Raw genomic sequence first — 72,089 nt, forward strand, 5'->3', positions numbered from 1 at the left:
GGACCGAGACAGAGAAAGGAAGCAGAGGCATGCCCATGTGTGAACTGTGTGAACACTGGGTAAGAGTGTGACTATCTGCAAGGCAAGGAAGGAGCAGTCTCCAGAAGCTGATGAAAACTAGTTTCTGCTATTTAGGCAGCAGTCTGGCATTTTGTATGGCCACCATTGTGAACTAATATAGACAGAACAGATGTGATCCGACAGTGACCTGCAATTAAAAGGGTCGAGAAGAGGTTGTGATCATCTCAGAGTACTTCTAAAATTCAGGTTTCCTAAACTATAAGCCTCAGAATCTCCTAGAATAGTTTTTTGTTGTCTGTTTGTTAGGGTGATTGGTTGGTTTTTGAGGCAGGGTCTTTGTCTGTCTGTCTGTCTCTGTCTCTCCAAGGCCTTTGTTGTCTTGGAACTCACTACATAGCCAAGGCTAGCCTCTGACTCACAGAGGTCCCACCAGCCACTGCCTCTTCCCCTGAGTATGGGGATTAAAGGTGTGCATCACCATGCCTAACATTCCTATAATGCTTTGAAAAATGCAGGTCCCCAGGATCTAGTGTTGCTGTGTTCATCTCTGCATCTGGGTTCTTATTGTAGTGAAATGTCCCAGATGATGCTTTTGAAAACCAAAGCTTGAGCTCCAGTTCTTGGCTATGGAGTGCTAATTATCCCAAGTGCTAGAGTGTCCAGTGTTCAGACAGATGTTCTACCATCTAGGAAGCAGATGTAAATCTTACTGTTAATTATTGCAGTGGGTATTGCAGCATGTGGGAAAGCTGAATGGGGCAGAACAGATGGAATCTTTGAAGGAATTTACATTAGATTCTGGAAATACCTTCCTCACCTATCTTCCTTAAGAATATAATGACACTGTTTGAACTGCCATCTCCCATCCATGTTCTTATGCTTCTCTCCTTGGGTTTATTTAAAGAAATCAAATGATTACATCTACACCTAACTTCTCTATTGCTAGTCAGCTATTCATAATTGTTGTGTCTCCTTCTCCTCTTCTTTCTTCTTGTCATTTCCTCCCCACACAGGGTTTCTATGTGTAGCCCTGGCTGTCCTGGAACTCAGTCTGTAGACCAGGCTGGCCTTGAACTCAGAGATCTACCTGCCTCTGCCTCTCAAGTGCTGGGATTAAAAGTGTTTGCTACCACCACCTGCCGGTGGTACTTTAATCATACCCTGGGCCTTGAAAATGCAAATGAGCTATATCCCTAGCATGCCCAGTGGAGTAGCGTATATTTGTGAAATAGATAAATGATAATAGGTATAAAGGCTAAACATACATGGAAAGGATAAGTATGACACACCGGTTCTGTGCAGAACAGGAATAAAAAAAAATATTTCCATTTGACAGAGGGCAACTTTTCTTACTTTCGTTTCTGGGTCAAAGAGGAAAGGAGAAGGGAGGAGGGTTGATGAAGCATGAACTTTTTTGTTTGTTTGTTTGTTTTTATGATTATGTAGCCCTGGCTGGCCCAGGACTCCTCGTTCTCCTGTGGTTGCCTTTAGGGCTGGGATTACAGACTAGTACCACACTGGGTTGTGCATTGTCAAAGTAGGTAAAATAAACGATATGCCTTCAAATATGGCAGTTTCTTAGGTGAAAGTTGCCATCCTAGCTGGGCATTGTGGTTCAAACCTATAATTCCAACACGGGGGAGGCAGGAGGAGTGCTACGTGCTGGAGGCCAGCCTGAACTATGTTTTGAGTTTCACATTGGCCTGCACTCAGACAGTAAGACCTGGCCTTAAGAAGAAACAAAATGTAGCCCTATCTATTCACATGGCTTTATGTATTTATTATACACAGGGTCTCACTCTACACCCTAGAGTGTTCTGGAACTCGTAGAGAAACTCATTCCTTATCCCAGGCTAGCATCCCGCTCATGGCCAACCTCCTGCCTCAGCCCCTCTAGCGCTGAGATTACAGACATGAGCTACCACACCCAACAAGAGATGCCGGGTCTCTAAGGACTCTTGGTTTTGGTGGTTTGTCTTAAAGCAGGACTTTAGGCACAACATCTGGCTGTTTTCCTTATGGTGTCCAGCTTTTGAACCCGACTCAGCTAATGTCCTAGTAGTGACCAGGCCTGGCTAGAGTTCCTCTGGCCCTTGTAATTCAGTATCAGGCACATGGCTGGGTTTTTTGTTTGGTTTTGTTTTGTTTTGTTTTGTTTTCCTTCCTAGATTAACCCAGTTCAATTTCTCAGTGCAAACCACTGGGTTCTCAGTGGATCCTCTTCTCTCTCTCTCTCTGTCTCTCTCTCTCTCTCTGTCTCTCTCTCCCTTCCTCTCTCTCTCTCTCTCTCTCTCTCTCTCTCTCTCTCTCTCTCTCTCTCTCGTGTGTGTGTGTGTGTGTGTGTGTGTGTGTGTGTGTCTGTGTGTGTGTGTCTGTGTAGCGGGATTGTCATTCAGGTTCCAGGTGCTTTCCAGAAACAAGACTTCTGGCACTTAAAAGAATTGATTTAAAACGCTAGACCGTAATGCCTTGGGGAAGCACAGAAGCAAAGCCCTAAGCGCAAGCGCGTTTCTTTAGGAATGAAAAGGAGGAAGCTTGCCAGCCCCGGCGGCGAGGGAGCCTTAACCAGGCAGCGCGGCCCTTTTGGCTGAAGGGGTCCGGGCGGGCCCGTGCGCTCGGAGAGCCGGCCTCCTTTCCAGATCTTTCCGTGCAGCCTTCTGCCGGATGCGGGGCTCGCTCCGCGAGGTCCGGGCCTAGGCCGGGCGGCGCGGGAGCCCTGAACGGCGGACCAGGGGACCAGGGGGTCGGTGGAGCGGGCGGCGCCGCGCGTTCGTTAGAGGGCGCTCAGGGGCGCCGCCGCTTCCTCCCGCCCTGCCACCCCTCCCCGCCAGCCGGGGCGCACGCAGCCGCCGGGCCCCGGGGACCGAGCCTCCACGCCGCCCGGGCCCTGGAGCAGGGAGGGCCGCGCCGCCCGCCGCCTCCTTCCGCCGGCCATGCACTCTTCCGGCTCCCGCAGCGCGGGCCCGGCCCCGGCCTGGCCGAGGTAACCCGGGTCGGGTCGGGCCGGGCCGGGCCCGGGAGGCCTGGGGGCGGGGAAGGTGCCGTTGGTCGCGTGGCCTGCGAAGGAGGCGGCGGCGTCCCGGGGGCCGAGGGCGCGGTAGGCCCCGGGGAGGAGGCGGAGGCGGGGGCGCGGGGCATCGCCCGCCTCCCCGGGACCCGCCCCGGTGACAGGTCCGGCCTCTGAGTCCCCGCCGCGCCTCTGTCCGCAGGCAGCCGCGAGGGGACTAGGGCGCCCGCGCGCCCGCTCGCGCCTCGGGCCGCCTGGGCCGCCGCAGCCGCGTCCATGACCGCGACCCCCGGGCCGGGGACTCCTGCTGCCGCCGCTACCGCCCGCCCTCGGCCCTGCCGCAGCTCGCAGCCCGCGCCCATTGAGGTGAGCTGGCTACAGGGACCCGGCTGAGGGGAGACCCGGCTGAGGGGAGACCCGGCTGAGGGGAGACCCGGCTGAGGGGACCCGGCTCGGGGGAGCCCGGCTGAGGGGAGCGGGCTGAGGGGACCCGGCTCGGGGGAGCGGGCTGGGGAGACCCGGCTGAGGGGACCCGGCTCGGGGGAGCCCGCCTGAGGGGAGCGGGCTGAGGGGAGACCCGGCTGAGGGGAGCGGGCTGAGGGGACCCGGCTCGGGGGAGCCCGCCTGAGGGGAGCGGGCTGAGGAGACTCGGCTGAAGGGGAGCCCGGCTGAGGGGAGCCCGCTGCGGCGACCCCGAGGCCGCCCCCCTCCTCACCTGCGAAATCGCTGCCCGAGCCTCTCAGCTGTGCGTCTCGGGCGCCCTCCGCATCCCTCGCCCCTGGGCTTCACCTTTTAGGTCCCGCGCCTCTCCCCTCCCCCTCCCGCTGGCCTCCTCTCACCTTCATCCTCTTTCCCGGGCCCCCTCTCCTCTCCCCTCCTGTCCCCTTGGAGACTAGGGAAGGCACACCCCCAGCGGCCGCTGGCGCGGGCGAGCCCCTGGGGAGTCCCGGTGAAGGCATGGCCGGGCGAGCGGGGCGACCGCAGAGGCACGCTGCGCGGGGCCACCACCGGCTAGCGGGACGGCTTGGTGGTGGCTAAATATATTCCGCCGTGGCCCGTGCCGCGGAGCAGCTCCCTTGACCTTGCGCGGCTCCTCCTCCTCCCCTCTGTCCCCTCTCCCTGTCCCCCTCTGGAATTTGACCTCGAGATCGCCGCACCGGGTTCTGCACCGGGAGGAAGAGCTTAGACCCTTGAGCTTTCTATTATTTGTGTGCGGGGAGGAGGAGACGGCTGCGCTGCTAACTGCTGTAGACGTGTTGCATCCATTTTCCCTTTGAAATGATTTTCCCTTTCGTCTCCAGAAAGACGGGGCCGCTGCCAGTGTGAGAATGGCTGTGACCGTGGATGAAGCTCCATGGCTGGGCTGGATGGTAGCGAAAGCCCTGATGAGATTTGCCTTCATGGTCGCCAACAACCTGGTTGCTATCCCGTCCTACATCTGCTACGTGATTATACTGCAGCCCCTCCGAGTGCTGGACAGTAAGCGCTTCTGGTACATTGAAGGACTCATGTACAAATGGCTGTTAGGCATGGTGGCTTCCTGGGGATGGTATGCTGGATACACAGGTAAGAGTGTGAGCGTTTAATGCATATGAACCAATGTGCAATGCTGTGCATAAGTCAGGAGCCATGACTGAATATATGTATTAACAATTTGTGTTGAGATTGCTTTGGCTATTGGGAACAACAACAACAACAACAACAAAAAGTCTTGTTGGATTTCTCATCAGAACCTCAGCCAAGGATGCCTGATGTTTTCAGAAAGTATAATTTTATAATTAAACATATGTTGATAGCTTCCTTAGTGTATCCAAGGATGCCTGATGTTTTCAGAAAGTATAATTTTATAATTAAATATATGTTGATAGCTTCCTTAGTGTATTTTTTATGTGATTGACATTGACTTATTAAACATGGGCTGCAAAAGCTATCATAGAGGAATAGGAATGCATTATGTAGGACTTTGAGGGCTTACAAAGTGAAGATGTAAGATACTTAGTCCATAAGCATTGATATTTAGAAAAGCTGTAGAGCCATATTTCTGCCAAGACAGTTTAATAAGTTTTTCATGTAATATGATACTTCACTGAGTTAATATTTTAAGCCAAACCCACCCCCCCATTTTTGTTAAGTATGTTTCTTTTGTTTTCTAGAATTTATATTTCATCTCATAAATCTGACATTATTAAATTTTTAATTGCATTTTGGAGAGAAGGAGTAACACTATGCTGAAGTGGACTTTTAGAGTACTAAATGAGATGTGTTTATTTCCTACCTATAACCTATTTTGAGAACTTCATTTCTGCCTAAATGCTGTATCTTCTTTTTTCCCCCTTTTGATCCTTTCTATCATTGATTATTTCTTCTTTAAGATTAAAGTAGAACAGAAATAAGTAAGGAGGTTCCTAGCTAGCTCTTGTGACACGTAGAAATAAGGAAATATAAAACTGGTGGCCAGGTTCCTGAGCGACTCTGCTGCAGTTCACAGCTAAGAAGAGTAGAGGATACTGGACGGGTCAGGGAGCAAGGCAGTCCTCCATTTTAGACGATCTCCCCCTCTTTCCTGCACACCCTGCATCTGCAGATTGTATCCATGCACATCAGAAAAGAGCTGACAGCACACACACGGGTCTGACAGACTTCTGCCACATGAGAAAATGTTCTCTGTTGCCCCCGATGAACACTTTTCCCCTCCCATCATTGGCATGTACTACTCTGTGAGCCCTGGGGTAGTATATGTGTTGCTTCTTTGTGATGAGCTGTTGAGATTCCAGCATTTTGGGGGGTACAGTGGTAAACACCTCATCCTTCTCAGTGCCTGGTAGCATAGTGATGGAGAGAAAACAGAGCTCCTGCTGTAATGTTGAATCTCATCTTAATTGTATCGCTGTCCTAAGGGTGCCTTTGCTTACTGTAGTTGGCTTTCCCAAATGTGCTATTTATTGTTTGCTTGTTTTAAACGAGTTTATAGACTTTCAGAAACGGCTATCTTTCTACTTAAAAAAAATGAAATAACTGAAGTGTTTGTTCTTGTATGTAATACATATCTATTTGTATCATCCTGATGAAAGAAATTGTCCATTGACCTTGAGAGTGTGAGAATACAGCGTTGCTGTTGAAGTTAGTCACTTATGGACATAGCTTGGTGGCAGCAGTGTCCTTGCTTTGTTTTTTCCTGAGACAAGATTGTGTTTCTGTATCCTAGGCCACCCCTAAACTCAGCTTCCCAAGTGCTGGGATTTCTGCACCTGCCTCCAGTGTGTTTTTAAGCAAAGCTTCTTGGGGCATCTTCTTTACTGACTACAGACCTATGAGTTTCTTTTGCCTCCCGCTTAATATAGAGGTCGTGTGACCTCTATCTATATTTTAGTCTCTTTGAAACATTTGCTCTTCTTCGGGCTACTGACTGTTGGCAATGTGATCAGTTTCTCATCAGATTTTAGTTTGCATATTTTCATTGAGTTTTCTCATGAGCAGAATACTTGATTATAGAGTCTGGTCACAGTCTGATCATAACAGGACAGTTAAGAAGTCAACCAAAGTAGAAATGACTTTGTTGAAAGCCTGAGTAAGGTTTAAAGAAGCTAACCTGCATAGGAGCCATTAACTTCTTTCTTTGCATTATGTATCTGATTTCTTCCCTTTCTATTAAGAGGACAGTAGGCATTTTGTTTTCCTTTCTCTTTGCTTAAGTTTCACAGATGGAAAATTGAACAATGTCAATTTAATTCTCAGAAGATCTGCTCAGTAGCTCAGTATTAGAATACTTGCCTAACATGCTTAAATTTCTGGCACTACAAACAGATAAGGTTCCTTGTTAATGTACAGGAAGAGGCAAACATCATAAAATGAATCCTTCAACACATGTGATTCTTGTCCTTAAGTCTGTGAACCTTTCTTTGTGGGGTTTTTTTTTTGGGGGGGGGGAGTTCCTTTTGTCAGTGCACCTGCTATCAACTCCAGTGCAGGTTAGAATCTTTACGCTTGATGAGTTGTCAAAGAAGTCATCCCTATACTGTTTGTTCTCCTGACTGCCCTGCCATGATCATACCAGCAAGTTTGTGTTTCAGAATAAAAATTGCCAAAATTTTGTTAAAACTTAGAAGGAAGTTTTAAATACCAGTTAGAAAGCTGAAAAGTAAACACTGATTTACAATAACAAATGTTCAAATTGTGGCATTTAAGTGTAAGGCAAGATGATTGCCCAGCTGAGGACTATGATGATGATGTAGCCTACCCTGCCCTACGTGGTGGCAACTAGCTGCATGTGAATACTTAAAGCAACATAAAATTGAGATTCAGTTTGGTTACACATACATTTCAGCTCTTAGTATTGGGTGGCTTAGGGTCTCCTGAACTGACAACTCTGTCATCACAGAAAATCCACTGGACAGAGCCAATACGTAGTCCTTTAGGCTTTTGTCTTTTACTTAGGAAAATTTCATTTTATTTTTTATCAGGAGAACATCTTTATTTTGATCTGACAAATTTCTGGGCTAAGTATATGGTAGAGTACTTGCAGGTTCCTTTGGGATATACAGGAATATCCATTATAGTTCTGTGAAGAGGCCCTTCAAACACACCTGTGATTCTTAGACGAGCAATGATAAGACCCATGAGCCTAAGAACCTTTATTGTTATTGTTGAGTGTTTTCTCAGATGGGGTCTCATGTTGACCTGTAACCTAGAACTCCCTCTATAGCCCAAGCTGGCCTTGAACTCAGGGTGATACTCCAACTACAACCTCTCATTTGCATGCTGGATTATAAGCATAAACCACCATGCCTGGCTTCCCAGAATTTTGTATTTAGTTTGTCTTCTCAGAGATGGACAACTACTTATAGACACAAAAGACAGAAAGGGTGTTTTCTGCTCTGTCCACCTGTTTCTGATTTTGTCCTGTCAGATGAACACATTTGTTAAAAGGACCCTAAAGACCATGGGGTTCATGCAGGCTCACTTGGTGGTAGGGAGTAATGAAAATTGCTACCACTAGCTCAAATGATATATAGATAGTTCATACTGGGGACAAGCATCATATGTTTTGTCCTGATACTTTGAAGGCAGTCTGAAAATGATACTAGCTTAACCAGTAATCTTCTGTGTGCATTACTTAGACTTGAAAGTCAGCCTATCCCTCCTCTGATTTAAGTAAAGATTGTGGCAAATTGTCTTCTGAGATATATATATATCTCAAAATATGTTTTGACTTTCATCCACTTATTTTGGTAAGGTCATCTTTATCCAAACACATTTAAAGTCTCAATACATTAAACAGTTTAAAGATACTCCCTGTAAGTGGAAGCTCCAGAATATCTACAAAAGACTGAGAGTCTTTGGGCCATAGTCTGGCTAGCAGGAGTGTGGGGACTTGCTGCCAGGCTGGCTTTGCTTAGCAAATGCTGTTTTCCTTAGATGATATTTACCTGTGTTGGCTTTAGGGAAAGCTGATGCAGATTAGGCTTAGTTTCCTCCTGAGCCCAGACTTTGATGTTCATCTTTTTGCTAAGAATGTATAGGGTATTTTGTTGTTATTTTAATTTAATTATTTCACTGTGAGTACAGGTAGTATCTGAAAAGCATTCTTCTGATGGGAATGAGCTCAGAACTCTTGAGTCAGTGATAATGATCCATCTTACCTCACTAGTTGGGTAAGATGCTTGCCTGTGTCTTACCCACAGGGTCTTTGTTATAATCCTAGAGCCTGGCTTGTTGCCTGGTGTTTGTGGGGTGCTTGGTAAGTGTGTTTGTATATTTGAGATAGGGTCTCATGTTTCAGTCTAACCTAATTCACTGTGTAGGTGAGATTGACCTTAAACTTCTAACTGTACTCTCTCTACCTCCCAATTTCTGGGATTATAGATTTAAGCCACTCCATGGGGGCTGGCTTTTGTTTTTTTTTTTTTTGTTTTGTTTTGTTTTGTTTTTTCAGGAGATGAAAGCTAGGGCCACATACATGTGATTTGAAGCCCCTGAGCCCCCAGTCCAGCTTTCTTGAGTAACCTCTTTCCTTTTTTTTTTTAAAGAAAAGAAAATTCCTTTACTGATTGTCTTCTGGATATCAAGGGGACTACAGGCTACAAAATATAAACCCCAAACCAGATCATGTGAAATTAGTATTTTTCATTTAATTTCAGGATGGCTCAGCAGCACTGGTAGGGAGATAATGTAGATAATGTACTGAATGATGGTCTCTCATGGAGATGTCCTCCTGCCTGATGAATGGCAGTGGTAGTGGGCAGTGAGAGGGTGTGCAGACAGTACTTAGGGAAGGAGAGACAGGTTTCGGTTTCCTGCTTTGGGGGCTTACCACTGCCCCATTAGGGAAATCTTTCTCTGTAGGATTTCCCCCTAATTCTATCATCAGCACTTAGAATAAATTTAAAATATTTGAATAATTTGTCATGTTGAAATTTGTTATCTTTGTGGCAATGAAATGGAGTTAGTTAATTCTTAGTGAAACATAAGCTGAGTAGTCCTGAGCATTTCCGTTTAATGAGTTTGCCATTTGACTTTATCACTTCCCTATTTAGTCGTTTCAAATTTAACAGCAGTTGTATTAGTCTGGCACTATTACTATCCCCTTTGTTATTGATGTTGAAGTAGAAACAAAGGTTTTACAGTTACTTCCCTTGAAGCATTAACTGAATTGATGTTTGCCACAGTTTATTTTTATATTGAAAGAGCCAATATTGATCTTAAGATCATGTTCCTAGAGTGTTTCTTAGTTTACTATCTTCTGTGCCCTTAGTTTCAGAGGTGTGAGCTCTCTGAAGTAAGTCCTATGTCTGAAAGCAAAGCCACAACTGTGGATTTCTGTAAAAAGCCAAGATATTACTACTTTATAATGTTTTAGAAATTGAAATTTATAAAATCACACTTCCTCTGTTTTTTGATTTTTGTTGTTGTTCAGTTATTTAAGAAGCTTTGTATTTTTGTCTTATTTCTTTACATCATATTCTTAGTTCTCTATTTAATAACCCTGATGGAGAAAGGTAAAGTTCTTTTTAATCCTCCTTCCTTCCCCTTTCCCATCTCTATCACTGGGTTTTAGTCATTTTTCTGCACAACAGTATACACATTGTGCTCTTATGTGTGCTTATATTCACTGATTCATGTACTTCAAGGTTGTGACATTCAGGGATCCCCCTTGAATTTTCTTCTTACAGTTGGTTATTCGCTTTTATATAGTGTTGTGGCCTATAGTTTGTTCTGTTTTATCAGTCTTATCTCTATCTGTTTTTGTCTTTTTATTTATTATGTGTACAATGTTCTGCCTACATGTATGCTTACACCAGATCTCATTCGGATGTTGTGAGCCACCATGTGGTTGCTGGGAATTAAACTCAGGTCCTCTGGAAGAGCAGTCAGTGCTCTTAACCTCTGAGTCCTCTCTCCAGTCTTCTCTTTTGTCTGTTCACTTAATTTACTGTAATGGTCATCCAGCTGTTTGGGGAAATTTTCCCAGTCATCCCTTGGTTTATGGAAACTCATCCTTTAGTACAGATTGAGTTTTCCAAATCTAAAAATCCAAAAATCTGAAATGTTCCAAGACTCAAACTTTACACATAATGCTACAGAGGAAAGTTTCTCATCTGACCTCATGACCAGTCTTGTGCAAAAAGTTTGGCAACTAAAAATACTGTGTAAAACTACCTTCTTGCCAGGCTGTGGTGGTGTACACCTTTAATCCCAGCACCTGGGAGGCAGAGGCAGGCAGATCTCAGAATTTGAGGCCAGCATGGTCTACAGAGTGAGTCCCAGGAATGCAAGGGCTACACAGAGAAACCCTGCTTGAAGAAACAAAACAAAAATACCCCAATGCTCTCTTCCCCCAAAAAGCCCTACCTTCTTATCTCCAGGCTGTGTATATAAGGGATATATGAAAAATGAATGACTTTCCTGATTATACATAGGCTTCTTTTCCCATAAATCTCATTGTATATATGTAATTATTTTTAAAACAAACAGACCAGTAAACTGAACTTTTAACTACTTTTGGCTTCAGGCATTTCCAGCAGATTACAACCAACCTGTTGTTTCTCAGTGAGGGATCATGGGAACAAAATAAGGGTATTTTCTTATAACATTTTCAGAACTTCCTTTATATTGCTTTGCCCTTAAAGGACAGCTTTACTAGGTTATACAATCCCTGGCTTATACTTTGACGTAGTGCCTTGTACAAATGCCTCTGCCATTAAATGGTACTGCAGAGATATTGAACACTAACTTGAATTTTCTCTCATTATTAGCAATTTTTTTTCCTTTTGGTTTAGGTGCCCAATGGATTCTCTATTTATCTTTGATATGCAGTAACTTTACTAGGATGTATTGCTTGGTTGTTGAACCCTGTTTTTCCTGATACATGCATGATCTTTATAGATTCCCCCCACCCCCCAAAAGGGTCTCAATATATAGCTCTGACTGGCCTGGAACTCACTATATAGACCAGGCTGGCTGTTGATGAACGTTCTTTCCTGCCAGCCTGGTTTCGCAGCCACCTCAACCTCAAATAAACAAAGACTTACATTAATTATAAAACTGTTGGCCGGTGGCTAGGACTTCTTATTGGCTAGCTCTGTCTTAATTATTAACCCATTTCTATCAATCTAAGTATTTCCACGTGGTTTTGTCTTACCCGAGAATGATCCGGACCTGTTACTCCTTTGGCAGCCTACATGGCGACTGCTTTCTGCCTATACTTCCCAGAATTCTCCTCACCTCCAAACCCTGTCTATCTTCCTGCCTGGCCAATCAGTGCTTTATTCATCAACCAATAAGAAAAACATATATACAGAAGGACATCCCATAGCAGCTGATCACAAACTCACAGAGATCTGCCTGACTCTGCCTACCAAGTTCTGTAATTAAATGCATGTGCCACTATGCCCAGTCTAGATTCAAATTTATATCTTTCTGTAAGCTCTTTTTGTATGTATTTTATGTTAATTATTTTCTGCTTAATTATCTTTAATTTTTATATTATATTTGTGTGTGCACACATGTGTTACAAGCACTTCCCCATCAGCCCACAGTTGTGTCACAGAGACTCTATTAGTTATAAAGCTGTTGGCCAGTTACTAGTGTTTCTTATTGGCTAGCTCTGTCTTACATATTAACCCATTTCTATCAATCTGTTTCCACGTGGTCTTATCTTACCAGAGAGAGGGTCTGTACCTCTTACTTTTTTCAAGTTCTACATCTTGACTCATCTCTACTATGTATCCCAGAGTCCTCCTTGTCTCGTAGTCCCGCCTATTCTGCTTTCCTATTGGCCAGCAGGGCTTTATTCATTAACCAATAAGAGAAATGTATTTACAGAGCGTCATCTCCCATCACATGTGTGTGTACTACAGTGTATGTGTGAAGGTCAGAAAACAGTATGAAGGAATTAGTTCTTTCCTTTTATTATGTGGGAATCAAACTCAGGTGGTCAGTCTTGGCAGTAAGTGCCCTTACCCATTGTGCTATCTCCCAAGTCTTTTTCCTCTAATTCTTTTTTTTGTTGTTATTATTTGAGACAGAATCTCATGTAGCTCAGGCTGGCTTTGGACTCTGTATGGATCTGAGAATGACCTTGGTCTCCTGATTCTCACAGTGCTGTGTCACACATCACAGTCAGCATTCCCCTTTGATTTTGACACGACACTTCTTCTGTTTACCTCTGTCTTTAATACCTATTTTCTGAAATGTCTTTTCTTTGTCCTCCTTTATATTTCCTCTTTATTTCTATGATTTAATTTTTGTGTGTGTGTGTGTCTTCCTTGAATTCTGCCAGCCCATACAGCCCTTATTCCTGTAACTTGGACATTCTCCTTTGAGTTCTTATTTTTATTTTGTTTGTGTGTGTGTGTGTGTGTGTGTGTGTGTGTGTGTGTGTGTGTAGTTTTATTCATAGTAGTAGCTTTTTTCATTGAGTCTTGCAAATTCATGCAAGAATATCTAGTCACAAGTTTTACTTTCTCTGTTATAATTGAATATTCTCTGATAATTGATTTGGTTGCTCATTTCTGTAGTTTTTCTCAGTTATTGCTATGACAGGCACTTTTTTCATTCCGTATAATATAATTGCTTGGATTTTCTGGAGCTGCTATTGTAGAAGGTTTGGATGAAACCAGATAGATTTCTTCTTCGTGTTGCACATACAGCACCTGGATGTGTTTATATAAAGCTTGTTTCTTTCTAAGTCAGACTGAGTCTGGGAAGCCTTATATGGCCAATTTTGGATGTTACACTCATTCCCTTGCAGCTGTGACCAGACTGACATAGCCTTTACAGAACCATCAACCCTCTTACTCAGGAAGTGCATTGCTAACTTTCTTTATTCCTTTCTTCCTTCCTTCCTTTCTCTCTTTCCTTTCTTCCATATATATGTGTGTATATGTATGTATATAAATTAATTGCCAAATTTAAAATGTAGGTGTGTTCCATAAACCAGCTGGCTGCTCTTGGAGAATGGAACACTGAGCAAAGCTCTCTTGTCTGGAGCTATGTAGCCTGTTTCCTTTAGGTGAGACCTGGCCTATATTTTCTTTTTCAAGCAATCACTTCCTTCTCTTACCTTAGTCTACTTTAGTCATTTGCATTACCTGCATGTGTAGCACGAGTTCTAATTGATCTTAATAATAAAAACTCACAGACAAATATTGGGTTAAAGTTAAAGGTCAGAGAAGCAAAGTGGTCAGCTACTAGAGAGTTCTTACCTCTACCAGTACTCAAACGAAGGGGCACTGGTTGCCTAAATTGCATCCATCTACATAAACCTCAGACTCCATGAGCTCCTGTCTCCTGCCTTATATTCCTCTCTCTGCTCAGCCATATCCCTTCCTGTCTCCTTCTCCTTAGTTCTGAGATTAAAGGCATGTCACTCCAAATGCTGGGGTCACCTTTGTGTGAGCCCTGTTTCCCTTTTAGACTGGATCAATTTCATGTAGCCCAGGGTAGCCTTGAACTATAAGAGATCCATCTGTCTCTGGAGTGCTGGGATTAAGGTGTGTGCCACCACTGCCTGGCCTCTATGGATAACTAGTGTGGCTAGCTTTGCATTCTGATCTTCAGGCAAGCTTTATTTGTTAGATCATAAACAAAGTTATCACCACATGCATGGATCCTGAGACTGTAGTTCTAACTATCTTCTTCTGTTGGAGAAATAATAGTTGTTTTGTATTTATATGCTGTAATATAATACAATAATATTAATAGCTGAAACTAGCAGACTCTGATTTATAGTGGTTTGTCAGTGGGCTCGCCTACTCATTTCATGGAGAAGAGGGTTCAGTGAAGGGCCAGCAGCAAGAGCTGTAATCAGTTTTTCAAGCCATGTGTCACCTTTATGTTTACTATTTTCTGCTATTTGTATAGTCATTAGTTAGTAAAACATGTCATTTCTTTTTCTTTTCTATGTATTGATGTTTCGCCTGCATGTATGTCTGTGTAATGTAATATATATATATATATATATATCCACAGAGGCTAAAATAGGGTGTCAGGTTCCCAGGAACTGGGGTTACAGATGGTGGTGAACCATCATGAGGGTGCTATGAACTGAGTCTGGATGGTCTGGGGCAGCCACTAGTGCTCTTAAGTACTGAGGCATCCCTCTAGTCCTCTTATTTCTTTTTATGAGTACAGTTGAGTGACATCTAGATCATCAAAACTTAATGATTTCTCAAGGGGTGTGGTAGTGCAAGCCTTTGATCCTAGCACTTAGGAGGCAGAGGCCAGAGGATCTCTGAGTTCAAGGCCACTTTAGTCTACAGAGTGAGTTCCTGGACAGCCAGGCCACACCGAGAAATCCTGTCTCGAAAAACCAACCAAACAAGCAAAATTTTCTTTACTGTTTCTTTTTATTTTAATTGTAAATAAAAATTTCCTCTTTGACCAACTTTATGCATGCATGTAACGTATTTTAATCCCCATCACCCTGCCTTATTCTTCTGAATGACACCTTCCTCCCAGTAAACCCCTTTGACTTCATGTCTTCTTTTTGTTGGGTTGATGAGGGTTGTTTGCATGGGCACAGGTGCATTGGCAACTTCCCAGTGGTGACACCATTGAAGAAGCTGACCAATCTCCTCCCAACAGCCATTAGCACCAGTTAGCTTAGCTAGGAGTAGGGCATCATCACTCCTCCACTACATAGGCTAGAAGGCTGACCAGCTTGGCCTTGTGGAGGGACCACAACTGCCATGAGTTCACGAGTGCCGTGGTCATGCCATATGCAGAACAGTACTCCACAGTACTCTTCCAGGCCCTTTCCATCCTTTTTCCTGTGATGTTCCCTGAGACTGAGAGTTGGAATAGATGGCAGTTTAGGGCTGAGCACTCATAGGATCCCGTGCATCTACCCAGCAAGGCCAGTAAAGATGAGATGAATAAAAGGTTAGTTATGTTACATTTCCTGCCAAGGTTTAGTAGACTTGATAAGACTCTTTTATCAAATACTTTCCTAAACTTTACAAACTTCATTAACCACTAAAGACCTAATGAAGGGGCCTGGGAAATGATTCAGTGGGAAAAGCACTTCTCACACAAGCAGAGATTTGGATGTAGAGGATCCTCTGAATGAGCTTGTTAGTTAGCAATGCTAGCCAAAAGATGAGGTTGGGCCACAGTGAGAGATCTTATCTCAAAGTATAAGGTGGAGCATCATTGAGGAAGTCTTGGGCAGACACATGTGCATCCATGTGCATGTGTACCTCCATACAGGTGTTCAAACATGTGCAAACATGGTATGATTTAAAATGCTTTGTTGTTGTTTTGTTTTCCCAGATGGCTTCTCTGTGTAACTTTGGAGCCTGTCCTAGAAATTGCTCTGTAGACCAGGCTGGCCTCACAGAGATCCTCCTGTCTCTGCCTCCCGAGTGCTGGGATTAAAGGCGTGGGCTGGTTAGAAGTGTGCTAATGCTGTAAGTAGAAGCTTATATTATTTGATAGTTTAGGGAACAAAATATTTGTAATTTAAATACATCAAGATGTTTCTAGGAAGGTAAAAGTCAAGATGTGAAGGCAGGAGGGTTATCAGTTTAGGCAAGACTGGGTAGGCTATGCAGTGAGATAGATCCTCTCTCCAAACAAGGTGTGTTTGGCTCCAATGTCAAAAAATACATAAAGTGTAGTGTTGGTGTTAAACATATATAAATACTGTAAATTGGAGTATAATTTACATGCCATAAAATTCATCATTTTAAAAGTATGCAATTCAGTGTTTGAATGAGTATGGCCCCCATAGGGTCATGTATTTAAATGTTTGGTTCCCAGTTGGTAGACGGTTTAGGAAGGATGAGGAGATGTGTCATTGTTGGAGGAGGTTTCAAAAGTCCATGCCAGGCCCAGTCTCCTTCTTATTTGCTCTCTGCCTTTATCTTTCGGATCAGATAAGCCCTCAGTGGGACAGCCTGCTACCATCTTTCCTCAGATAAGCCCTCAGTGGGACAGCCTGCTACCATCTTTCCTGCCATGATGATCATGGACTAACCCTCTGAAACTATGAGCAAACCCCCAGTTAAATGCTTTGTTTTATAAATTGTCTTGGTCATGGTGTCTCTTCACAGCAGTGGAATAGTAACTAAGACAAGTGGTGTCAGTATAATCACATGGTTACTTATTCATAACCATTGTCTAACCCTAGAACATTTCATAACTCACAAAGAAAAATTCCAAACCCATTAGCTCTTACCATTCCTGCCCCCTCTTTGCAGCCATTAATCTATGTTATGTGTCTATGGATTTTTCTATTTGAAATGGAATCAATCATATGATACGTGATCTTTATCATCTAGCTTCTTATACTTAACATACTGTTCCCATGTCCACCTATATGATAATATGTGCCAGTCCTTATGCCTTTGTATAGCTGAGTAATATTCCATTGTCCAGATGGGTAACATCCTGTTTATGTATTTAGTAGGTAATAAATGTTTCCATGGTTTGGTTATTCCAAATAGTACTGCTGTGAACATTCATGTGCAAGTTTGGATTGACATTGCTTTCAATTCTCTTGGACCTAGGAGTCAAATTTCTGGGTCATATGATAATTCTATGTTTAACTTTTAAGGAACTGCCAAAATGTTTTTCATAACAGCTCTACCATTGTATATTTCCATCAGCAATGTAGAGGTTCCAGTTTCTCTCCTCCTTGCTTATACTTTTTTCTTCAGTTTTGTTGTTTGTTTTGGTTTTAATTCTCACCATTCAGATGGATATGAAGTGCAAGTCTCCTGTGGTTTAGAATTGCATTTCTTACTGACTAATGATATTTCCATGTTTCTTTTCCTGTCTGCTGCCCATTTTTTTGTTTGTTTGTTTGTTTTGTTTTGTTTTTAAGTTAGATTGCTTATTGTTTGAAGGTATATTTTGCTTTGGTTTGGGAGCCTGGGCCCCAGAGTTGGTGTTAGAGACGGTGTAGTCTTTAAGAGATGGTGCAGAGTGGGGGCCTTGGGAGCCCATGGGTAAGTCTGGGTAAGCCCTGGAAAGAAGCTGATATTTATTGTGAGACTGATCATTGAAAGGATTATTTTGAAAGCCTGAGGCTGGCTCCACCCAGCCTCTCTCACATTCCTGTTTGCTGAGTTGATTGCCTGCTCCTGATACTGCAGTCTGCTCTGAGGTAGCACAGGGACAGTGGAGAGCCTGCCTGTACAATGCCATTTGGATCTTCAGCCTCCAAAATGGTGAACATTTTCTTTATAAAGTTAGCCTGCCTCTGGCATTTTGTTATATCAATGCAAAACTGACTAATACAAGATTCTTGGGCCAGGTGTAGTGGCCACACATCTTTAATCCCAGCACATGGAAGGCAGAAGCAGACATCTCTGTGATCCAGCTTGGTCTACATAGCTAGTTCCAGGCCAGAGCTATACAGTGAGACCCTCGAGATTTTATATATGTATATATTTGGATACTTTATCTGTTTTGTACATTGCTTTATTGTGTTTTTTTGTTTTGTGACCCAATCCAAGCCAACCCAAGGTTATGAAAACTTACACTTATTTTTCTTTGTAAAGAATTTAGCTTTTATATTTAGTTTTGTGATCCATTTTGAGTTAATGTTTCTATATGCAATGAGGTAAGGGAGCTTTTTACTGTCTGTCTTGACTATATATGTGTGGTATGTATACATTTGTGATTGGGTGTTTGTATGTAAGGGGTGCTTATGCAGGTCAGAGGTTAACTTCAGGTGTCTTCTTGGTTGTTGTTTTGGTTTTTTGTTTTTGTTTTTGTTTTTTTAACTTTACTGAAGTAGAGTCAGCTGTTGAACATGGAATTCAATGATTCAATGAGCCTAGCTAGCTAACTTGTCTCAGGGATTCCCCTGTCTCCAACTCCCAAGTATGCTAGAATTACAGGTGGGCCACACCTGTCTACTGTTTCTGTGGCTGCTGGGGTTACCTGTCTTCATGCTTGCATGGCAACTCCCCAAACCTTTTTATTTATCTGGTTGCCCTCTCCTCGTTTTCTGAGACTATTTCTTACCCCTAGGATGAATGATCTTGGTGTCCTGTGAAAAATGAGTTGACCATAGGGGTGTGATTGATTTTTGGATTCTCAGTTACCTTCTGTGGTTCTGTACTCAATACATGCCACTCTGCCTTGTTGCTGAAGCTGTGTGGTTAAGTTTGGAATGTTAAATAGTTTTTGTTGTTGTTTTGGTTTGGTTTTTGAAGCAGGGTGTTACTTTTGTGGGGTATCCACCAAATAAGACTACTTGGACATAGGTTGAAGCCAGTAGAAAGTATTTATTACCAACTGGCCTGTTCAGGATCCCAGTGTAGCCCTGGACCTTTCTCTAGATGAGGTTTTAAGCACAAAAAGCATGCTTAAAGTTGACAAACTTTAGTTAACAAGAACTATTAGCCAGAAACAGAACTACAGAAGCAACTCTTGCCCTTGAGTTTACACATTAGTGTGGGAGACACCGGCAGTTAAAATAACCAGTTAGTCACAGCTATGAAAAGTTCTCTAAAGAAAAGCAGAGGGTCTGTGAGTGTCCTAGAGGACACAATCTGAGACTTAGTGGTGTCAAAAAGAATAGCTTGCTTGTCTGCATGATGTCACAGACTAAACTGGTGAGATAGAATTTGTGTTGAATAAGTAGGTGCCGGCCCATTGAAGCCAGGAGGAAGGGTGTGCACAAAGGAAGAGACAGAGGTTTGTGTTGGGTCACAAGGGAGAGCAGACTGGCTGCAACCATGAAGAAGGGAGTGTGAGGGGGCAGTGGAGGGTGGGAAGCTAGAGAAGCCAAACTCTCAGAGGCCTTGAAGTGCCTAGATGTTTGTTGATTTTTCTAGATGGATTTAAGGGAGTGATGAAATGGATTCTTACTTGATAAACTATACCATGGTTGCTTTGTAGGAATGGATTAGAGAAATGAGAGTGTGTGGGAGGATGCAAGGCTCCCCAAAAGATTCTCGCCATGTCCAAATGGAAGTTGATTGGTGATGGCAGTGGGGTGGGGAACTGGTGAACTAACTGGGGAGTTATAGGAGGGAAATTGTCAGAACACAAAGGTTTGGACACGGAGGGTGAGGTAGAGGGATAGGTTACAGGGATGGATGTCTATGAGGTTTCTAGTGGGAGCAGCTGTGTGTGTATGATGGGAAGCCCAGAGAAGGAGAGACTGAAAGAAAGATAGAGGAAACACATCCAATGGAACAGTGTTGTAGATGTGGGTGTGCACAGATGTGGGTATGTATATATGTGGGTGGGCACAGATGTAGGTGTGCACTGTGGAACTCCAAAAGAAGTCTGAGCCAACTAGGGAAGTTTGGGGACTTGTCAATGGGATTTAAACTTGTGGAGCTGGGTCAGAGCACCTAGGGCAGTGGTTGTCAACCTTCCTAATGCTGTGACTCTTAGTACAATTCCTTGTACTGTGGTGACCCCAAACCATAAAGTTATTTTCATAACTGTAATTTTGCTACTGTTATGAATTGTAATATAAATATCTGATATGCAGGATTTGTGATATGTGACCCCTGTAAAAAGGGGTTGTGACCCACAGGTTGAGAACCACTGACTTAGGGAGCTTTGCCAAGGGAACTTAGTCTGAGACCACCTCTCAGGATGTGTTAGTGCCTTGAGCAGCAGTAGGAGTGAGTACACAGTCAGCAGTGCAGGGATGGGGTTGGGAGCTGAGTGCTTCTGCAGAGTTTCTGTTTGTAAAGTGATCCCTAACATTTTTTATTGCATTTGGCAAGAACAGTTTCATTGAGGTGGTAGAACTAGAAAGTAGATTGGAGATGAGTGAGAAATGGGAAGGGATCAAATGGAAACAAGTTTGGCTATGAGGGAATGATGGTGACAGCTGTGGAAGACAATACTCAGAGTCAAGAGAAGGCTCCTTTCTTTCTTATTTCCCTTCATTTTTAAAATGGAAAATTCTACATCCCAACCCACTTTGGGTTATACCTGATAGAACAGGGTCACTTATACAGCTATGGACCACAGCACTTCTATCCTTGGTAAAGGCCAGGTGGCTGAGAGAATGCCTGTGCATGGGGAGTACTAAGTGTTGGGCCTCGGTGGCAGAGACAGCTGTCTGGAGCTTTGTGGTGTCCTGTTAAAACAGAAGGTGGCAAAGCTCCTCCCCAACAGCGCCCTGCACCTCCTTGGGACAGTCTCCCACTCCTTGATGTGTTGTAGCCACACCACACTCGTCTCTCCCTGTTTTCCAGCTTCCACTGTCCCCTGCTTTGGGGACCTTGTTGGCATTGTGTCTGTGACTGTGGCTCATGACCATTAGCTTGAGTCTCTGCAGTGTACAGAGGGTCATTAAGTATTGACCTTGAAAATGTGTGCTCCTTCTTAACGAATCTTTTAGGGCTGGAAAGATGACTCAGCAGTTAAGAGCATTGGCTGCTCTTCCAGAGGACTAGGGTTCAATCCCAGGCACCCACATGGCAATTCATTACTGTCTGTAATCTAACACCCTCTTCTAGGGCCTCAGGCACACATGGTGGTATATTGACATAGAGGCAAAACACCCATAAAAAAGAAATTTTTTTTCTTTTACTTTTTTGGTTTTTCAAGACAGGATTCCTATATGGTTCTAGCTGTCCTGGCCTTGAACTCAGAGATCCTCCTGTACCTCCTGAGTGCTGCAATTAAAGGTGAATGCCACCACCACCCAGTTTAAAAGCATCACAGACTGAAGTTGGGTTGTGTATGTGCCTGTGTTTCTTCTCTGTACTGGAAATCTAACCTAGGGCATCCAGGGTACATATTCTGTTACCAAGCTAGGTTCCTGCCCTTGTTCTTTGTATTTTCATTTAGTGAGAGAAGAACTACTGTATATAGGTAGGTGTGTGTGTGTGTGTGTGTGTGTGTGTGTGTGTGTGTGTGTGTGCATAACTCTGTGTGGGTATTTTCTGTGATTCCTTTTCACCTTTTGATCTCTTGCTGAACTTGGAGTTTATACGATCAGCTAGACTGTCCAGCCAGTTAAGCCCACAGACTTGCCTGCTATTGCTCCCCTAAGGCTGAGGTACTGGGAGTCTAACTTAGGTCTTGATGCTTCTGCTGGAGGACACTTTACCAGCTGCTGTCTCCCCAGACCTTTTGGCATTAGGAAGAATGTTCACACTTGGTAGAGTTAGGAGTGGCCCACTGTTCTGTGTGCTAGCTCTGCCTCTTACCCACCCTGTGCACTGGTGTTGCTCCTGTCTCTTTAAAAGTTGTTAGTTGCTTCCGGGCAAAGATCTGTGGTTCTTTCTTCTACTTGAGATGAAGGTTGGAAGGCTGTGGGCCTTGGTCTAAATCCAGTCACTGCTTCAAAACAGTTTTGTAAGTCTCCTCTAGCTAAGAAATTTTACTGCTGAACATGTGTAATCAATCTGATAATTCAAAAACACTTTAAAGTATAATTAAATACAATATTCTTGCCCAAGAAAGAATTCCATTCTTTTCATTAGTAGAATTGTTATCACAAAGAGTTGGATATTTTTGAATTTTTTGCCAATAAAAAAATCTGCAGAATTTTTTTTTAAGATATTAGGTAAGTACCTATGTAGTATCCTCAGGCTTGCCAGCTCTGCTTTATTAGTGGAAAGTCATAGCTCTGCTTTGTATTAGTTACTGTTCTGTTGCTGTGACAAAACACCAAGCCCAAGGCGATTTATAAAAGAAATCATGTATGGGCTCACAGTTTCAGAGGCTTAGCATCGGTAACAGGGGGTAGGCACTGTAGCAGAGGCAGCTGAGTGCCCACAATGGCTCTCTGATTATAGCAGTCTTCTGTGACTGTTCTAATACATTGTTGCAGAACTGTGACACAGCAGATGAGTCTTCTCTCAAGTTCAGATAAAGGTTCATCTGGCAAAGGGGACAAAGGCTCCTCCACCTCATGCCCCAGCTCTCTTGTCTCCTACAGCTTCAGGCTGCAATCCTGGGCTGTAGCTCTGCACCCATGCGCCCCCCCCCTCCTCTGGGGCAAGCTTCAGGGTCTCTTATTGGCCTGGAGCTCATGACTTAGGATAGACAGGCTGGCCAACATGGCCCAGAATCCTCTTTCCTCTACCACCCCAGCATGGGGTTTATAAGCATGTATCAATCTACCTGGTATTTTTATGTGGCTTCTGGGCATGAGATTCAGGTTACTGCTTGCAAGGCAAGCACTTTACTCACTAGGGTATCTATCTCCTAGCCCCCTCCTCATCCTCCATCCTCCTTTTTAAAAAGGAGTTTTTGTGTTTTGAGACATGGTCTCTCTACATAAACCTGGTTGGCCTTGAACTCACAGAGATCCTCCTGCCTTTGGTACCCAATCAAAAGGTTGGATTGAAAGATGTCCACCACCACACCCTGCTTCCCTATTTCTTAAAAGGACAAGTGTAACTGGATTTAAGGTCTTCCTGGATAATCCAGGGTAAACCCTTCTTTAAGGCCCTTGAATGATCACATGTTAAGCCATGTAAGGCAGCATCTACAGAGTCTGGGAATTGCCCTGGACAGGAGGAAGAGGGGTAACTTCTGCAGAACCTATTCATAGACTCACTTTTTACAGTTCCCAGGGGCCACATATCTTTGAGGTCCTTGTACATATCCCATGGACTCTAGATTTGTTTAGTGCTGTGCCGGTGGTATGTTTCAGCTATGTGATCTCCTTAGTCTTGCTTGTCTCTGTCATGTTCATCCTCTTAGAATTAGTCTTGAAATGACGTTTTTCTTCTTGTGACCATAGTTTTTTCTTTTTTAATTTATGGTTTGCTCTTTGCATTAATTTCTCTGATATTGTTAGGAACTGATAGTCTTCTGTTAAGACTTACTTTTAAAAGGAAAAAAAAAGAAACTTTTATTCCATTTTGCAGTTAGGTGAGTAACTTAAGTGGTAAATGACTGGTAAGCACCAGTGAGAGAAGAAACTGTGATTGAGTGTTTGGTGTGCCCAGCCTTTCAACAAGTGCTTACACAGGCTTCTCACTATTGAGAACAAGTCTGAGAAGAGGTCTCATCCACCCGTTCATTACATGTGAGCAATGGGGAGGCTAATAGCATACCCAGTGGGGTGGTAGAGTTGAGAGGTTGGAGCTGGTCTTCGTGGGAAGCCCATTATACCATAAGCATGCAGCATATTTCAGTTAGTAATCTAATTACATGAGCAGTCTTTGCTTTGGTTCAAGGGGTCAATAGACCAGAGTTTTAGTCAGATTTATGATGCTCTTTACACTATTGATTGTAGGAGTGAGTCTGATCTTTAGGTGTAAATAAGATTAATATATAACTTGTATGTCTTTTAGGACTCTTTTAGACATTGAGAGAATGTGGATGGAAGCCATTCCAAATAGTAAAATTTTGCTAATATGTATTAGAACACAGTTTTTCTTTTAGTCTTGGCCTGGAGCTTGGTATGCAGGTTAGGCTAGCCTTAAACTCATGGTACTCCATCTCCTCTGACTCCCAGGTGCTGGGTTTAAAGGCCTTGCATCACCATGCTTTTTTTGTTTGTTTGTTTTTAGAGTTATTATGTACAGTATTCTGCCTGCATGCATGCCTACAGCCAGAAGAGATGGTTGCTGGGAATTGAACTCAGGACCTCTAGAAGAGCAGCCAGTGCTCTTAACCGCTGAGCCATCTCTCCAATCCTATGCTTTGCTCTTTATTTGATCATATTCTATGTTCATTCCCTTTCCTATATTTGAAATTTTGGGAATGTGGCCAAAGCCTCAAACCAGAAATTGCATTAACCTCCACTATGACTTTCTTTGGATCACTTAGGTGTTTAGCTGGTGTGATTGCTCAGTTTGCTTTCTGTTCTTTTTAGGCTTTCCTAACTTGTCTAAGTCAGAAGTTCTATTCTCCCTGATTCTCATCACCTTCACCTCATCTCTCCTGGTGTTTCTTTTATCTGTTGGCTTTCAGTGGTTCATGAACTTAATGCTGAGGATGTTCATGTCTGCTCCCAAGCCCTCTTTACCCTGTGTTTCTACAGTGTGGAGCATCTCCCCTGTCAGGGCCAGTTCCTTCATGTGGACTCCATTCCTTCTTGCCTGCTTAGGCGTCTTCCTTTGTCATTCATCTCTTTTCTTTAACTTTTATAAAAGCTATTAACCCTTCCTAATGCTGTGGCCACTGGCTTAGGGATACAGGTTTGCCTGAGTTTACTTTATGTTCATACAAAGATAAAAACTGTCACACAAAAGACATTTCATAGAACTTTTCCATCAATAAGCAACCCATATTACTATTAGAAATTTAAGAGTTTCTGGCTATTATGAATAATGCTGCTATGGTCATACTTGAGTAAATGTGCTTGTGGTGTGAGTGTGCATCCTTAGGGTATATGTGGCATTACTGGGTCTTGAGGTAGATTGATTGCCAATTTTCTGAGAAACTACCATACTGATTTCCACAACAGCTATACAAGTTTGCACTCCCACCAGCAATGGAGGAGTGTTCCCCTTTTCGCTGCATCCTCTCCAGCATAAGCTGTTGTTAGTTTTTGATCTTGGCTATTCTGACAGGTGTAAGATGGTATCTCAGAGTTGTTTTGATTTGCATTTCTCTGATGACTAAGGATATTGAACATTTCCTTAAGTGTCTTTCCACCATTTAAGACTGTTATGTTGAGAACTCTCTATTTAGTACTGTACACCATTTTTATTGGATTATTTGGTCTTTTGATGTCTAGTTTCTTGAGTGCTTTGCATGTTTTGGAAATCAGCCCTCTGTCAGATGTGGGGTTGGTGAAGATCTTTTCCCATTCTGTTGGGAGCTTTTTTTTTTTTTTTTTTTTTTTTTTTGTTTTGTTTTGTTTTGTTTTGTTGACTGTGTGCTTTGCTGTACAGAAGCTTCTCAGTTTCAGGAGGTCCTATTTATAATTGTTTCTCTCGGTGTCTGTGCTACTGGTGTTGTATTTAGGAAGTGGTGTCTTGTGCCAATTTGTTCAAGGGTATTTTCCACTTTCTCTTCTATAAGGTTCAGTATGGTTGGTTTTATGTTGTGGTCTTTGGTACATTTAGACTTGAGTTTTGTGCATGGCAATAGATACAGATCTATTTGCATTCTTCTACATGTCAACATATAGTTATACAAGCACCATTTGTTGAAGATGCTATCCTTTTTCCATTTTATAATTTTAGCTTCTTTGTCAAAAATCAGGTGTTCATACGTGTGTGGATTGGTGTCAGGGTCTTCAATTAGATTCTATTGGTTTATCTGTCTGTTTTTATGCTAATACCAAGCTGTTTTCATTACTATAGCTCTAAGTCAGGTATGGTGATGCCTCCAGAAGTTCTTTTATTGTACAGGATTGTTTTGGCTATTCTGATATTTTTGTTTTTCCATATGAAGATGAGTATTGTCCATTTAAAGTCTGTGAAGAATTGCACTGGGATTTTGATGGGTATTGCACTGAATCTGTAGATTGCTTTTGGTTAAGATCGCCATTTTTACTATGTTAATCCTACTGTTGGTTTTTATTTTACTCTTTGACTCTTTTGGGAGTCCTCCTTTAGCTTGGCTTATTTCTAGCCAGCTTTTCTAACTTAAATTACACTGTTTACCTTTTGCCTCTGGGCTTCTATCTTTTTCTATTCTATATACTGTTCTTTACTTCTTACTCTGTGGCTTGCTGTGTGGCTGGCCCCTGATGTTCTTCTCTCCTTTTCTCAACTCCCTGTTTTCCCTCTTTCTTCTTCTATTTATTCTTTCTGCCTGGCAGCCCTGCCTATCCCTCTCCTGCCTAGCTATTGACTATTTAGCTCTTTATTAGGCTAATCAGGTGTTTTAGACAGGTAAAGTAACAATAGAGTTAAACTTGGTGGTGGTGGTGCATCACTTTACTCCTTGCACTAAGGAGGCAGAGCAGGCGGATCTCTGAGTTTGAGGCAGGCTTGGTCTACAGAGCCAGTGCCAGGACAGGCTCCAAAGCTACACAGAGAAACCCTGTCTCAGAAAACAAAACAAAACAAAAATCTAGCAGTATAAAAGAATGCAGCACCTTTGCCTCATTAAACAAGTATTCTATAACATAAGAGAATGTAACATAACTTTAACTCATACTCCACAACAGGTTTTGGATGCATTGCTTGTATTTTTTTTTAAGTTTTTTTAAAGTCAGAGACTCAGTACATGTCATCATCTGGTGACAAAGCAGAGAAATACTACATGGTGTGCCTATATTCTTTCAATTTGGTACAATTGTAACCATGCAGGAAGCCTAGATGTAATAAACACTATGTAAACTGGGCATGTACCACATGCCTATAATCCTAGCACCTAAGAGATAGGAGTAGGAAGATGAAAATTTCAAGGTTATCTTTGAATACATAGAAAATTAAAGGCAAACCTGGGGGTGGAGTAGTGGATGTCTTCATTTGGGGAGGTAGTGGGGCTGTTCCTTGCCACAGTGTGGTGGTTATGGAAAGCTGCAGGATGTACACTAGAGAGAATTAATTTCTTGTTAGTTATACTGTGTTAAACTTGACTAAAACATGTATAGGAAAACATAGAAGACAAAATTTTTTAGAAATTTTTAGAAATGTTTTCAATCCAGTTGGAAGATTTTTTTTAGCTGTATATAAATTATAGAGTGATATAATACCAAAGAATGCAAAAAGGTGAACTAGTAGAAATGAACTACATTTGGTGACATGAAAAACAAACAAAAAAAAAATCAATAAAAAAAAGAGTCTTTTGGCAGAGGTCAACACAGTTTACAAACCTAACTTCGAATAAAGCTAATGAAGAACAAATTTAAGTCACCTATGTCAGTAACAAAAGGGAAACTGTCATGACTGACACCAAGGACTTATCAGTAAAACAACAACAAAACCAAAATACCTGAAGGCTTTACAGATTTGACAGGTTAGGTTAAATAGGTCAATCCTTTTTAAATTGTACCAAATCTAAAATGAAACGGAAGTTTGTTTCTATTAAATAAGTTCATTTTATACAAAAGAACTTTATTTAAAAAAAAAAATTGAATGCTTCAGATGATGGTCCTAAATAATCCTACTAAGCAATTTTTTGTGTAGAGTGAGTGATAAGGATCTAGTTTCATTCTCCTATTGTAGCTGTTCAGTTTAAGCAACATCATTTTTTAAAAAATTCTATTCAATTGCATTTCTTTTTTGTGAGCCTACTCACAAAAAGTAGATTTTGATGCAATAGTTTTCCATCCAGATGTTTTAGACTAATCTAATTTGTTTTTTCCTTAAAAATGAAAATATATAGTTTTGAAATATTGACATAGTTTCTGGTACAGTAAAAATGAAAGAGTCTAGGAGTCATCTAATGATAACTGATGTTATTAAGTCTGGAATTCAATGTGTTAAGTAACACAATTTTATTCCTCAAACTCAAGGAGCTAGGGAATGTAGCTCAGTGATAATGCACTCCCTAATATACAGAAAGCCTGGGGTCCATTTCCAGAACCATAAAACATCTTTAGTTTGGTTTTTCCTGCTGTATTCTTTCAACACTAATCACCTCTAATGCCTGTTAGGTGGGGTCTTTTCCTTTTACACACTAAGAAAGCAATTCTGTAGCGGAAGCCAGCTGGGGTTCTCTAATTCAATTTCCAGTGTCCTTTACTTGGAGATAGCATCAGATCTCATGGGTCAAGGGATCAGTTAATCCCTAAGATTGCTTGCCCCCACAGGTACCTGTCAACAATTGTTTTTAACTTGTGTTTCTGACTGATTGCTCAGAATCAGGGTCCCACAGCCATCTTCTCAGGGGTCAGTTAATTTGCTCAAGTGAGTCACAGAACTCAGGAAAACACATTTGCCAGTCTATTAGAGAGAACACTACAAACGACACAGGGCAAGGTCTGGAGGAAAGTGCATAGAGCCCTCTAAGAATTTACCTATGTCCAGCTCTCATGCAGAGTCCTTTTGCTACTCTGCCTAAAGAGACTTTATTGCATACCAGATGTTACAATATGAATAGTAAAACCTGGTGAGGTTTGTCTGTGCACATTCCTTCCTGTAGATATGTGCCAAGATTTCTTCTGAAGTGCCTTATTGTCTACCAGACAAGGAAGGCTCGAGAAAGGTGAGGAAAATTAGTGTTTATGTGACCAGCCACAAGAATGACATGTTTTAGTTTCTGTCACCTGCCCTAGAGATGTAGGCTCTGAATGAGAGCTTACATTTTGTAAATGTAAGCTAAAATGGATGTACCGTTTACAGCAGTTGGTAGTATAATTTGAAATAGACGTAGTCTGAATTTTTCCCATGAATGTTTATCTTATAATTTCTTTTTTCCTATTTTCTTTCTTCCTTCCTTTTTTTCTTCTTTCCTTCCTTCCTTTCCTTTCCCTCCCTTCCCTTCCCTTTCCTTCCCTTCCCCTCCCTCTCCCCCTCCCCTCCCTCCCTCCCTCCCTTCCTTCCCTCCTCTCCTGTTTTGGTTTTTCAAGGCAGGGTTTCTCTGTGAAGCTTTGGCTGTCCTGGATAGAAGCAGAGGGTTCTCAAACTCACAGAGAGTGCTGGGAGTAAAGATATGTGCCACCACCATAGGCTTATCACATTTTTCTTATCTATTTTCCTGTTGGTAAACATCTAAGTTGTAACAAACATCTTTTATACCTATAACTTTAACTATTTAGATAATGTAGGATAAGTAAAAAATTATCATTTTAGATTTTAATGGATATTTTGGAACTCTAAAATGTTGTCAACATTGTGACTTTTGTAGAAAATCAACTTAGTTCCAAACTTTGAAAAGATGTCACTAATGTCTACCACTTTTTTCTAATAAGAGATTTTTAGTCACATGGAAATCTTTAAAATGACAATGTGATGTGTTTTATTCTTACAGTGATGGAATGGGGGGAGGATATTAAAGCAATCTCTAATGACGAAGCAGTGATGCTGGTGAACCACCAGGCAACAGGAGATGTGTGCACACTGATGATGTGCCTACAGGACAAAGGGCCGGTAAGTGTTGGGTGCCTCAGGCACATACCTGCAGAATGGACTTAGAAGCATTCGTTCAAGTATCCCATTGTTGTTTAAAAAATAGATGTAGTTTAATATGAAAAAAATATAGTTTTTAGTCACCCCAGGAAGGGAATTTAAAGATTTAAAAGATAAATAAAGAGGATAGCATCTAGTGTTGATAAACCAGTGTTTGAACTGTTGATTTTGCATTACTTATATTAATAATTAAATGTAATCAACAAATCAAGTACATTTAAAGTATGTTTGGACTTAATCAAAGAATTATTACCTGGGAAATTATGTTCCTAGAAAACTAAATTAATAGTATATGAATTATTGGAGTTTGTATTTGGTCCTAAATTAAGTAAACTGATAATATATGTTCATTGATTGTTTAATAGTTATGATGAGTAGCTGTAAGAAGTAAAAGACTCGACAACAGATGTGGTGGCTAAAGCCTTTAGTCTTAGCAATAGGGAGGCAGAGGCAGATGGATCTCTGAGTTTGAAGCTAGCCTGGTCTACATAATTAGTTTCAGGGCAGCCAGGTCTGTATAAAGAGACCCTGTCTCAAAACAAAACAGACTTCATTTCTCTCTCCAGGAGCCAACAGTCCATTATCAGGTGGGAGATGATATCACTGCAAAATGAAAAGTCTGTATTTGAGGGTGAGCTCACCATGTATCTGGTGGGCATAGACCACTTTACAGAGGAGAGAGCACACATTCTTGTCCTTCAGAGTTAGGCAGAGTTTAGTTAGGCTGCTTCTAGTGAAGTGGTTTTGGCAAAGCCTGAGGTAAGGTGAGAATCAGCATAAGTTTTAAAGAGTTTTGAATAACCAGATAAGGTCACAAAATGAGGTAAAATCAAAAGAAAATATGTTTAGGTGTTACATAATCTGCTTATCTGAAAAGCAAGGATGTAATCTTGCTGGAATGTGAAATAATTCCTTATAATCATATCCTCAAATTGTTAAAGAAAAACTGCATAGATGGCATTTGTTCTTACAATAAAATGTATTGTTTCGCCTTTAAATTTATAATGTAAAATTGTGTGTGTGTGTGTGTGAGAGAGAGAGAGAGAGAGAGAGAGAGAGAGAGAGCCCTATTTAGCTTTTTGTAAAGGCACATATCCAATTAGCCCAACATTTTTTAGTCTCACTGATAATGGTAATTACATTTGTAACAATTACTTTGAAAGCATGCAGTGTGCTTAAGTGGTCTTAAGTCTCAAAGAATGACTCAAATGATCAATATAAAATGTGCCTGTGACCCATTCCAGTTTGTTGAGGATGATAACTGGATATTAACTTAATGTTACGTAGTTGTGGGGACCAAAGAAAGGCTGGTTTGTTTGCTTTTGTAAGATTTGAATTAATTTGGTTAGATTTAATTGCCTGTCCTGAGTAATTTTTTACATTTATTTTATTTTACTTGTACATTTATGTGTCTGTTTATGTCACATGTGTGTAGTTGCCTTTGGATGCCAGAAGAAGGTGTCTGGTCCCCTGGAGCTAGAGTTAGTGGTAGCCATGAGTCATCTGATGAGGGCACTGGAATCCAATAGAGCTGTCTACAAGAACAGCAAATGCTCTTAGACACTAAGCATCTCTCCAGCCTGTCCTGAGTAATTTTGTACAACTCTCTGATATTATCAGATAATTTGAAATCTAGACACATTTTAAAACTAATTTCATAGGGGATAATTTTGTACCCTTAGAGTTTTTGTTTCCTCTTGCTTTATGAGCATGAGTCAATATTAATTTATATTAACAAGTAGAAATATTTATTTGATTGATTATTTACTCCATAGTCATTTAAAAATACCTCTTGGGGCTGATGAGATAGTTCAGTGCTTCCAACCCTGATGTTTCCGTTGCTGTGAAGAGACATAGGACCATGGCAGCTCTTCTAAAGAAAACATTTCATTGGGGCTGGCTTCCAGTTATAGAGGTTTTTATCCATTATCTTCATGGCAGTGTGGAGGTAGACATGGTACTGGAGAAGGAGCTGAGAGTTCTATATTTTGATCTACAGCTGGTAGAAGCAACTGTGTGCTATACTGAATACTGAGTGTAGCTTGAGCATTGGAGACCTCAAAGCCCAACCCCATAGTGACTCACTTCCCCCAACATGACCACACCTACTCCAACAAAGCCACACCTCCAAATAGTGCCTCTCCATATGGGGACCGTTTTCTTTCACACCACCACACCTGATGACCAATGTTCAATCTCCAGAACCCACATGATAGGAGGAGAGAACTGACACCTAAAAATTATTTTCTGCCTTCCACATGTGTACATGTATACACACACACACACACACACACACACACACACACACACACACACAGAGTTATATGAACTATTTTCTTCATTTACCCTCTACTTTACTTTTTGAGACAGGGTCTGTCACTGAACCTGGAGTTCACAAATTTGGCTAGACCACTGACCAGCAAGCCCCAAGGATCTTCTTGTCTGTACTCCCCAGCACTGGGATTGTAAGCACCTTCCACACTTGGCTTTTACATGAGTGCTAAGAACCAAGCTCAAGTCTTCATGTTTCCATGGTGTCTTAGTCACTGTTCTGTTGCTATAAAGAGACACCACAACCAAGGCAACTTTTATAAGAGAAAGCATTTAATTGGGACTTGCTTACATTTTCAGAGGTTTAGTCCACTATCATCATTGGGGGTGGCGCTTGGTGGCACGCAGTCAGGTGCTGCAGCTGAGAGTTGTACCCTGAACCATAAGCACAGAAAGAGCACCTGGGCCTGGCCACTCCCAGATACATGCCCTCTGACATGGCCATACCTCCTAATCCTTCTAATCCTTTCAAACAGTGTCACTTCCTGGTGACTGAGCATTCACCCTGTGAGGGTCATTCTTAATCAGACCACCACAAATGGCAGGCACTTTACCAACTGAGCCATCTCCTCAGTCCTAATCTTTTATATGTATGCACTTTTACTTTATAAAGCAAGTCAGTCTGGTAAAGTTGATGGTTGAAAAATTAAGGCAGGAGCTATAATTTTTTTTTTGGACCATTATTGCCTTTTGTTTTGTCTTGTTTTTCAAGACAGGATTTCTCCGTGTAGCGCTGGCTGTCCTGGAACCAGACTGGCCTCAAACTAACAGAGTTCCTCCTGTCTCTGCCTCTCCTGATTGATGGGATTAAAAGTATGTGCCACCACCAACTAACTTTAGTTTAATTTTTTTTTATGTATACTTATAACTTAGTGTTCTAACACTAGGAATCAAGACCAATAACTTTTTAAAAGATTTGTTTATTTATTATGTATAGTGTTCTGCCTGCATGTATGCCTGCAGCCCAAAAGAAGGCACCATTGTCATTATAGATAGTTGTGAGCCACCATGTGGTTGCTGAGAATTGAACTCAGGACCTCTGGAAGAGCAGCCAGTGTTCTTAACCTCTGAGCCATCTCTCCAGCCCAAGACCTATAATTTTTCATGTAAACTCTATTAGTAACTGCTGAATTTATAGAAATATCATTAGATTTAAAATATTTACAACACTAAATGGACTTAGCAGGATGGATGTGTGTGTGTGTGTGTGTGTGTGTGTGTGTGTGTGTGTGTGTGTATGGTAATATCTCTTGTACAAATAAAGCCTGACTGAGGGTCAGACAATTGAGCATGCCACTAACCATAGAGGTCTGGACGTCTGTATAGACAGACAGGAAGTAAGATGACTGGGTAGAAACAAGATATAAGCAGGGAGAAAGAGGAACTTGTTCTCTTGTCTACAGAAACACTAAAGAGGTAAGGTGTGGCCATGGTTTGCTTCTTCTCTCTGATCTCTATATCTGACTCTGTGTTTTTATTACTTAGACCAATTAAGAACTCCATTTACATATATATGTAATAATAACTAAAGAAGAGATGAAATTGAGATGGAATAGGGAGGAGTTAGAGGGCTAGAAATGATATAATTGCAAAATTCATAAGAAATTGTCAAAAGAATAAAAAATAAAAACTATATTTAGTCACTAATTAAAAATATGCTTGGATGATCATATTGAAATGGAGACTTGGCTAGATTCTACCAAGTTTGTTATCACCAACATTGACTTAACCACATCTTACATTTAAATATTTCAGGTTGTTGCTCAGATGATGTGGCTGATGGATCATATTTTCAAGTACACAAATTTTGGAATTGTTTCCCTGATTCATGGAGACTTCTTTATAAGACAGGTAAGTGGTGAGCATTGCTCTTTCAGTATTCAGACACTAGAACTGACTGTCGATTAGGAAAAAGTGACATGACAAGCTGGTTGGCCTAAGTAGACCCTGTTCTCTGGTCCTGGGGGCTCTTCCTCTGAATCTTTGTTCTGTAAACATTCATTTCAGTCCACTTTGGATATGCATGATCAAGCACCTGCCACACCCATACTCTTCACATCTTATTTTTCACATCTAAACAATAAACAGTCTCCCTCAAATAGTTGTGTGGATTAAGTGAAGTTAAACATGTAAAGCATTCAAAACAGTACCTACCAGAATTTTACCATGAGTACACTGTCATTATCTACCTTCTACTATTAACTGTTATTTGCAATATCCTGTTGTGTGGTACCAGTGGTATCTGAATTACCTGTAGGGAGATTTTGTTTTGTTTTGTTTTCAGTTTTCAAGGCAGGCTTTCTCTGTGTAACAGCTCTGGCTATCCTGAAACTCACTCTGTAGACCAGACTGGCCTCAAACTTGGAGATCTGCCTGCCTACTGAGTGCCAGGATTAAAGGCATTCACTGGCCCACCTGGCTGGAGATTATTAATAAATAATATAATAATAAATAATAATAGGAAATGTTAAGGGAATTCATATTAATCCAGAAAATGTTGAGAGGAGAATATAACATTTGGCATGTGGATCGATGGAATGGAGGTGAGGTGAGAAGGGTTGTAAGTTTCAGGAACAGTTTGATGTGGGCAAGAGAACTCTGACCTCTTCCCAAGTCACCATGTCTTGCATTGTGGCATTTCTTCTTATCCACACTAGCATCACACACTTATTTCTTCCAAAGCAGGGAAATATCATATGTAAGCATGTCTATGGATAGCAAGGCTATGATTCCTGTTCGTGTACTTAACAACTGTACTTTTGATTGTATGGTCCCACATACATAAGTCCTTAATGAACATGTGATAGATAAAATGAATCCTGTTCTGAGGAACCACAAATGAAGACATTGGCCAGAAGTAAGTAGAAAGCACAGAAGCAAGCAACAGAAAGCTCAGCAGCCAGTCCTCTTATCCCTTACACAGTGACATCTGAGGAGTGCAATAGTTGATGTTAATGGTGAGCCTTGAGCATCAAGAGTCTAAATTCTCAAAAAAGAAAAAAAAAAAAAAAGTAAATTCTCACCGTGCTCTGGGGGAATAAAAATTAATAAGTATGTCCTCCAAAATCTTTTCCATTTGATGACAGTTAAAGTTTTGAATCCATAAGGACTATTTTAGAATAACTGAAAATTAATTTCTAAAAAAAGCAACATTTTCCCCTCAGATTAGCAGTAAAGATTCTATAACATGGTAATGAATGGTACCAAAAAGGTATTAGTTTAATGAAATATGTTGGTGTAGCCTGTGATCTAGCACTTAGAGAAAGACATGGAAGGACAAGGAATCCAAATAGCAAATTCAATGCCAGTCTGGAACATATGAAACCTTCCCTCAAAAGAAAGAAAAAAAGTTGTTAATTTTTTTTTTTTAAATATTACTTGGGGCGGAGATTTAAGAAAATCTCCCAACAGTTATCAGTAGTCTCCCAACCAAAAAAGCCCAGGCCCAGATGGTTTCAGCACAGAATTATACCAGATGTTCAAAGAAGTACTAATACCAATACTTTTCAAATTATTACACACACACACACAATAGAAACAGAAGGAACATTGCCAAACTTTTTTACGATACTACAGTTACCCTGATACCCAAACCACTCAAAGACACAACTAAGAAAGAGAATTACAGACCAATTTCCCCCATGAACATAGATGCAAAAATACTCAATAATAAAATACTGGCAAACTGAATCCAGTAACACATCAGAAAAATCTTCCACTGTCCACCAAGTAGGATTCATCCCAGAGATGCAGGAATGGTTCAACATACAAAAATCCATCAATGTAATCTACCATATAAACAAACTGAAAGAAAAAAAAACCATGTGATCATCTCATTAGATGCTGAAAAAGCCTTCAGTAAAATTCAAAATCCCTTCATGATAAAGGTCCTGGAGAGAATAGGGATACAAGGAACATACGTAAACATAATAAAGTCACCCAACAGTCAACATCCAAGCATTCCTGCTGAAATCAGGAACAAGACAAGGCTGTATACTTTCTCCATACCTATCCAATATAGTACTCAAAGTTCTAACTAGAGCAATATGACAACAGAAGGAGTCCAAGAGGATACAAACTGGAAAAGAAGTCAAACTCTCACTATTTGCCGATGATATGATAGTATGCATAAGTGACCCCAAAAATTCTACCAGGAAACTCCTACAACTGATAAACACCTTCAGGAATGTAGCAGGATACAAGATTAACTTAAAAAAAAAAAAAAAAAAAAAAGAATCCTATATACAGATGATAAACATGCTGAGAAAGAAATCAGAGAAACATCCTTCACAATAGCCACAAACAACATAAAATATCTTGGGATAACTCTAACCAAACCAATGAAAGATCTGTATAACAAGAACTTTGAATCTTTAAAGAAAGAAATTAAAGAAGATAGCAGAAAATGGAAAGATCTCCCATGCTGGGAGGATCAACATAATAAAAATGGCAAGCCTATCAAAAGTAATCAACAGATTCAATGTAATCCCCATCAAAACCCCAGCACAATTCTTCACAGACCTGGAAAAAACAATACTCAACTCCAAATAGAAAAAGAAAAATCCAGGATAGCCGAAACAACCCTGTACAATAAAGGATTATCTAGGGGCATCACTATCCCTGACTTCAAGCTCTCCTATGTAGCTATAGTAAAGAAAACAGCTTGGTATTAGCATAAAAAGATAGGTGGACCAGTAGAATTGAATTGAAGGTCCTGATATCCACCCAAACACCTATGAACACCTAATTGTTGACAAGCTAAAAATATAAAATGGAAAAAAGATAGCATCTTCAACAAATGGTACTTCTATAACTATGGAGCTATAGTAAATAGCTTGGTATTAGCATAAAAAGATAGGTGGACCAATAGAATTGAATTGAAGGTCCTGATATCCACCCAGACACCTATGAACACCTAATTTTTGACAAGCTAAAAATATAAAATGGAAAAATGATAGCATCCTCAACAAATGGTGCGTCTATAACTGGCTGTCGACATGTAGAAGAATGCAAATGGACCCATATCTATCACCATGCACAAAACTCAAGTCCAAATGGATCAAAGACCTCTATATAAATCAATCCACACTGAGTCTCATAGAAGAGAAAATGGGAAATAACGTTTGAACACATAGGCACAGGAGACCACCTCCTAAATACAACACTAGTAACACAGACACTGAGAGCACACTTAATAAATGGGACCTCCTGAAACTGAGAAGCTTCTGTAAAGCAAAGAACACAGTCAACAAGACAAAACAGCTCCCTACAGAATGGGAAAAGATTTTCACCAATACCACATCTGGCAGAGGACTAATCTCTAAAATATATATATAAAAAAAAAAACCTCAAGAAACTAGACATTAAACTACCAAATAATCCAATTTTAAAAATGGGATACAAATCTAAACAGAATTCTCAATAGAACAGTCTCAAATGGTGGAAAGACACTTAGGGAAATGTTTAACATCCTTAGTCATCAGGGAAATTTGCAAATCAAGGCAACACTGAGGTACCGTCTTACTCCTGTCAGAATGGCAAAAATCAGAAACAGCAGTGGCAGTTTATGCTGGAGAGGATGTGGAGAGAGGGGAACACTCCTCCACTGCTGGTGGGGAATGCAAATTGTACAGCCATTTTGGAGATCAGTATGGCAGTTCCTCAGAAAAATGGCAATCAGTCTACCTCAAGATCATGCAATACCACTTTTGGGCATATACCCAAAGGATGTACATTCACACCACAAGGACATTTTCTCAGTTATGTTCATAACAGTATTATATATAATTTCCAGAAACTGGAACTAACCTAGATACCCTTCAACTAGAGAATAGATAAAGGAAATGTTTATTTGCACAATGGAGTACTACTCAGTGATAAGAAACAATCCTCAAATTCGCAGGCAAATGGACAGAACTAGAAAAAACTATCCTGAATGAGGTAACCCAGATCCAGAAAGACATATATAGTATGTACCCACTCATAAGTGGATACCACACATAAAGCAAAAGATACCCAGCCTACACTCCACAACCCCAGAGTTTGTACCCTCTTCCAGAAACAGATGGAAGCAGATGCAGAAATCCACAAATAACCATTGGGCTTAACTCCTGGAGTACAATTAAAGTAAGGGAGGAGTGATAATATGAACAAAGGAGTCAAGACCATGAAGGGGAAACCCACAGAATCAGCTGACCTGAGCTAGTGAGAGATCCCTGAGTCTGGTCTGACAAACTGGGAGCCGGCATAAGATCAAACTAGACTCCCTTAATATAGGTGACAATGGTGTGACTGGGACAATATATGAGGCCACTGGCAGTGGGTCCAAGATCTAATACCAATGCACAGACTGACTTAGTGGAGTCCATTCTATATGGAGAGATACCTTGCCCAGCCTAGACACAGTGTGGGGGTGGAGAGGTGTCTTGGTCCTGCTTCAACTAGATGATGGGACAGACTTAGTAAATTTCCTTGGGGAGGGCTTACCATCTCTGAGGAACAGATGGGAGGAGGGGGCAGGAAGAGAGAAGGGAGGAACTGGGATTGGAATGTAAAGAATAAATTAATTGAAAAATTTAAGAAAAGAAAATAAAAAAGGCAGTAAAATCAGCCATGCATGAGGCCCTTTCTGTTTGGTCTCTTCTAATTTTGTCACCTACCACTGTTGTCTCCCTTGCATTGGCTAGGGCACTGCTCTGCCTTGTTTGTTTGTTTTTTTTTGGGGGGGTGAGTTTGAGACATGGTTTCTCTGTGTAGCCTTGGCTGTCCTGGAACTCACTCTGTAGACCACACTGGCCTCTAACTCACAGAGATCTGCCTGCCTCTGCCTTTAATCTGCTAGAATTAAAGGCTTGTGCCACCACGGCCTGGCCTCTTTGTTTTTAAGTCATTCTCTTTCTATATAGTTCAGGTTTGAAACTTACTAGGTAAATCAGGAGAGTCTTGAACTCATAGAGATCACCTAACTGTGCCTACCAGTGCTGGGATTAAAGATATGTGCCCCCACATCAGGCCCCAACATATCAAGCATGTTCCCACCTTGGGCCTGTATCTTTATTTTTTTTTTATTTTATTTATTTATTTATTTATTTATTTATTTATTTATTTATTTATTTTTTGCTCTTGTCACCTGGAACATTCTGCCTTGATCTTTGTGTGGCTTATTTCCTCATGTTATCTATTAGTTATTTGCTTTCATGAACTTGCCTTGTTCCTCCTGATCCTTTCTATCCTTCACATTCTTTTCTTCCTCAAACATATTGCCAATGGAGTTCACACTCCATATACAGTACTTACCTTCTGTTTACACTCTGTTTCTGGGTTGGGATTGTATTTGGCAAATAGTGGACATTTACTATGTGGCCACCAAACTGTTGAGTTGCTTTTTCCTCCAGGAAGAAGTTTTTTTTTTTTTTTTTTAAATAAGTTTGAGTAGTCCCTACAATCAAAAAGAGAAATGGATGGGGGAGGAACCACTTTTCCAGCCTGTGATTGGATTTCAACTTTGAAGCAGTTATTTCTATTTAATCCTGGAGTGTTTTAATATCAACTGTGCCTGTCCTGCCTGTGTGTATCCTCTAGGGAAGATCCTATCGTGACCAACAGCTGCTGGTTCTCAAGAAGCACCTAGAACGGAATTATAGGAGCAGAGATCGAAAGTGGATTGTTTTATTTCCTGAAGGGGGCTTTCTCAGGAAGAGGAGAGAAACAAGCCAGGCATTTGCCAAGAAAAATAACTTGCCATTTCTTACACATGTCACTTTGCCAAGGTTTGGGGCAACAAACATTATTCTGAATGCCCTTGTAGCACAGCAGGAAAATGGAAGCCCAGCAGGAGGAGATGCTAGAGGGTTAGGTAAGTGCCTTTGCACCTCTTGCCTTATTTAACTGAAGTGTTTTCTACAGTTCCGATCCTTTTTCTGTGTTTATTTGTTTAAGTTGTTTTTTGTTGGTGGTGTTGGTGGTTTTTGTTTGTTTGTTTGTTTGTTTTGAGACAAGGCATCTTGAGCTGTCCTGAAACTGTAAACCAGGGTGGTCTCAAACATAGAGATCCACCTGCCTCTGTCTTTTGAGCGCTAGGATTAAAGTCCTGCATGGCCCAACTTTTAAAATAACTTTTGACACTTGGAATTAACAGTCAGGAGAAGATGAAGTTATTATCTCTTCATATTTCTCTTTAAAGTAGTTGATGCTCACAATAATGCACTAAAATATCTACAAGTATGATGTCAGAGATAACTTTCCTGCCTGCCTGTTGTTACTCAGGACGATTTCTACCACTAATGATGCAAGTGACTTTTTAATTATTAAATTTGGAAGGTATTGTTTGCTTTTAATAGACAACATAGTTAATGTAACTTGTCAGTATTTATTAAGACCCTTAAGGACTCAGTCATCCTACTACATAATCATCCAAAGAAAACTATCTATGTTGGGCTCGTGTCATTGACTCTAGTACTAGTGAGTTGGAGGAGGAGGATCACCTCAAGTTCAAGGCCAATTTAGGTTACATAGTAAATTCTAAGTCAGTCTAGGCTTCAAAATGAGACTTTGCATCAAAAAGAAATAATCATAATCTGAATATAGGTGATGAAAACTTGTCACAGTTTTATTTATTGTAAACTAATCAGAGAGAGACAGGGTGAGCAAATTCCCACATGTCCATATAACACAGCCATATGATGCACATGGAGAGTTTGGTTTGCCTGGCAAAGTACTTAGGCTACTTTGGAGAGGTGTGTGTAGGAGGGACAACATGCAAAATAATGTGAACTCCAGACTCAACCATCAGACAGCAGGAAAAGAGTGACAGGAAAGACATAACTGTGTTAGCCGAGATCATCCCATGGGCTGTAACAGTGTGGCTCATCCTTCAGAGATCTAAAATAATGAACCCATAGTGTTTAATAGTCAGGAAAGAGTAAGCAGTGCTCAGTGATACTGTTCCCCAGGAACAGGCCAGCAAGCTGTGAAGTTTCACAGAAGCTGTGTTTGCAGTAGTAGCAAGAGCAGCTTCATCCAAGCCCTTTCTACTACAAAAAGCTTTCTAGATAAACAGCTCAAAGAGACTCAAAGGCCAGTTTCTTTGATAGCATTTTTAATTCTTTTAGTATTATGTAAATCAATGTTGAAATAGTTGGCTCTCAGAAACATTTCAGATTCTGTACAGCTCAGATGTAGAAATAATGCCCATGAAATTGAACATCGTTTTCCTTTCTGTTTGCTTTTTTCAAGCGGCTACTTGGCAGTCGGCTTTCTTAATCATCCATTCATCATCTATTAAAAAGGCAAATTGAAAGAGTCTTTTAATAGAAAAGGAAAGTTAGAGTAGCTTCACTGCTGGAGAGACACTATCTCAATGTCAGGCAGACCAAAGTTGGAAGCAAAGGTCTTCCATACAGTATTAGTCCCACTAAAATGGCTGCTGTTTGCACAGTCCAATCAGGCAGTGCCCAGTGGTAGTCTAGACCTCAAAGGAAGGACAATTGTGTTAACAGTTGCCTAGCAATGAAAAAGAGACTAAAGGAGTTTATTATTTATCCTTACTTAATATATTTGAATTTTAAGTCATCAGAATGTCTGAGACGTATTTTACTGTTTTCTTTGGTGTTCATATTTTATCTTCTGTGAATATAAACCCTACCTTTGTGTTTGTATTGTGGGCACCAAGCACATGTTGGAATTATTTTCTGCCTGGTGACCTTTAGGGTATCAGGGATCTTCTGCTTGTATATTGTACGATAACTCATCCTGAACCGACCTCTGCTGCTCTTTCTCTTTTTCTTTTCTTTTCTCTCTCTCTCTCTCTCTCTTTTTGGTTTCCCGAGACAGTTTTCTCTGTGTAGCTTTGGAGCCTGTCCTGGAACTCAGTTGGCCTCGAACTCACAGAGATCCGCCTCCTGAGTGCTAAGATTAAAGGCGTGCAATACCAATGTTCCACTTCACTTTCTTTCATCATGAAAATTTCCAAAGTTCAAAGTACAGCGCCAAGTACACTCTAAATTTTTAGCACTTTTTTTTTTCTCACATCTCCCTCTACTCTTCTATCTGTCTATTAGTTCATTTTGTTTTGATTGTTTTTTGCTTTGGTTTGGTTTGGTTTTTGATTAAAAAGTTATGTAACCCAGGTGGCCTTGAACCACTCACCCTCTTGTCCCTGCCACGATCTCCCGAGTGCTAAGGTTACAGGTGTGTGACACCATGCTCAGAGAAAAATGTCCCTTCTTACAAATTGTCCCCACTTCAGAATATTGCTGTAAAACATTTTAAAGCTGGTTTTAATTTCTAAGAAGGAAAAGTAATACATTATTGACTGCTAATACAATTTAGACTTAGGCTGGAAGATGATCTAGATACTTCACTCATAGAAAAGATAATTACACTTTAAACACCGAAAGCCAATGTTCTGTGTGAGAATCCCCTCCATTCTTGCCCAGCTTTATATTCACCATGAGAAGAGAACAGTATGTGAAGACCCCAACCTAATGGAACTTTCTGTCCCCTCTGTTGATGGTGACTTTCTGATCACTCCTGCTGAAGTGCTTTGCTGTGTCTGTTAATGCCCCTTAACTATTACTGCTATAAATCATGACTTTTGTTTACATTTATTGATTTGGTTTTGAAGTCTGCTTTTCTTTTTTATGAAGTATGTTTTACCTTCTGACCTTTTGTACACAGCTCTGTGTAGGAGTGATAATGTGTAATAAGACCTTGCTTGTGCATAATTTACTTAAGATTTGAATGAGGTATGTTTAGTAAATAATAGTGTTCTATTATTTGTTTTGAAGTAATCTGCTTTATAGTGAGAGTGCCTTAATTGTATGCTAAGTGCACTGTAGAACAGCAGGGACAAAGTCCACCTTTTATCTCAAAGCAAAGGTACATTAGGAGGAAGCCCCAGCTGCTTGTGAGTTCTGTACTACAGGGACAGAAAATCTCTCCCAACTCAAGTCACCTTTTCTTTATTTTCAGAATGCAAACCAAGGGGCCTGCAGTGGATAATAGATACAACCATAGCTTATCCCAATGCTGAGCCAATAGATATTCAGACCTGGATCCTTGGGTACAGGAAACCAACAGTCACTCATGTTCATTACAGGTCAGTACTGTAACTAACTCAGTGTGTCCAACAGAGCTACCTCAGGATACTTTGAGTGCTTTAGCATTTAACTTAACCACACAGTGGAAGAAATTAAAAATCATTCTTATGCTGAATTTTTAATATGAAAATTCATTTAAAGTAGTTATTTTCACTGATGATAAAGATTTCTAAAACCAGTGTCCCCTGGCGCTGTTATTACTCGGTTGCCTGACATTCTTAAGTAGTGGTGCTATAAAGAGTGAGCATCGGTTTTCTCTTTGCTGCCAGACCTCCGCCATCATGGGTCGCATGCACGCTCCTGGGAAGGGCCTGTCCCAGTCGGCGCTGCCTTACCACCGCAGCATCCCCACGTGGCTGAAGCTGACGTCTGATGACGTGAAGGAACAGATTTACAAACTGGCCAAGAAAGGCCTGACCCCCTCCCAAATAGGTGTGATCCTGAGGGACTCACATGGGGTGGCACAGGTCCGTTTTGTGACTGATAATAAAATCTTGAGAATCCTGAAGTCCAAAGGCCTTGCCCCTGACCTCCCTGAGGATCTCTACCATTAAGAAAGCTGTTGCTGTCAGAAAGCATCTTGAGAGGAACAGGAAGGATAAGGATGCTAAATTCCGCCTGATTCTGATAGAGAGCAGAATTCACCAGCTGGCTCGCTACTGTAAGACTAAGCGGGTCCTCCCACCCAATAGGAAATATGAGTCATCCACAGCCTCTGCTCTAGTGGCATAAATTCTCTTGTGTACGCAAGCAATACAATCAGTTAGAATAAAAAAAAAGTGAGCATCAAGGATAAATGTACTCACAGGGCTAAGTAGACATATATTACCAGAAACAAAAAAAGTCCAAAATCATTACTAATATTTCTGAATGTTTTTCTTAATAACTCAGATATATTGTGCCTATAATTTTTTTAAATGTTTTTAAAATTTTGTGTGTGTGTGCACATGAGTGCAGGTGCTGAGATAGGTCAGAGGTGTGCTTGTCAGTGGTTGTGAGCTGCCTAGTGTGGGTGCTGAGAGTGAAAGCCAGGTCCTCTAAGAGTAGACGTCTCTCCAGCCCCTACATTTTAAATTTATTTTATCATGATGATGTCTATAGCATAAATAACAGCAAAAACATATATTGAATATTTTGTGCTAGCTTCTTAAGATTCTTTTATATACACTTTTTGAGGGAGTTTCATGTAATGCATGAAGATATTTGCCTGCCGTTAATGATCCATATATAGATATGGCTACTTTATAAGCCATTCAACTTTGCTTGTCAGAGACCTCAACACATGTCAACAGATGTAGACATGTAAAGAATCCAGACTCAGGAAAAGCACAGCTACCACAAAGGCCCCTTAGAACAAGAGGAAAACTGCTCAAATTCTCTATCATTAACAGCAGATATATTTGCAAATGTGCTTTAGATTATTGTGCCAGCATTCTTTAAATACAGATGGAAAAATTTGAAACTAAAATATGATGATTGTGCTCAGTCATCCCTCTACTCCTGAGCTATATCCTCAGCCCTGAACGAAGAGATTTTTGTGTTTGTTCAGTCTTTTGAGACAGGGTTTCACTGTGTAGCCTTAGCTGTCCTAGAACTAGCTCTGTAGACCAGGCTGGCCTCAAAATCACAGAGATCTGCCTGTCTCTGCCTCCTGAGTGCTGGGATTAAAGGTGTGTGCCACCATTGCCTGACTGACGAAAGAGATTTTTTTCCTTTTTTTAAAACAGTGACTAAGACTCTATTTTTACTTATGTATGTCTCCCTGTGTGTATTCTACTTGTGTGTAGGTACCCATGGAGGCCAGAAAGACATCAGACCCTCTGGAACTGTAGTTACAGGAAGTTGTAAGCTTCCCCTTCCTGGGTGCTGGGAACCAAACTCTGGTCCTCAGCAAAAGCAGATGTGTCCAGCCCCACACCTCCCCAGGAGAATTTTAAAGTAGAAAATAACAACCCAGAAGGCTCTCAGTTAGCTAAGTGTGGTGGCTCCTGCCTGTAATCCCAGCACTTCAGAAACTGAGGCAGGAGGATTATCTCTAGCTCAGGGGCAGCCTGGGTACAGTGAGTTCCAGATCGTTGTAGACTGTGGAGTAATACACTTCTTTTTACAAACAACACAGACTTCCATTTAGTATGGACATGATCAGTGGTGTTTACCTATTAGCCCCTTTTAGTTCTCAGGGTTCCATCCATGAGTCTTCTTAGTGTTTAGCAACCTTGTGCTTTCATTTTAATATTAATTGCAACAAAATATCCAGAATAATGATACTCATAATTAAGTAACATTATATGATTCTGGTGTCCACATTGCAATCACTGTGATACCATTTTACTACTGTAAAAGTAAAAGGCTATAGAGAAATAAACAGAGCATACTTAAGAGAAAAGGATACTTAAAGTTCAAGATTTAGCCATGAACTTCCCTGAGACTTGAATGTTTATGTTTTATAATGGCAGAGTGGTTCACAATGATCAATTCTGGACAAAATGTAAAATAGTTAGTGGATGACACTACAGAGGGACTAAAGCAGGAACTCCAGGAGCGTGGGATACCTTTTTCTTTGCAGCTTTTTCACTTGAGGATAGTTCTCAGCTAACATCATGCAGAAGGGGTGAACTTAACACAGAGTGCCTTGAGAGCTGAGTAATGAGAAGACATGACTAGTTGCAGCATAGTGAGCAGAGTGGGAGCCATAGATTGCGTACAAACCCCACCACAGCTGTGTGTGAATATGGAATATTCCAAGCAAAATTAAGCCCTATAATTTTTTTGGTTTTTCAAGACAGGGTTTCTCTATAGCTTTGGAGCCTATCCTGAAACTAGCTCTTGTAGAGCAGGCTGGCCTCGAACTCACAGAGATCCACCTGCCTCACTGCCTCCTGAGTACTGGGATTAAAGATGTGTGCCACCAATGCCTGGCTAAAGCCAGTACACTTCTGGGTACAGGAAATTCAGTCATTTGTTTCTCTTTCTTTCTTCCCATTTAAATACCCTTATAATATCCATTAGCTTTATTCTCTTGATAAGGTATGCCTTAAACCTAAAAATTAAAACTGAAACATCAGGTTTTACTTTTAAGTGAAGGATGCTGTAAATTTCTGAGATTCTACAGCATTAGTATTATTTTTAAAAATGTTTACTTCTTCCTCGCAGTAGCATCCAATATTTACATTACTTTCTCACCTCTAAAAAAAATACCATTTCTACTTTGTTTGCCCTCAAAATTAAATATAATAGAAAAGAATTTTCTAGCAAAAAGGCCCTTTTTAAAAACCCGAAAGGTAATCAAAGCAAACACTGCAAACATGCTACCATTTAGCCAGTCGCAACCCTAGCATCCCACCCGCACCCTTCCCGTTAGGAAGCTGCAGGAGCCTGCCTTCACACTGTTCTTTCAGGTATAGTGCTCAAAGCAAAAATGAGGAGATGGTAATGCCAGTTGTGCTATGGCCTGAAGGAGAAGCTTAAGAGAGCTTCTTGGAAAAAGTAATCTACTTTGTCACATGTTATCTTTCACGGAAGTACAAGCTTTTAGATTTTCAGGCCAGCTGGTAAGGACTGAGTGATGTGTGAAGTACCAACCAGTATGGTGAAGACCGATACGGGCAGCACTGACACAGTAGCCTGAGCCGTTAGGTTAACCACATCAATTATGTGAGCCAATCCCTTGACCACATCACAGAGCTTGCTCTATTTTAGATATCAGTTATGTGAGCCAATCCCCTGACTATTAGAGGGTAATTCTGTTTGAATGCAGTTTTTCATTACTTAGAGATACAAATGTTCAGCCTAACTTTTAAGGTACCTGCACTAGTTTTGTTTGTCAACCTGACACAACATAGAGTCACCTGGGAAGAGAGAACCTCAACTGAGGAACTGCCTAGATTAGATTAGCCTTTGGGAGTGTCTGTGAAGGGCAGCTGTGGGAGAATGCTGCCCACTGCGGGCACCGTCATCCCTGAGGCAGCTGGGCCCGGAATGTATCAGAAAGCCAGTAGAGCATGATCCAGAGAGTGAGCCAGCTAGCAAGCAGCTTCCTTGGCCATGAGTTTATCCTCTGGTTGGAGATAATGCTATATGGGATAGCAAGCAGTCCTATCTCAGGTTTCTGCCTTGAGTTCCTACCCTGACTTCCCTCAATGGTGGAACATGACCTGGAAGTGGAAGTTGAAAAGCATCTTTAAGATGCTTTTGGCCAGAATGTCTTATCACAGTGACAGAAGGGAACTGAGTATTTTAATCTTGTGGTAACCTAACAACCAGAGTAAAGAAGAAGACTGCTCTTGGGTCTGCCCTCCTGATGTGTTCTAGTCATGAGACTGTCCAGGCAGCTCTGGGTACACCAATATCTTATTTCAACTTTATTTCTTACAACTTCCCTTTGTGTTCTGTTATAGATTATGTAATGCTTGTTATGTGTGCTCTATTTCACAGTCCTACTTACTGTTTTCACAGTCACTATTACACAAGATGCCTGTCACCTACCGTTTCCATCTCTCCCTGTCTAACTCCTACTCATTGTCCTTAAGACCCAGCACCAATCAATTACAAAGTGTTTTCTATTCTAAGAACGCCATACCTTCAGTGATTATTATGGAATAAATATTCTTTGGAAAAGAGATTAAAAAAACAAAAACAAAAAACTTATTCACTTATTGCAGTGTGTCCTATATTATATAAGGTTAATTTAATTTTTGTTAACTTAAAAAAAAAATCAGGCCTAATTAAGGATGATGTAGCAGGAACCATAAGGCCAAAAGAAGATCTTAAATAGTTTTTATATCTGTATGTGCAGAAAGCAAACATTAAATATAAGACTGAGTTAAAGCCGGGTGGTGGTGGCGCAAGCCTTTAATCCCAGCACTTGGGAGGCAGAGGCAGGCAGATCTCTGTGAGTTTGAGGCCACAGAGAAACCCTGTCTCAAAAAAAAAAAAAAAGCAGGAGTTTGGGTTTAACAAATGAATTCTTGAAAGAATAGTGTGATTGTTGGGTTAAGTGGGAATCAGCATGGAGAGCAGAGTAGTGTTTGCACTGGGTATTTATCCCACCATCTGCCCAGAGCTGCCTGGACATTCTCTTAACTAGAACACAGTCAGGAGGGCAGACCAAATGCCCATTCTCAAGAGTAGTCTCCTTCTTTACTCTAGTTGTTACGCTACCACAGGATTAAAATATTAAAATGAGTAATCCTCTAATATGGCAAGGGATCAAATGCACTGTGTACCAGTTCTCTCAAGCCAAATAAGAGGAGTTCTTAGACCCATGAGATATATAATCCTTTACAGTCCCAATAGCTACCCAAATGAGAAACAAGCTCTTCATTTTTAAGCAGTATTATTACCAGTAATCTAGAATGTATTTTTAAATAAAAAAACATTTCCCCTAATCCATTAAAAATTCTATCTTAGAACTCTACATGGAATTATACCTTAAAAAGACATAAAACAAGTCTTAGCTTAGCAGATGGTAGTCTCTACATACAAGTTAGCACATTTGAAGTTTTAAGTCATCGAGACTGTATAAAATGTGATCCAACAAACCACACGATTCACTCCTCAGTTCAGTTTTGTCAACTACATGGAAGAAATTAATCACGGAGAGAGGTTCTGAGATAAACAGCCTCTCCTGACTTTATGAAGCTAATGATCTAAGAGAAGGATGGGAAAAGCCAGCCAGCCAAATATGTAAGCATTTTACTTTGAAGAATGTTGACTGAGTTTAAATGAGGGAGTGAACATTTGCTCGTGGCAATGGAAAAGCTACTTACTGCTTGAATACTGTCTAGAAGAATAAGATTCAAAACATAAAAATAATTTGTGTAAGTAACAAGAGCTTAGTTTTCAAAAGTTAAAGCAATTGTAAGGCAGACAACAACAAACTCCCATCCTCTCCCTCCCCAGACCCTGCCTTCAGATACAACCTCTACCAACTGTTTCTTTCGCTGTCCCTTAGATGTCATTAGTAAGTGTGTGAAAACTAATTTCTAGATTATTCTGCTTCCATCTTCTGCCATTTCCTCTTCTCCTTTGTACAGTCTATGATCACACTTACTGTTTTATTTTATGAGTCTTTTTCACTTTTCCAACTGTGTTGTAACATAGAATACAATGCAGTGTCATAGGTCTGCTGAGCTGAATGGACAGTGCATCAGTGCCACTGTAGACGGCTGTCTTTTCTGATAAATATTTCTATAGTTTTCCTCAGTTTTTGAGGGTAAGTTAAATTAACATTTTAAACAAAAGACTTGGGTAGCACATGGTGGCTCACAATCATCCCTAACTCCAATTCTAGAGTACTCTCTTCTGACTTCCATAGGCTCCAGGTACATGCATGGTATACATTCATACACGCAGTCAAAACACTCATATGAATAAAACAAATAAATCTTCATGTAGCATAAGCTAGTCTGGAACTGACATATGTTGAATTCCTGGTCCTTCTGCCTCTATCTCCCAAGTGCTGAGACGATAGGCCATGTGTCTGTGCTGGCTCAGATTTAATGACGATCATCAATGAGAGCTCTGATCAACCAATAATCAACTAAAACATAAGCTGGAATACTTTTTATATTATTTTCAATAAAAATACATTAAGCTCTTAAGATCCCACTCTCCATGAGGATTTATACACAGTTAATGGCTGATGGGAGAGGGAGAGACATTCTCTTCAGTACTGTAGCCACTGGTATGGTGCCTATGCACCTATAAACACACCCGTACCTTATGCTCCTGTAACTCATGAGGGTACTCAAACACACAAAATGAAATGAAAGTAAAAGTAAAGACATAAAAGTAGAAGAAGCAATAGTTGGAAAGAGGAAGGAGGGTCAGTGGAAGTGAGAGAACATGAGAGGGTATCAGAAGGGGAATATGATCAAAAGATATTATATATGCATAAAAATGTCAATGAAACCCATTTGTATAATTAATATGAACTAACAGCAGAAATATTGAATACTATCAGGTACGGTGATGCACACCTTTAGATTACAGCCAGAGGCAGGTGAGTCTCTGGGAATTAGAGGCTAGCCTGGTCTACAGAGTGAGTTGCAGTTCAACCAGGGCTACATAATGACACTCTGCTTCAAAATGCGAAGAAAAAAGACTGAGTAGCCCTTAGACTTTAAAGGGATTTAAAAATGGAAAAGCCTGGTATGGTGGTGCATGCCTTTAACCCCAGCATTCAAGAGGCAGAGACAGTTGGAGCTCTGTGAATTCAAGGCCAGCCAGATCTGCAAAGCAAGCTCCAGCCCAGTCAGGGCCACACAGTGAGACCCTATATTTCAACCCTCCCCCATGTAGCAAATACCTGATGTGGTATTTTGTGTGTATTTGGTCCTCATAAGCTCATAGGGAGTGGTAGTATTAGGAGGTGTGGCTGTGTTGGAGTACATATGGCCTTGTTAGAGGAAATGTGTCACTGTGGGGGGGCAGGCTTTTAGGTTTCCTATGCTCAGGATACTGCCCAGTGACTCAGTGGACTTCCTGTTGCCTGCAAGATGTAGCCTGCATGCCACCATGTTTCCCCACCATGATGACTGAACTTCTGAACTGTAAGGAAAATTACATGTTTTCTTTATGAGTTGCCGTGGTCATGGTGTCTCTTCACAGCAATAGAAACCCTAAGACACCTGGAAACCTCCAGAGAGACAGCTCATTTCCAGTGTTTACACCCAGTCACTGAACAGATTATAATCTGCAAAGTACATGATGTCTAGAGGTGCATATTAATACTATGGTGATGACTTAGCACAATCAAGGCCTTGGATTTGATCTCCGGTGTGACAAAACAAGAAGGCTAGAGAGATGGCTGGCTCATCAGTTAAGAATGATTGATTGTTCTTGCAGAGGATCCAGGTTTGATATCCAGCACTCACATGATATCTTACAACTGTCCATAATTCCAATTCCAGGGGACCCCATGCCCTCTTCTGACCTCCCCAGGCATCAAGCACTCACATGGTGCACAAACAGACATGTGATCCAAACACTCATACATAAAATAAAACTAGTAAATGTTTGAAACATTGTTTTTCTCTGTTCATAAAGCCAGTATTTTGATATACTTAGTGAAAAGCCATCAGTTTGGACATATTTTGTCTGGTTCTCACCTTCTCATAAAGCAACATTGCTAAGGCACATTCTTTACCTAGCATTTAAATCGTGTGTGTGTGTGTGTGTGTGTGTGTGTGTGTGTGTGTGTGTGTGTGGGTGTGATTCTTTAGTAAAGCTAAGTTAGGGTTCTGAGTGGTTTTCACTTCTGAATTAAGTAGTTCTTTTTATTTTCCTAAATTTTAATAGGATTTTTCCAATTAAAGATGTGCCCCTGGAGTCTGATGACCTCGCCAGTTGGCTCTATCAGCGGTTTATTGAAAAGGAGGACCTCTTGTCACATTTCTATAAAACAGGTACACAGTACCCCTTATACACATTTCTGAAGTTATCGAAGATGCTAAACATGTGCTTTAGAGGAGATAAACATTTTCCAATTATTTATTTTTAATTTTTAAAATATTTAATTTTATTGTTTCTAATTATGTGTAGGGGTGTGTGTACACGCATGTGGGCATGTGCACATGAATACAGGTGCCAGAGGTGGCCTGAGGCTTCAGAATCCCTGGAGCTGGAACTGCAGATGATGTGGGCCACATGGCATGGGTGCTGGGAACAGAGCTCAGGTCCTCTGAGGAGCAGCAGATGCTCTTGAACTCTGAGCTGTCTCTCTAGCCCCTTTCATTTGTTTAGATTAGAAATCAGTCATTCTGTATGTAAGAATTTCAACTTAGAATTTATGGAAAGAAAAGTTTAAGGTGATGTATTTAGGTTCTTGCTTCATTAGTCCATGTACAGAATGGAGTGATGAGCATGTCACACAGTGATGTAACTCAAGACATAGGAATACAGACAGCTTCAGGCAAATGTGTAGTTCCTGGGTGGGGATGAAATGACAGTCATGTTTTGACATTGTACTTGCTTTCTTAATATATATTGTGGTCATTTAAGGTCATTTGAAACTGCATTTTTACATGCTTTTCCCTCCCTTTCAAGGAGACATTTATTCTCTTGCATGGTTTTAGTTCACAGTCCCTTGGCCTCATTGCTTTGGGCCTGTGTCAAATCAGAAAGAGGTTGCAGCAGATGCCCTCTAAACAGGAACCAGAAGAGTCAGGGTTACATTTTTTATTCTTTTACAAGAAAGAATATAGTTTACTATTTTCAAGATACAGAGTCAGTTATTTTTCCTTGAGAGGATTAGGAACCCATTTTTACCTCTTATATTCTCATTATTCTATAGAGTCTGTAAGAGCTACAATGAAGCTGGCCCTGATAGCACAGGTATAGTTAGTGCCTGGGGGGCAGGAGAAGGTGTGCAAGGCAGGGCAAGGTTAGTTCAAGGCTCAGCAAGCAACTCATGTGGTCAAAGAATAGGCCCTTAGTGTCTTGCCTTCTGATATTGCCAGAGTTGTAGCAATGATGGTGAGCCTCTTGAAAAAAGGCTACTTGCATATCAGACCTTGAGACTGGAAAACATCCCTGTGAAATGCTTGTGAGCAGCAAATCCCTTCATGAGCCAGCTTACCCTGGGGATTATAAGCAAGGACAAAGACTGGAATGCAAGAGTGGCAAATGGTCATGGCAGCACTGCACCAAAGCCACCTAGCTTTCCTTTCCAGAAAAAAAAGAAAAAAATTTAGACATGTTTACTTTGTATTCTCTTTCTTACTGTGAAGATGTTTTGTAAGCCTTACTGTATTTTGAGAATATCAGTTTTATACAACCACTTTTGTGGCAAAAAAAAAAAAAAAAAAAATGCTATTTTAGAAATTATTAGATGTGAATTTCACAGACCCTATGTGTGAGCACTGTGGAAATGGAGCTATCCAGTAGGGAGCCAGGCAGCCTGATTGCAGTGGAGGTGAACGGTAGACAGGCCTGCAGAAGGAAAGCAGATAGACCATTGGAGATTGGAGGACAGGCAACAACGGCAGGAGGGTAGGCATTGCTTTTGATCTGGGATGAATGCTGACACCTGAGTCAGTCACCCAGTGAGTTGTTGGACAGGCTGGGTAGCTTTACAGTTGAATGTTAGAGGAAATCTTTGCAAAGTTGGGCAGTTCACAGGAAAAAACTAACACTCAGCCTTATTTCAGGAGACCTGTACTGCAGGGAACACATCACTTTCCGTCTTGTCTTCTAGGAGCCTTTCCTCCTGCCCAGGGCCAGAAGGAAGCTGTTTCCAGGGAGATGACCCTCAGCAACATGTGGATATTCCTCATTCAGTCCTTCGCATTTTTGTCAGGCTATCTGTGGTACCACATCATCCAGTATTGTTACCATTGCCTATTTTAGGAACTGACTTAGACTTGCCACATAGGAGTTCAGACTTCATACATGTGCATTATTTTACATGTGCAAATCTAAAAATACAAATCAAAATATATAAAAAGCAAAGGAAATTCAAATGGATGGATTACTGTTTATCCCCCTTTGGGATATTTTACAACTCTACTACAGAGGATCAGTAATACAATGATGTGCTAATATATTTTAAGAACTGTTCGTGTTTTAAAGAGATACATTCTACCATATGTTTATGCAAGCATCACACTGGGAGAAGAGGAAATCATAAAATCATCTGAGAAGACTCCGAAAGAAACTGTCACCACCACATGCCCTTGGTCACACCCCGTCCAGAAGCTGTGTTCCTTTTTACTAGGGCAGAGTGTCACAACATTGATGTGCCCACCCACCATGCTGAGGTACTAGTCACCTTGGAGAGCTGGCACACGGTCCTGAGGAGTGGTCTCCTTGCCTAGCAAGCTGCAGTCCTCAACCCTGGCTGAGGCGTGGCATTTGTGTTGTGTGAGGAGCAGTGTCCACTGTCCACCTGGCAGGCAGCACTGTATCCCTGGAAAGGCTAGCTCAGCCCAGCACCATGTGTTACATGTGCTAATGCTTTCCCTTCTGTCAAGAGAGGGGAGTACCCACTTCCTCTTGTTTAGAAGGCACTTCATAGGATGATAATTGTATTTTATAAAATGCACTTTTATCAGATGCAAATATAGCAAAGGATAGCAACATAGCCTGAATCAAAGGGAAGCCTCACCCGTGAGCAGGCTCCCAGGAGGCTCCCTGCCTGAGTGCTTGCCCATGATGTGCTCCAGCACCAGCTTCATTGGTCACCTTCCCCAATTCTGACATAGTAGCACCAAATGTATTTGGGGGTAGTTAAAGCAAATTAATGTAAAACATGTAAATGACCAGTTTAAGGGAAATAGACTAGCTTACTAGGAAATAAAAGGTAGAATCAGACATTGGCTTGCAGTATTAGCAAGGCCTCCTGTGGCCCCCAGAATCTGTTCAGACATCAATTTGTTCTGTCATTATATCAAGTAGCTGCCCTTCTTGATGGGGTGACAGGACCAGGAGACAGCAGCTCAATACACTTGCCAGTCTCTTCCAGTTGTTTTTGAAGAGGACAAAGTCAAGCAAGTTTTGTTCAATTCTAGAAAACTTTTTAAAAAATTGTCTTTGTATTCATGTAATTACCTCACAGGAGAACCAAACTTTGCAAGAGGTGCAGGCAGTGCATCAGTATTGATTGAGACAGAGGGTGGTTTGGATTGGGACAGTAAAATTCTAAGCTTGAATGTGTCAGCAGTAGTTTTCTGTAGCATGAACACTGTAGATTTCCCTGTTGTTACTTACAACACAAATAACAGTTCTGAGAAATAGGCTGTAAAACAAAATTAAAGACTAATGTTTTCTGTTTTGAAATAAACCAAAAAAAGGAAAAGATGCAGGTTTTCCCCAGTTGTACGGGAAAGGTTGACCAACGCCAAATAAAAGCCCATAGCAGCTTCATCTTCAGCAAACCCAGAGCATGTATGGAAGAGAATGGCATGTTACCTGACATACCTCACTGGTACAGAAGACATTGGGTTTGATAGCAGTTATGAAACACAGCTGTCATGGAATCTAAGCATTTTACTCTGGTTTGCAGGGACAGTAAATAGGTGAAGAAAGCAGTCTCAATCTAGAAATGATGGGCATCCAGAAAGAGGCCATTCAGTGCCTCTGCTTGAGGCTCAGGAAAGGCTATTCCAGTGCAAGATGAATTGACTTGAGACATTAGTTGGCCTTCTGGGTGAGAAGTTGTTCACTGTCCAGTATAGCATGCAGTCCTAGCTAGCAGCCATTTCCTCATTGCAAAGCAATCCAGTTCCCACATGGGTCTTTATATCCATACATGTAGACAGAAGTGTGGCTCTGGCCCACTTGGACCACTGTTGTGCTCCAAAGGACCATGACTGTTGAGTATGCTGTACATGTCAAACCTACTCCCCTAAGATGTATTACTTTCAAATGCAGTTTCCACAGTCTCTAGAGTGACAAATGACTATAGATTTGTGAGCTTTCTTTTGATAATAGAAATGAGTTGTAAATAGACATGTATTTGATCTGTCCTACACTCTTCAGTTCTTTCAACATGTCTTTTGTGTGCAAACTATGTTTGAGAGTATTGATAGTGCTTCCTTATCAGTAACTGGAGTCCACCTGCTTGTACTAGGAGTGTGAAGAGAGAGTAGGTGTTCTTTATGGCAATCTGGGGAAGCCACAATATGCCACTGTAGAGAAGTGAATAAAATTCCCCATTTGTACTTAGTATGTAAAGTGGGATGAAAGGGAGCTAATGTGTTAAGTGAGGAAAAATGCACCAGCATTCTTTAGAGTTGCAGCTTTTTGGCCTCAGCTGGACTGCCTAGCTCCCTGCAGACAGGCTGAGCAACTCACTGCTGTAGTCCTTGGACCACAGGTCAGACCAAGCAGCAGTTCACCCCACCCAGCTTCAGCAACATACACATGACAGAGAAGCCTGTACACAGTGGGAGCAAAGAAAAGCCAGAATGGATAAACAAGTTAGACGAGAGCTTAATAAAGTATGAAAACGATAGCTGTAGATTCAGATCTATTGTGTATTAGTTGTTGCGATTACAATTCTTAAATTCCTATTGCAAGAAACTAGGGATTGCTGAATAGGTGGTCAATTACAGGGTAGTTAATCCAGTATTAAGTCATAGGAAACCAAAAATTAAATGTTGTGTAGGAATTTTAGACAACCAACAGGAAGAGGATACACCAAAACCAGCATATGGGCTCATATCCCTGAGTAAGAGAGTTGGTGCAGTGGGAATTGTTCCAGCCATGAAATCTTCATTCACCAGAGTGGCCGTAATACCGCTTCATTCCTGGCCATGGGCTTGACTCCCTTCTCATTAACTTGTCTTAGTGACATGTTTTGACAATTGGCAGACTATAAAGGCTTCATCAACTTGGTCCTGGGTATAGTCACAGAAAGTAGTCTTTGATTGTGGGTAGTCTTCTGCATCCCGTTTACGTTTTGTTTGCACTGCTGAACAGGAGGAGTTAGCTGATGTTTTTGTGATTTTTCCATCCTTTTCTATGAAGTCCCTGCACAATAGTGAATGCAGGATTTCACTCCAGAGTTATCATTACAAAAAGTATATACAAAAAGTGTGGAGGATAATGGCATCTTCTATGAGATTTTTGCGAGTACTGTGAGCCTTCTATCTGCAGACGGGGGTATCAAAGGCATTCTGGGTCACAGGTGTGCTAACTCATGTCATGATGGGTAGAGACTAATGTGTTTGGGACCAAAACCACCTAAGCTGGAAATTTCTGGATCACAAAGGAGCCTGGCATACTCTGAAGCAGTCACTGGCTGGTACTATCTGGCATCCAGTTTGCAACGGCCCCTCAGTAATTACAAAGTGGGCTCTGAGTTGGTGAGGACAATGGCCATAGTCAGGTAAAAGATACAATCTGGGGCTTTCTGCAGAAATTCCATCTGAGGATTTTTACATTTAGTATTGTAAATCTAAAGAGCAAAAAGAAAAAAGAAAAAAAAAGTATATATATTATAGTTGCAGTGTATACAAACGCTTTGGTGACTTTATTATGTAAACTGTTGAACACGACTGCAGTGCACAGACTCTTTACATGTAAAGAGTCTGTGCACTTTACAGCAACCCTTGTGATTCGGTAATGAGACAGTTATACATCCAACTGCCATTATTTTTATTAAGTGCTTTCTCTTTCTTTACAATTATTACAAAGTTGTATTTATTTTCTACAGATGGATTTTTGTTTTCATGATGCTGTAATGTTTACTTCAGCTTGTTGAGCTTTCTTTGTGATCTGCATGTTACAGTGTGTTTTAAGAATGACTGTAAAGGCTGTGGTGACTGTCACTCACTTTTATAAAGGGCTGGTCACATGTGGATCTGGTTTCTGAGTGCATTGGATGATTTTACCAGATCACCTTTTCAGAAATTTAGATATTGTGAATACCAAAAGAAGCATTTTCTCAGCAAAAATTAATATCTGGTTCTATTTTTTTTAATGTAGAGAAAATAAAGTTGATTTTTTTCCCCAAAAACAATGCTTTTAATTCTTAATAGTGGGGGTGGGTGTCTGTGCTGTCCTGGAGTTCCTCAGCACTTACTGCTGCAGCATTCAGTGGCTGGTGAGAAAACCATCTGGTTCCTTCCAGGACTTAAAAGATTTGCCCTTCCTCCAGTCTTCTCATGTAGTGTGTGCTGGCAAATGTTTAGCAATCCTCTCTCTTGGAAAAAAATTATGTATGTAAGTGCACATACATAAGTAATAAATTTTGCTGATAACAGATATTTAAAGCAATTAGCAAATAATAAAATGTAAATAATTGATTTTTACAATTGTCATTGTTTAACCCTCAGAGCCAACCTGTGACTGAATATCAACCATGATTTGATTGATGGAATTATTTACTAACCATCTCCACGTACACTATCATTTAGTCTAGTGTATGACTTATTGCTAAATTCTTACCCTTATATAGAAACTCCTTGTAGCTTCAGCTCTAATTGGGAGTTTAGATAATTTATTTTTAAGTATATCAACACCCCAAAATGAAATAAATGATCAGAAGCTAGGTGGTGGTGGCACACACCTTTAATCCCAGCACTCAGGAGGCAGAGGCAGAGGCAGGCAGATCTCTGAGTTCAAGGCCAGCCTGGTCTACAGAGTGAGTTCCAGGACAGCCGGGCTACACAAAGAAACCCTGTTTTTAAAAAACTAAAAACAAAAGCTAATTAAATGATCAGCTCTTGGAGGCAAAACAGAGCTGCCTTCATCACACCACTGTCCTGGTCTTTTTATGTTTTGGTTTGATTTCATTATTAGCATTGAATAGAATTCATAGAATTGATTTACTCATTGGTCCAAGAAAAATCCTGTCATTGAGCCTTGCAGGTTTTAAAGTGTGGGGAAAAGTCCCGAAATTAATATGACCAAGTAAGCTTTTGATTGTGGGGGGGTCTGGTGACATCAAGGTAAGCAAGTTTTCAGGAAGCACAGTGACCAGCTCTTTGTTTCTCAGAGCTGAGTAAATTCAGTATGCTCATCCCAAAAAATATGTTGTATGTGTGTGTTTTTTTTAACATTAAAAACATTGATAGTTTTGTTTCTTGTTTGTAAAATACCTTTGACCCCATTGAAAACGTTTAATGTATTAAAATATCTCGTATAATCCTACCAAATAAGTTAAATAGTTAACGGTTCAGTCTACCTCTTCTTTTCCTGGCTGGATTTAGGCTGCTGGTTGGGTAGGGCTGCAATTTTATTTCCCCTCTGAAGTACTTTATGTGGAAAAGAGTAGATTGGGGCCAAGGCCTGACAGCACATTAGAGGCTCGTTGAGATCTGTTGCTGACCAGCCCTGTCCCCCTTGAGGTGGGGGAAAGCCATTGTTTTTAATTCCCACTTAATATGAAAATGTTTGTTTTAAAATTGTTTCTTGCTGGTGAAAAATGTATTTTTAAAAGGAAAAACCAAATCCTCTTTTGGTCTGAGGAGTCAGCTGTATGAGCAGGTGTGACCGTATCATAACATGCTGATGTCATAGAAATCAATAAATTTTTACCTCTCAGGAATTGGGTGACCTTGTTCTTAACTCTTAAAGAACCACAGTTCAGGGTGCACAGAAACAAACACACAAATGCAGCAAGGGGGTAGGGAGGGGCTGGCTGGCCACCAGAGTTCAGTGGGCCCCTTTCATATTGAGAAAAGCATTCTTCAAAGGATAGATGAAGCTGGTGGTGTACAAGGAAGAAACTGAAACCAAGGAGCGACCCTGGTACCCACCCCTGGAAGATGCCTTGGGGGGGGGGGGGGATAGAGGTAGGCACTTGTTTGGTTGAAGCAGGGGAATTTCTTATTTTTATGTGTGTTTTTTGCCTGCATGTGTGGCTGTGTGCTGTGTTCCTGCTTGGTGGACCCTGAGGCCAGAGGAGGTATCTGGTCCCCTTTGACTAGAGTTATAGACAGTTTTAAGTTGCCATATGAGTGCTAAGAATTAAACCTGGGTCCTCAGAAAGAGAAGCCAGTGCTCTTAACCACTGAGCCATCTGTCCAGCCCCACTTGATAATAGTGAGAAAATGTAAAACTGAGTATGAGACCCTAAAGTTACCAATTACTGATTTGTAGTCCTCTATTTTACTTTGGGCTCAAAAACTACCAAGTCTTATCTGCAGTTTTCTATCAGTTGGTACTGTATTAGGACCAGCTGGTAGTCAGTTGAGGGTAAAGAAAATAGGAACCCAAAAAAAAAAAAAAAAAAAAAAAAAAAGGAGCAATCTGAAGAATTGTGGTGCTGAGAAGAGGAACCCAAGACATTAGGTGATAAAGGGAAGGCCAGGTGCTCTGTCCACAGTAGGTGTGCATACTCCAGATACATAGACTGAATGAAGGTTAGTACTAGAAAGTCAACCTCCATATCGTCTCTATCTTAAAGACTGCCTGCCATTCATGTATACCTACCTCCCATTTCAGGCGACTGTCTTCTGAACAGGATAAAGGCATACTTTAAGTCATTACAAATCTCATTCTCTGTCAGGAGTCCCAACAAAGGAACTGTTCACAATGCTGATGACTCAAGTCCTTCCTATAACCAAAGCACCTAAGTCCACAATAAAGCTTTTTGTCTACCCTGGTATACACTTGGTAAGGACAAAGGGTGGCACCAGTATTTGGATCTGTCTTGGATAACTTGAATCCTGATGTGAGACAATGGGCAATGGCAACTCCAGGGCTTCCAAAAAGCACAAGTAGAAGCCAACAAGGCCTTTTAGAATACAGCCCAGGAACAGCAGCATTACCTGCACCACTATATTCTTTGGTTAAAGTTAGTATAATGAATCTGTTGGGAGGAGTCAGAAATCAGCTGTAGAATACAGCATTCATCAGCTATTTGAACAAAGGGTATTAGGTATAGAAGAGTTCTCACAACTTGCAGATTTGTCAGCAGTATCAGTTGGAAATGCTTTGAGGGTTAAATCTGTCACACTGCCACTCATTTGTGTAGATCATGTTAATCAAATGAATTGAACACCTAGCAAAAAGGTTTTGGCTCATGCCTGTCATGAACAAGTCCTGGATTCAATCCTCAGAACCACAGAAATAAAAAGACTGTTTTTATCAAACATCATGGGGCAAGTATAATCCTAGCAACTCAGGAGGTGGCCGAAGCTGGAAGATGGAAAGTTCAAGCCTAGACAGGATTACATAGTGAGTTGGAGACTAGCCTAGGCTAAAGTAAGACTCAGCTCGGAAGAGAGATTTTATTGATTGGTCTGCACCGTTTGTGGTGCTAGTCAGCACACAGCTTACTGGCCTTTGAGGTTTCAGAGTTCATGGGAACTTTGGAATTTCCTTCCTCAATTTTGAAGTGAGCATGATACCCAAACCCTAAAGGCTGATTTCTTAGAATGTCCCCTGAGCCCTGGCAGAGACGGCATTAACCACTAAAAAACATTTGGAGTCTGTGGCTTTGTCTTTTTCCATGTGGAGGTGACATGTTTTGCTCTGTTCAGTGGGAAAGGGAGACAATGCCTTCATTTCACTCTGAAGGGAATAGACTTCAATCCCATAATACTAATGTTCTGAATTTTAAGTTGAAACTGGCAGAGAGCAACTAGTAGCACCTGATGCCATGTATCCTTCTAATACAGTCTCCTTGCACCCATCTCTGTGGAAAGGAGGACCGGGGTGTGAGGCTCTGCCCTGGAGTTGAACCCCAACTCTGCCCATTTCAGTATTTAATGAGACATTGTACATGAGGCACAGAGGGTGGGTGTGCTCTGTATTGAAGGCTCAGGAGTGTTTTCTGCCCCAGTTAGACTCAATGGAGGATGTGAAGACTTTCCATCCTAGATGTACCTTCATTCCAGATGTCCCCTTTTGTGCACAGAGGCTATTGATGCTCAGCGGCACATTTTCCAGAGCCTCGAGTTCCTTGAGTTTCTAACAGACAAACCAGTGACCCCATACAGACTGTCCAATGCTGGAAAGAGCTTTGAGGTTGAAGAAGCAATTAGGAAGTCGGAGAGACAAGAGTATGAAGAGGAAACCAGATTTACTGGACATTACAAAAGGCATTACATACTCTTAATAGAACCTGCTTTTGCTTCTGAGACATGATGTCACCTGTGGTATGGACCTTGAACTAATTATCAGAAGGGAGAGAAATATAATTTCTGGTGTTTGGAAGCTGTCCTCTCACCACGGTCCTCTCTTTAGAATGGTAAGCATGACATTGAGAGCCCCTGAAGCTTCAAGGAGGTCAGTAAAGTTCTGAGAACCTTTCTCCTGTCTAGTTCCACACATCCCTGAGCCTGCCTTGAAATTTGACACTTTCCACCATTTAGTGCTGTGCTGAGTGCTCAAAACTAAGGAACTGAGGCACCACAAGATGTTGGCAGTATAGATGTGGGCATGGCTGATGTTTACTGGGGGGGGGGGGCAGCGGGATGAAGAGCTGGCCTTTCTAGTGGCTCTCACAAGTTGAATAGGTATGGAGCTCAAGTTTTGATCGATCCTGTTTCCTCTAGTGTGGGACTGTGGTAAGCACCATGTGGTTCCTGAAGTTTCTGTGCCCTTTCCTTTGCCTGCCATTTTTTCACAGCCAGCTCAGTCCCCTTCCCTCCTGTGACTGATGTTGCTGACTGACTGTTTGGAGCAGTTGCTATTACTTTTTCTTTGTGGTTTCTGCATTCCTTGAGCAATTGTGGAGGGAGGGGAGGCTCTGGGGCACAGCTGGGCTCCTCCACCTTTAAGCAGATGTCTATACATACATGAAAAATTCACTTTGGCTCCTGTCATCTTGGGACATCTGAGAAAAAGGCTCTTGGGGTGGGGAAGCTAGGGGAGGGTTGAGCCCGAGGAAGTAGAAGTGACCTCTCTTGTGCACAGTGAAGACTTGGCTACAAAGAAAAGAAGGCTGCTCTGCCAGGTTTGATGGTTTTCTTTGAGAATACCCACCATGCTGCAAAGAGCAGGGGACACAGGGAAGACACTTGAATGGATCCACAGGGACAGGCACTCTCTTGTCACTGGAAGATGTCACACAGAAGCCAGGCAAGTTGGTGCCAGGATGAGCATGGGTGGGACGGAGACTCCAGCTGGGGAGGGTGGGAAGAGCTGGTCAAAGCTTCTATTGTGCGGGCTTTTCTGTTGCTCTCTAGAGAGGGAGGAGCAGTGAGCTCAGCTGAACCCTTACTCTCATCATTGTAGAGGCCTCTCCCAGCTTAGCCCACCAGGAGCGGCCTTTTGCGTTGACCCTGCACAAAGTAAAATTGTCAAGGTGCTGGTTCAAAGCATTAAGAATTATGACAATGTTTAGAGCACTAAAGCAAAGGGAGGTCACACTCTCAAAATGTTAGCCCTTGGGGTACCAGCATTGAGAATTGATGTAGACAGCCCACCACCAAGACCCACTGCCTAGAAGCTATTTGCAACTGAAACCTAGGAAAGGGGAAATCAGTTGTCTCCAATGGAATGTCAGTAGAGATGTATCAAACCTACTCCAGGGCAAACCCCATGCCCAGAAGTAGCTGACCAGCACAAAACAAACTCAACATTGTTAGGGTTTGGGGAGGGCAGGCTTTTTGTTTCATTTTGTCATTTTTTTGTCTTGTTGGGGTTTTGTTTTGACTTTCATTGGTTTTATTTATTTGAGAAAGAGAACATGAAGTTGGATAGAGAACATGGAGATGGAGATAATCTGGGGAGAGTTGGGAGGGGAAACATGATCAAAATTATTGTATAAAACTTTTAATAAGAATACAGATGAAGAGATGTCAACACTGCAATAAGGACCACCAAGGAGGAAATGCAGTGCCTGGAAGAGGAGTCGGACCTCTGGAGTAGGGAGCCCAGCCTCCAGGGAGGCAAGAGTTCACTTGAGGAGACCTCAATATTTGCTCTCTGATGCTTCTCCCATGTAATGAATAAGGTGCCCCTGAACACTAGAGGCAAGAACAAAATGTTCAACAAAAAGGCCCAGAATTTCCCCAAGACACTGGGCACCCAGCCAGCTTCTGCTTGCCCCCAAATGGCATGGCAGCAGCTTCAAGGTCCAAAGCCCATATGTCTGGGACTGTTATCAAAGTGGAAACCGAGAGCCAAGGGAATGTGGCAATACCAAGATGCCTCTGGGTATCCTGGTTTAGCCTCCCAACAGAATGTGGATAGAGAGAACAAGATCTGTGGTTCCTTTCTCCCATCCCTACATTACAAGGACCAACACAGAAGCAGAAGAGTGGAGCATGGGGTTGGGCCATTGTAGGCCTAGTATGTTCACTGAAAAGAGACAGGCTATGTCACCTTAGAGCTGCTGAGGACAGCACAGATGACATTATTACTATCTAGGGGTTTGGGGTTCATTTTCTCATCTCTCTGCCAATTAAGGAATTAAAAGGCAGAGCAGAGAGAATTAGGTCTGTTTCCCCTGGAAGACTGGGGTGTGTTGGTTGGCTTGGAACTTCCCCTCATTTTGGACAGTCTTAAGCAAAAGAAGAGAAGCTAATATGTCCACAGCTCCTTGTAAAGGTGTTCAGGATTAGCCTTGAGCATATTGACCAGCCTCCATCAGTCAGCTTGACTAGGGAGGAGGGCTTCTGGTGGGAGAATAAGCCTGCCAGGCCTTGGTCTTGGGTCAGGAAGAAGAGGAAGCCAGAAATATGCCATCTTGATTGTTTTGTTTTTCAAGACATAGCCCTGGCTATCCTGGAACTCACTCTGTAGACCAGGCTGTCCTCAAAATCAGAGATCTGCCTGCCTCTTCCACCCAAGTGTTAGAACTAAAGGTGTGGGCCACCACCACACAGAACCATCTTTTTTATCCGTCTGTCTGCCTGTCAGTGAATCTGCTAGCTCCTAATCAAGCCCTCAATGGGATAAACGGCTGGGGGAAGGGTCACTCTTGGAGGCTTCCTAAAGAGGGAGAGGAACTTCGGGGAAGGATCCAGAGCTCCAGGTTGGCAGAAGATCAGCTCTTCTGAAGCATTCTTCCCTCAGGCTCCTCATGGTGCTTGGCTTGCACTCAGCAGCCTGCTTACACAGCAAGCGCCAAGTTCTCCCTCCTCAAAGCTTTCTCCTTTGGCGGTGTTTCCTAGAAAACACTTCCTATGCCCTGGTTGCTTCTGGCATTGTTCTGAGGAACTGGTTGGCAAGTTGCCCAGCCCAGCGCTGAGAAGCCAGAAGAGGCACCAGCCTGTGAGCATCCATTATCTGGGAGGAAAGGACCGGAGCTAAGGAGACAGGCAGGCTGGGATACAGCCCTCCACATTTGCAGGTTCACCTGACAAATGAAGTGAGGCCTACAAGAGGAGTATCCACAGCTAAATGAACTTCAAGGACAGACCCCCCCCCTTCTCTGCCTTTGCCTGTCCCCCGAGCTCCCCTCCCAGCACACCCACACTATGTTTCTTGGAGCTTGTTAGACTGGCAAACTGTCTGGAAGCTGACATGCTGGAGCAAGCTGATTATGAGGGGTAGGGACACTTGATCCCGAGTCACAGCCAGAAATTCTCCTTCCAGGTCCACAGCGTAGGAGCTCCAAGTCCCAGGGAAGATACTTGGGTTTTTTTGAACTTGTGACTTATCTGGTAGAAGGAGTTACTATGCCTGCTGTCTGCCTGCTGGTTTCTCAGGGGGTCATCTAGACAGGAATGTGTGTATACAAGGGTGAGTCCAGTGGTCATCAGTAACATAAGATACACATTAGAAGAATAATCTTTCTCACTGGGTTTGGCATCATCTAACCATCCACCAGGCCTAGCATAAGCTTGGATCTGAGATGTTTTCTAGGACATTGAGAGTCAGAGAATGAATGCTTAGCCAGGTGACATGGTAGGGAAGCCCTCCCCCACCTCCCCATCCCCACCCTCCAGTTGCACATTGGAAAATCCATCCGGATTAACAATGTGGAGAGGTGGGGCCTGTGATGGGGTCAGGAGAAAGCTGCCCTTGAAAGGGGTAAATGCTGGTCACAGGGCTTAGTCACTGTGGGAGTGGGTTCCTGAGAAAGATTGAGCCCCTTTCTCCTTGCTCTTTTGTGTGTGTTACAATACTTGTTGTAGCAGAAGCTAGACTAGAATTCACTATGGAGGCTAGGCTGACCTTGAGCTGTGAAGAAGGAGCCTTGCACTATCAGCCCTGTTCTAAGGAATCTGATGGAGACCCGGCTTCTCCCAAGTAGTCTGTCACCTCCAAGGCCAGGCCTTGTGAATCACCCAAGCTCCGTGGCACTTGTTTTGTGTTCCCAACTACGTTATTTCTCTAACATAACATTTTCTTTTTTGTTTTTTTTATTTATTTAATTTATTATTTTACATATCGATCCCACTTCCCTATCCCTCCCTCCCTCCCTCACTCACTCACTCACTCCCTTTTACCCTCTCTGCCCTCTCACATGCACTCTAACCACCCTCCCCTCCCATCCCCCCACCCCAATTCCATTTGTAGGGCAATGCCATCCAGTTGGGGTCATGTAGATCTGACAGGTAATTTGAAGTAGGGACTAGGGTTTCTCTCCTGTCTTTAGGTTAAGGCAGTTATCCCTCCATGGGGGATGTGTTCGCAAGGTCCTTTTGTGCACCAGGGATACATCCTGACTCCACTGTCTGAGGTCCCTTAGACTGCTCAGTCCTTCTGGCTGAGACCCATGTTCAGGGGAGCCTGAGTCAGTCCCATACTGGATTCCCAGCTATCAGTCTGGGGGCCCGTTAGCTCCTCCTTGTTCAGGTCAGCTGTCTCTATGTGTTTCTGCTACCTGGTCTTGTCCTCTCCATCTGCATCTGGGTTTTACTTCGACTCAGTGTTTAGCTTTGGGTGTTTGCTTCTGTTTCCAACAGGTATTTGATGAGGGCTCCATGGATAAGTTAGTTATTGATCTCACTCTCCGGGAAGGGCGTTTATGGTAGCCTTTCCACATATGCTCAAATTGTTAGTTGGCGACAGTCTTGTAGGTCTCTAGACCTTTCTTTGGGTTCAATTTTCTCTTCAAACCAATTTTGGCTCCCTCTTTTATGTTCTCTCCCCCCCCCCCCCCCCCGCCTCTTGTCTTCTGTTCCTACCTGACTCAATCTTCCTAGTCGCATGCTAACATAACATTTTTGCTACCGTGGTTGTACACTTAGTGAGGAGACCAAAGCTGTGGCTGGTCCAAGGACCTGGACTAGGGATGGTGGCCTTTTAGAGCCTGCTCTGATTTCCTTAGACAGGAGCAAGGGCAGTAGGGTGACATCACACATTGCATTAGAGGTAGCCATGCCCAGGAAGACAGAACAGGGTGGTGCACTGACTGTGACCCCTTGACCTTTGACTCAAGCTCAGCTGCTAACAGGGGCACTTGCTCTGAATGTGTAGAAGAGAATCCAGCACACAGAATACTACCAGCATGCTAGGAACAATGGCCAGAACATCGCTGGCATACTAGAGTCAAGTGCCCAATACTCAGTAGCTACAGCAGGAACGGAGTTCTTATTGACTTCCAGCCATGTGTTCACTGGGAACCTCCAGGCTTCAAAACACACATGCACAGAGAGATAGGGTGGTTGTTGGTTGGACTCTCACACTGTGTTCTTGCTGTGTAAAATGCCTCCTCAGCGATCCCATGTGGAGGCACACAGCCTAACACTCCCTAACTGGGACAGATAGATCTTGGCACAATGTGAGTTCTGTGGCATTGCCATACTGGATGGAGATATATATATATATATATATTTTTTCTTATCTAATCATCTCCTAGGGCTGCCATAGTCAATTGATCCAAACAGAGCTGTTTCAAACAACAGAATTGTCTTAACACAAACTGGGAAGCCAGAGGTCCTACACCACAGTGTTAGCGAGGCTGGCTATTCTCCACTTGCTTCCGGTGGCTCATAGAGGTCCTGGTGTGCCACTCTCAGCTTCACCTGCAGGCACCCTTCTTCCCGAGTCTCTCTATACCCTCTCTTTTTAGGACACTGGTCATTGGATGAGGGGTCCTGAACACAGGATAGAATCATTTGAAGATATTGGGAGAGTGTTGTCTTCTGAGGCTACAAACCAACCATGGCGGCACAAGCCTGCCATCCCGGCGCTTGGGAGGTGGAGGCAGGAGGACCAGAAGGTCATAGGTATCGTCAGCTACATAATAAGTTCAAGGCCAGCCTGGGCTATATTGAGAAGTTGTCTCAAAACAAAAAAAAAATTATCTGGGTTAGTTAGCCTTAACTGTCAACTGGACAAAACCTAGACTTACCTGGAAAGAGAATGTGAGTGTGTCTGAGGGCAGGGATTGCCTTGATTGTTAACTGGGGTAGAAGGGCCCAGACTTTCTACCCCAGTGGGTGGCACATTCTCCAGGCTGGTGCTCCTAAACTATGGAAGGAAGCTGAGCATTAGCCTGACTGCCAGCCAGCATCTCCTCCATGGTTGGTGTTGTCAGTCACTTTGTGAAGGGAGTTTCATCAGTGAGAGGCGATGGTGTGTGGAATAGTAAGCAGGGCTTTCTTCAGGTTCCGTCCTTGAGTTCCTCTATGAGGAACTGTGACCTGGATGTGTAACCCAAACAAGCCCTTTTTTCCCCAAAGTTGCTTGGTCAGGATATTTTATCACAGTTACAGAAATGACCCTAAAAGAATGTTGTCCCGTTGCCCCAAACCCCAGCTGCTGTTTTCCTCCTCCTGTACACCCTCTAAACCCAGTTCCAACCCAGAGCCTCCCCGACCAGCACTGCCTCCTTCTCCAGATGGATGTTTTCCTCAAGTACCTGGGCACATCTCTGTTGTACCCTGTAGCAGCCATGCCAGAAACTATGGGTCTGTGTCCCTGTGACCCAGAGCAGAGCTCCTGTTCCCCTGCCCCCTCCCTGGACTAGGGCACCCTTGGCCCAGAGGTGTACACCAGCTTTTTAGGAGCAATGGGCTCCCAGTTTGACTTTCGTGGGGCGTTTTGGGTCCATTATCACAAAATCAAGGCCATGGACAGTGGGAGATGAGGAAGCAAGCTGTGGAGCCAGTGCCTCTCCAGTGGCTTCTCCCAGGAGGGAAGGACGGCAGTAGAGTGGTGGCTGGAGGGGCAAAGACAGACTTAGCAATCCAAAGGCTGAGTGTGTTTTCAGGAAACAGCATGTGGAGAGAGGAGTGAAAGGAAAGAGAATGCAGATTGTGGGGGTAGGGCAAGCAGAAGCTCATAGAAGAGAGAGTAACAGGAGATACCAGCAAGGCCCCTGCATAGACATGGGGGGACACCTGAGCCTCACTCATCCAGAACCCCCAGGGTAGTGGGTGGGCTGCACAGGCCACTACACCCACAGCTTCCAGACCTCTGGTTTCTTTTGCTTGTTTATCCTCCAGCTCTCCCCAATGGAACTCATTGCTGGCTTATTCGACCTTCCAGGTCATTGGCCTTCAGCTAGGTCGGCTCTCCCAGGGTGCTGGCCAGAGGCCAAGGTAGCGCTTGAGATCACTCAGAGTGTTACTGGTAACTGACCGAGGAGGTAGGGTTACCTCAGGATAATGTTCACTCCTATTGTTCAGGGCTATGTGATGCTGCAGAAGGAAAAGCACGGGTATGAATTATTGAGGAAATCTCAGGTTCTCACCAATTCCCTAGTGATCCTGATACGCCCTGAAACATGAGAGATGCTTGGGATTGAGCAGGGCTCAGTGCTTGCCACAGATTGAGACCTGGAGTCTAGAGTGTCATCCGCAGCCCACTGTGGAAAGCACTATCCAGGATTTGTGAAAGATCTGCAGAGAGGAAGGAATACCCATGGATAGAAACCCAGCTGAGAAATCATTCTAGCTCTAACTCTAAAAAGATATTCAGTCTGCTGTGGGTGACCTGATCCTGTCCTCAGGAAGCTCCTGGCTAGACACACACACACACACACACACACACACACACACACACACACACACACACGGGGGGGGGTATTCACACACATATCCTGTCATTGTAACTGATAGTGATGATAACAAGGTCCAGGCAAGACATAAAGACTGAGCAGGAGACTGCTATTGGGACCTGGCCCAGGGCTAGTTACCCCCCCCCATCCCCTGAGGCCTCCCTATACTCCAGTGCAGAACTTTGCAAAACATTCTAGGAACTAACTCCATGCCTGCTAGGTATCCTTACTGCACCCTGGAGTTGCTGTGAAAAATAATGGCTACTAGGGTCATGCTTTCCTGTTGCCTTAAGTCCTGGGCTACTATCTTGAAGAGAGGCAGGAGGAGAGATGAGTGTCAGTTTCCTGGGTTCCTTTGACTTTGTTTATTTGGAAGTAGCTCACATGTTTGCTCAGGCTTCCAGCCACCTGCCCTTTGATTCACACTATTACAGTTAGCTATGTTCCAAAAGTGTGTGTGTGTGTGTGTGTGTGTGTGTGTGTGTGTGTGTGTGTTCTCAGGTATACCCAGGTCTGAGGTACAGCTATACAAGCCTTGGTACTTGCACAATTGTACATCTACAGGGACCATGGCCACCTGTGATAACTCCTGTGTTTGCCAGGTGGTCCCTGCACATACGACCCGGTGTTATGCTCATGCTCTGGACTTTAGCAAACACATTGAAAGTTTACTTTCCAGGTTTAAAGTTCAGGGATTAATGACATCAGCTTAGTATACTGGTCATTGGACCGAGTGTAACCACCTCTCTGGCTTTGTCCAGAGCTGATGTATGTATACTGCTGTCCAAATTCCCCTCTTTCCTTATTAGTAGGTCATTTATCACTGAAGAACTCTCTCTCTCTCTCTCTCTCTCTCTGTGTGTGTGTGTGTGTGTGTGTGTGTGTGTGTGTGTGATCTTTTTACCTGTAGGATTGCATGTTCACATATGTAGAGGCCAGAGGCCAGAGGCCAGCCAAGATATCCCATCTACCTTTTATGTTTGTTGTTGTTGTTGTTGAGATACAGTCTCTCATTGGTCTGGAGTTTGCCAAGTAGATTAGGTTGGCTGGCCAGAGAGCTGCTGGGATCCAGTGTCCACTCCCCCACGCTGGAATTATGTAAGTGTGCATCACACCACACCTCACTTCCATTCCTTCCAACCTTTGCATGATGTGACAGTCTTTCCCAGCAAGAGTGGTGGTGACTCCTCTTCTGCTTGTCCATCCTCAGACCAGCCATATGTCCCCCAAGTCACCCTGGGTTAAGAAGCAAATGAGTAAGACATGGCTTCTGTCTTGAAAAGTGTCATGAAATGCATAATTGTCATGGAGAAGGAAGGTCCTGGGATCTGCTCAGCTGCTCAAAGGTGGACTCTGATAAACCATACAGGCACAGCCAGAGAAAGCGGCATCCCCTCCAGGAACCTGGAGAGACTTCTGGCTCCAAAACTAAGAGAGAAACTAGGCCTGTTTCTTAGGCCACCAATTTGTGGAAATTTGTCTTAGTGGCTACAGGAGATGAAACAACCCAGTGTTTACAAAAGTCCAAGTGCAATTCAGTACAGAAGGCTGTGGGCAAATAGGGAGGGGCAACGGACACACTGGAAGATAAATACACACTCTTCCACAGCTTTTGACATACACAAAACAAATTCAAAATGGATCAAAACCTAAACATAATCAGCATAGTGGCATATGCCTGTAACACTGACACTTAGTAAGCAGACAGGAGAATCATAAGTTCAAGGTTAGCTGTGGACTACATAGCTAGCCCCTATGTCACATAAACAAACAAACACAAAGCAAAGGGAAAGTAGTGAAAGCAAAGCCAAGGCTGTGGCTGAGACTGGAAGTGCATACCTGTAGCCCAGGCAGAGAAGAGGTTAAAGCAGGAGGGTTACAGAGAGTTCAAGGCCAGCACCAGCTACCATGTGAATACCTCATCAGCCATGATGCAAACAAGAAAAAAGCAAAACAAAACACTAAGTATAAAAACAAAGCTGGTTTAATGCCAAAACTCTGAAGGCAGAGGCAAGCAGATCTATGTGAGTTTGAAACCAGCCTGGTATACAGAGTGAGTTCCAGGATAGCTAGGGCTACACAGACAAACCTTGTCTTGAAAAAACAAAAACAAAAACCCCAAAAAACAAAAAACAAAAAAAACCCAACAAGCCAAAAAGAAAAAAGCCATGAAAAACCTTGCAGAACTTCTGGTGAACATGTTAGAGGAGTAGCAGGTGGCAACTGACTTCAGGGGATGGGCCCTCCAGCATGCAAGGCATTGATAGGTGGATCTCAGACAGGCAAGAAGGCTCCCAGAGCCTCTGCCCCAGAATGTCTGTTGCTCCTTTGCATGGCCACTGGCACAGAACCTTACAAGAAAACCTGGTTCCCTCCTGTTAAGGCAGAATTTCTTTGTTATGATCACAAAGCACGAGCTGTGCAATTTAAAACCTTAACAACCTGACTTCAGAAAGTTAAAAGTTTTTGTTTGGGGGAGAAAGGATTGCTGGTGCCAGAGGGGCCAAGGACACCAGGGCTCATAGGGGCTCACAGAGCCTGAATGGGACTGACCTAGACACTTCGCTTATATTACAGTTGTGTAGCTCCGACCTCTTGTGGGACCTCTAACAGTAGGAATAGGGGCTGTCTCTGGCTCTTTTACTGGCTTTTGGGAACCTGTTACTCATACTAGGTCGCCTTGTCCAGTCTTAATACATAGGAGGTGCTTAGACTTGCCAAAACTTGTTATGCCGTGTTTTATTGATATCTGTGGGAGACCTGTCCATTTTCTGAATAGAAACAGAGGAGGAATGGATGGGGAGGGGGCAGAAGGAAGGGAGGGAGGGGGGAAATGGGAGGAGAAACTGCAGTTGGGATGTAAAATAAACAGATAAATGTAATAATTTTTAAAAAGCCTTTTTTATAAGTCACTGCTG

At 42.2% G+C, this 72,089-nt stretch overlaps 2 protein-coding genes and 1 pseudogene across 2 annotated transcripts in view; 2 read left to right on the forward strand and 1 right to left on the reverse strand.

Moving 5' to 3' along the window:
- Positions 1–2,864: 2,864 nt before the first annotated feature.
- Positions 2,865–58,869, forward strand: Lpgat1 (lysophosphatidylglycerol acyltransferase 1). The gene is made up of 9 exons (XM_051186652.1): positions 2,865–3,004; positions 3,231–3,394; positions 4,330–4,594; positions 29,288–29,406; positions 33,532–33,627; positions 39,358–39,631; positions 42,748–42,874; positions 51,177–51,283; positions 53,074–58,869. The coding sequence occupies exons 2-9, from the start codon at positions 3,305–3,307 to the stop codon at positions 53,223–53,225; spliced, it is 1,230 nt and encodes a 409-aa protein (XP_051042609.1). The 5' UTR covers positions 2,865–3,004; positions 3,231–3,304; the 3' UTR covers positions 53,226–58,869.
- On the forward strand, positions 43,129–43,646 carry LOC127223951 (40S ribosomal protein S13-like; annotated as a pseudogene).
- Positions 58,870–67,132: 8,263 nt separating the features above from the next.
- LOC127223884 (40S ribosomal protein S18-like) overlaps positions 67,133–72,089 on the reverse strand; it is a 10,788-nt gene continuing 5,831 nt past the window's right edge. Inside the window, exon 2 of the mRNA XM_051186575.1 lies at positions 67,133–67,264. Coding sequence (XP_051042532.1) covers positions 67,133–67,264 — 132 coding nt within the window. The remainder of the gene's footprint in view (positions 67,265–72,089) is intronic.

The sequence above is a fragment of the Phodopus roborovskii genome, unplaced genomic scaffold (genome assembly GCF_943737965.1).
Source record: "Phodopus roborovskii unplaced genomic scaffold, PHOROB, whole genome shotgun sequence".
In the NCBI taxonomy this organism is placed as follows: Eukaryota; Metazoa; Chordata; class Mammalia; order Rodentia; family Cricetidae; genus Phodopus; species Phodopus roborovskii.

What these genes read in the sequence shown, in the direction of transcription:
- Lpgat1 (XM_051186652.1), top strand. Translation starts at nt 3,305, where the DNA reads ATGACCGCGACCCCCGGGCCGGGGACTCCTGCTGCCGCCGCTACCGCC. An exon ending in ATGGTATGCTGGATACACAG is followed by an intron (nt 4,595 to 29,287) that starts GTAAGAGTGTGA and finishes TTATTCTTACAG; the next exon opens with TGATGGAATGGGGGGAGGAT. An exon ending in GTCACTCATGTTCATTACAG is followed by an intron (nt 42,875 to 51,176) that starts GTCAGTACTGTA and finishes AAATTTTAATAG; the next exon opens with GATTTTTCCAATTAAAGATG.